At 43.1% G+C, this 72,089-nt stretch overlaps 2 protein-coding genes across 7 annotated transcripts; both read right to left on the reverse strand.

The window, feature by feature from the left end:
* Nucleotides 1-9,459: 9,459 nt before the first annotated feature.
* On the reverse strand, nt 9,460-35,888 carry nphp1 (nephronophthisis 1). 4 transcript variants are annotated; one of them, XM_036986674.1, is made up of 20 exons: nt 35,690-35,888; nt 35,498-35,562; nt 35,314-35,377; nt 35,018-35,148; nt 32,886-33,114; nt 32,679-32,780; nt 32,509-32,582; nt 32,255-32,291; nt 32,052-32,136; nt 30,503-30,597; nt 21,153-21,281; nt 20,885-20,959; nt 20,640-20,750; nt 20,374-20,456; nt 19,829-19,905; nt 19,581-19,677; nt 19,371-19,483; nt 10,678-10,751; nt 10,459-10,503; nt 9,460-10,208 (listed from the first exon to the last, which is right to left on the reverse strand). In XM_036986674.1, the coding sequence occupies exons 1-20, from the start codon at nt 35,753-35,755 to the stop codon at nt 9,963-9,965; spliced, it is 1,998 nt and encodes a 665-aa protein (XP_036842569.1). In that variant the 5' UTR covers nt 35,756-35,888; the 3' UTR covers nt 9,460-9,962. The 4 variants fall into 4 exon arrangements, with proteins under 4 accessions (XP_036842569.1, XP_036842559.1, XP_021469053.2 ...); XM_036986664.1 differs by having other exon boundaries at nt 10,459-10,500; nt 19,581-19,683; XM_021613378.2 differs by having other exon boundaries at nt 19,581-19,683.
* Nucleotides 35,889-45,236: 9,348 nt separating this feature from the next.
* Nucleotides 45,237-60,959, reverse strand: LOC110530390 (monocarboxylate transporter 12-B-like). 3 transcript variants are annotated; one of them, XM_021613408.2, is made up of 7 exons: nt 60,802-60,959; nt 57,199-57,518; nt 54,512-54,615; nt 49,147-49,290; nt 47,985-48,999; nt 47,483-47,742; nt 45,237-47,294 (listed from the first exon to the last, which is right to left on the reverse strand). In XM_021613408.2, exons 2-7 carry the CDS (start codon nt 57,315-57,317, stop codon nt 47,086-47,088), a joined length of 1,851 nt encoding a protein of 616 aa, XP_021469083.2. In that variant the 5' UTR covers nt 57,318-57,518; nt 60,802-60,959; the 3' UTR covers nt 45,237-47,085. The 3 variants fall into 3 exon arrangements, with proteins under 3 accessions (XP_021469083.2, XP_021469073.2, XP_021469098.2); XM_021613398.2 differs by having other exon boundaries at nt 57,199-57,522; XM_021613423.2 differs by lacking the exons at nt 54,512-54,615; nt 57,199-57,518; nt 60,802-60,959 and adding an exon at nt 51,493-51,926.
* Between the last annotated feature and the right edge of the window lie 11,130 nt (nt 60,960-72,089).

A 72,089-nucleotide genomic window follows, 5' to 3' on the forward strand; every position in this document is an offset into this window, starting at 1 on the left:
CCAATAAACCCCCTACAATATCTGGCCCACTCCCCTCCCTAAATCGTGGCATTGAACATGTCAGACTTTTATCCCTCCATAACTGGCTACGAGACTACTGCAGCTCTGTGGGTATAACATTTATTGACAATTTTGATACCTTCTGGAAACAAAGCTTGTATTATAAGGAGGATGGGATCCACCCAGATCATTTGGGTTCCTGGATCCTTTCACAGCATTATAAGGCTGCATTGAGACAATTACTTACCAATGACCCAAGCCCAGCTCAGTTAACCCCTACCATTGTGTTGCTGAGTTGTCATAATGCTTCAGCAAATGTACATTACATCCCAGGGGCGTTGAAAGACACAATGTAATTTAATGTATGTCCCTCTAACTGCCCTGAAAGCCTCTGCTGATCCCACAGCAACTCTATGCAGTAATCATGTGCCTATGAACCAGTTCTACTGTTAGCACTGAGGCAGTGTGCCCTAGCAGGAAGTCCACTATGTGAAGCTCACCCTGCACTAACACAAATAGCATGAGCATGACTACTTCTGCTAAGCTTCCCAGTAAAGCAATGAAAACAATTAAGTATCCCAGGAAAGTGCAAAAATAGCCCACGTTAACATATGTAGCCTAAGAAACAAGGTTCATGAAGTAAATAACTTGCTAGTAACAGATGACATTCATGTTCTGACTACCTCTGAAACTCACTTAGATAATACCTTTGACACAGTGGTAGTAATACATGGTCATACCATTTACAGAAAAGACAGAAATGGGGGTGGTGTTGCGGTCTATATTAAGAACCAAGTTAAATCAAAATATTTTTTATATTTCAGATTCTTCAAAGTAGCTACCCTTTGCCTTGATGACAGCTTTGCACACTCTTGGCATTCTCTCAACCAGCTTCACCTGGAATGCTTTTCCAACAGTCTTGAAGGAGTTCCCATATTCTGAGCATTTGTTGGCTGCTTTCCTTCACTCTGCGGTCTAACTCATCCCAAACCATCTCAATTGCGTTGAGGTTGAGTGATTGTGTAGCCCAGGTCATCTGATGAGGCACTCCATCACTCTCCTTATTGGTCAAATAGCCCTTACATAGCCTGGAGGTGTTGGGTCATTTTCCTTTTGAAAAACAAATGATAGTCCCACTAAGCGCAAACCAGATGGGATGGCGTATCGCTGCAGAATGCTGTGGTTGCCATGATGTTAAAGTGTGCCTTGAATTAAAAAAAAATCACTGACAGTGTCACCTACAAAGCTACCCCACACCATCACACCTCCTCCTCCATGTTTCACGGTAGGAACAACACATGCAGAGATAATCTTTTCAACCTACTCTGCAACTCACAAAGACACGGCGGTTGGAACCAAAAATCTCACATTTGGACTCATCAGTCCAAAGGACAGATTTCCACCAGTCTAATGTCCATTGCTCATGTTTCTTGGCCCAAGCAAGTCTCTTCTTCTTATTGGTGTCCTTTAGCAGGGATTTATTTTCATCTATTCGACCATGAAGGCTTGATTCATAGTCTCCTCTGAACAGTTGATGTTGAGATGTGTCTGTTACTTGAACCATGTGAAACATTTATTTGGGCTGCAATTTCTGAGGCTGGTAACTCTCTGCAGCAAAGGTAACTCTGGGTCTACCTTTCCTGTGGCGGTCATCATGAAAGCCAGTTTCTTCATAGCGCATGATTGTTTCTGCGAATGCACTTGAAGAAACGTTCAAAGTTCTTGAAATGTTCTGGACTGACTGACCTGTCATTTCTCTTTGCCTACTTGAGCTGTTCTTGCCATAATATGGACTTGGTCTTTTACCAAATAGGGCGATCTTTTGTATAACACCCCTACCTTGTCACAACACAACTGATTGGCTCAAACGCATTAAGGAAAGAAATTCCACAAATGAACTTTTAACAAGGCACACCTGTTAATTGAAATGCATTCCAGGCCACTTCCTCATGAAGCTGGTTGAGAGAATGCCAAGAGTGTGCAAAGCTGTCATCGAGGCAAAGGGTGGCTACTTCTGAACTTTTAAGGTTACTACATGATTCCATATGAGTTATTTCATAGTTTTGATGTCTTCACTATTATTCTACAATGTAGGAAATAGTAAAAATAAAGAAAAACCCTTGAAGGAGTAGGTGTGTCCAAACTTTTGACTGGTACTGTATGTGATATCAACAGAGAGGTATATGTACAATATTGACTGGCTTTCATCAAGCTTCCCACTCAAGAAAAAACGTCAAACTGTAACCAGCGCCTGCAACCTGGTTCAGGTTATCAGTCAACCTATTTTTTATTATTTTATTGAATGTATGGTGAGAGGAATGAGACAAACGGTATGGTAAATAAGTCTGGCAGCACAACCGATTAGCAAACGTACTGCAAATTGAAAAATCATGTGACTAAACGGAATAAAAATAAGAAACTATACTATGAAACAAAGGTAAATGATATAAAAAATTATAGTAAAAAGCTTTGGAGAACCTTAAATGGAATTTTGGGCAAAAAGGCAAACTCAGCTCCATCATTCATTGACTCAGATGGCTCATTCGTCACAAAACCCACTGATTTTGCCAACTAGTTTAATGTTTTTTTTTACGATTAGCAAACTTAGGCATGACATGCCAGCAACAAACGCTGACACTACACATCCAAGTATATCTGAGCAAATTATGAAAGACAAGCATTGTCATTTTGAGTTCCATAAAGTGTGTGTGGAAGAGGTGAAAAATGGTCTATTAACAATGACAAACCACCGGAGTCTGACAACTTGAATGGAAAATTTGAGGATAATATCAGATTATATTGCCACTCCTATTTGCCATATCTTCAATTTAAGCCTACTAGAAAGTGTGTTCCCTCAGGCCTGGAGGGAAGCAAAAGTCATTCCACTACCTAAGAATAGTAAAACCCCCTTTTACTGGCTCAAATAGCCGACCAATCAGACTAACCAACCCTTATTAAACCCTTGTGTTTGACCATATTCAGTGCTATTTTACAGTGAACCAATTCACAACAGACTTTCAGCACGCTTATAGAGAAGGACATTCTACAAGCACAGCACTTACATGGGTAACCTAGTGGTTAGGGCGTTGGGCCAGTAACCGAAAGGTTCCTAGATTGAATCCCCGAGCTGACAAGATAAAAATCTGTCATTCTGCCCGTGAACAAGGCAGTTAACCCACTGTTCCTAGACTGTCATTGTAAATAAGAATTTGTTCTTATCTGACTTGCCTAGTTAAATAAATATACAAATGATTGGCTGAGAGAAAATTAGATTCAAAAGATTGTGGGGGGCTGTGTTAGACCAGTGCGGCTTTTGACATTATCATTCATAGACTGCTGCTGGAAAAAACTGTGTTATGGCTTTACACCCCCTGCTATATTGTGGGTGTTCTTAATGGAAGCCTGATTTAATGTCCCCAGGGCAGCTGTCTAGGCCCCTAATTTTTTTCAATCTTTACTAATAACATGTGTTGTGGAAATTTCCTTAATTACAAAATGATGAGAGAGCAAATCACACACCAGTCAGAGTTATGCTTAATCTTAACCTTTAATAATATTTAATCTTTTGCAATAGCATTTTGACTTTCAACAGTTCAGTATCTCTAATGAAAAGTTGAGAGTGGTCAACATAATGGCAACTGGGATCCTTTATAGCAAACTATAGCGACTGAAATGCCTGCAACACATAACAAAGAGCTGCAGTTAGTTTCAGAATGGATGGCAAGGAATAAGTTGGTCCTAAATGTTTCAAAAACTAAAAGCATTGTATTTGGGATAAATCATTCACTAAACCTCAACTAAATCTTATAATGTGGAAATTGAGCAAGTTAAGGTGACTAAACTGCTTGGAGTAACCCTGGAGTGTAAACTGTCATGATCAAAACATAGTGATACAACAGTAGCTCAGATGGGGAGAAGTCTGTTCAAAACAAAACGCTGATCTGCCTTATTAATTAGAATTGTGCGTAAAGCTCCGAGACAGGATTGTGCCGAGGAACAGATCTGGGGAAGGGTACCAAAACATTTCTGCAGCATTGAAGGTCAACAAGAACACAGTGGCCTTCATCATTCTTAAATGGAAATTGTTTGGAACCACCAAGACTCTTCCTAGAGCTGGCCGCCCGGCCAAACTCAGCAATCGGGGGAGAAACGCTTTGGTCAGGGAAGTGACGAAGAACCCAATGGTCACTGTGACAGAGCTCTAGAGTTCCTCTGTGGAGATGGGAGAACCTTCCAGAAGGACAAACATCTCTGCAGCACTCCACCAATCAGGCCTTTATGGTAGAGTTGGCCAGACGGAAGCCCCTTCTCAGTAAAAGGCACGATTGCCCACTTGGAGTTTGCCAAAAGGCACCTAAAAACTCTCAGACCATGAGAAACAAGATTCTCTGGTCTGATGAAACCAAGATTGAACTCTTTGGCCTGAATGCCAAGAGTCACGTCTGGAGTAAACATGGCAGCATCCCTACTGTGAAGCATGGTGGTGGCAGCATCATGCTGTGGAGATGCTTTTCAGCGGCAGGGGATGGGAGACAAGTCAAGATTGAGGGAGAGATGAATGGAACAATGTACAGAGAGATCCTTGATGAAAACCTGCTCCAGAGCACTCAGGACCTCTGACTGGGGTGAAGGTTCATCTTCCAACAGGACAATCCTAAGCAGACAGCCAAGATCACTGTAGTCTTAACTTCCGGCGCCGACAGAGATGGCCGCCTCGCTTCGCGTTCCTAGGAAACTATGCAGTTTTTTGTTTTTTTACGTGTTATTTCTTACATTAGTACCCCAGGTCATCTTAGGTTTCATTACATACAGTCGAGAAGAACTACTGAATATAAGATCAGGATCAACTCACCATCAGTACGACCAAGAATATGTTTTTCGCGACGCGGATCCTGTGTTCTGCCTTACAAACAGGACAACGGAGTGGATCCTATGCAGCGACCCAAAAAAACGACTCCGAAAGAGAGGGAAACGAGGCGGTCTTCTGGTCAGACTCCGGAGACGGGCACAGCGCGCACCACTCCCTAGCATTCTTCTTGCCAATGTCCAGTCTCTTGACAACAAGGTTGATGAAATCCGAGCAAGGGTAGCATTCCAGAGGGACATCAGAGACTGTAACGTCCTTTGCTTCACTGAAACGTGGCTCACTGGAGAGACGCTATCCGAAGCGGTGCAGCCAACGGGTTTCTCCACACATCGCGCAGACAGAAACAAACATCTTTCTGGTAGGAAGAGGGGCGGGGGCGTATGCCTCATGGCCAACGTGACATGGTGCGATGAAAGAAACATACAGGAACTCAAATCCTTCTGTTCACCTGATTTAGAATTCCTCACAATCAAATGTAGACCGCATTATCTACCAAGAGAATTCTCTTCGATTATAATCACAGCCGTATATATCCCCCCCCAAGCAGACACATCGATGGCTCTGAACGAACTTTATTTAACTCTCTGCAAACTGGAAACAATTTATCCGGAGGCTGCATTCATTGTAGCTGGGGATTTTAACAAGGCTAATCTGAAAACAAGACTCCCCAAATTTTATCAGCATATCGATTGCGCAACCAGGGGAGGAAAGACCTTGGACCATTGTTACTCTAACTTCCGCGACGCATATAAGGCCCTGCCCCGCCCCCCTTTCGGAAAAGCTGACCACGACTCCATTTTGTTGATCCCTGCCTACAGACAGAAACTAAAACAAGAGGCTCCCACGCTGAGGTCTGTCCAACGCTGGTCCGACCAAGCTGACTCCACACTCCAAGACTGCTTCCATCACGTGGACTGGGAGATGTTTCGTATTGCGTCAGATAACAACATTGACGAATACGCTGATTCGGTGTGCGAGTTCATTAGAACGTGCGTTGAAGATGTCGTTCCCATAGCAACGATTAAAACATTCCCTAACCAGAAACCGTGGATTGATGGCAGCATTCGTGTGAAACTGAAAGCGCGAACCACTGCTTTTAATCAGGGCAAGGTGTCTGGTAACATGACCGAATACAAACAGTGCAGCTATTCCCTCCGCAAGGCTATCAAACAAGCCAAGCGCCAGTACAGAGACAAAGTAGAATCTCAATTCAACGGCTCAGACACAAGAGGCATGTGGCAGGGTCTACAGTCAATCACGGACTACAGGAAGAAATCCAGCCCAGTCACGGACCAGGATGTCTTGCTCCCAGGCAGACTAAATAACTTTTTTGCCCGCTTTGAGGACAATACAGTGCCACTGACACGGCCTGCAACGAAAACATGCGGTCTCTCCTTCACTGCAGCCGAGGTGAGTAAGACATTTAAACGTGTTAACCCTCGCAAGGCTGCAGGCCCAGATGGCATCCCCAGCCGCGCCCTCAGAGCATGCGCAGACCAGCTGGCCGGTGTGTTTACGGACATATTCAATCAATCCCTATACCAGTCTGCTGTTCCCACATGCTTCAAGAGGGCCACCATTGTTCCTGTTCCCAAGAAAGCTAAGGTAACTGAGCTAAATGACTACCGCCCCCTAGCACTCACATCCGTCATCATGAAGTGCTTTGAGAGACTAGTCAAGGACCATATCACCTCCACCCTACCTGACACCCTAGACCCACTCCAATTTGCTTACCGCCCAAATAGGTCCACAGACGATGCAATCTCAACCACACTGCACACTGCCCTAACCCATCTGGACAAGAGGAATACCTATGTGAGAATGCTGTTCATCGACTACAGCTCGGCATTCAACACCATAGTACCCTCCAAGCTCGTCATCAAGCTCGAGACCCTGGGTCTCGACCCCGCCCTGTGCAACTGGGTACTGGACTTCCTGACGGGCCGCCCCCAGGTGGTGAGGGTAGGCAACAACATCTCCTCCCCGCTGATCCTCAACACTGGGGCCCCACAAGGTTGCGTTCTGAGCCCTCTCCTGTACTCCCTGTTCACCCACGACTGCGTGGCCACGCACGCCTCCAACTCAATCATCAAGTTTGCGGACGACACAACAGTGGTAGGCTTGATTACCAACAACGATGAGACGGCCTACAGGGAGGAGGTGAGGGCCCTCGGAGTGTGGTGTCAGGAAAACAACCTCACACTCAACGTCAACAAAACTAAGGAGATGATTGTGGACTTCAGGAAACAGCAGAGGGAACACCCCCCTATCCACATCGATGGAACAGTAGTGGAGAGGGTAGCAAGTTTTAAGTTCCTCGGCATACACATCACAGACAAACTGAATTGGTCCACTCACACAGACAGCATCGTGAAGAAGGCGCAGCAGCGCCTCTTCAACCTCAGGAGGCTGAAGAAATTCGGCTTGTCACCAAAAGCACTCACAAACTTCTACAGATGCACAATCGAGAGCATCCTGGCGGGCTGTATCACCGCCTGGTATGGCAACTGCACCGCCCTCAACCGTAAGGCTCTCCAGAGGGTAGTGAGGTCTGCACAACGCATCACCGGGGGCAAACTACCTGCCCTCCAGGACACCTACACCACCCGATGTCACAGGAAGGCCATAAAGATCATCAAGGACATCAACCACCCGAGCCACTGCCTGTTCACCCCGCTATCATCCAGAAGGCGAGGTCAGTACAGGTGCATCAAAGCTGGGACCGAGAGACTGAAAAACAGCTTCTATCTCAAGGCCATCAGACTGTTAAACAGCCACCACTAACACTGAGTGGCTGCTGCCAACACACTGACACTGACTCAACTCCAGCCACTTTAATAATGGGAATTGATGGGAAATGATGTAAATATATCACTAGCCACTTTAAACAATGCTACCTTATATAAATGTTACTTACCCTACATTATTCATCTCATATGCATACGTATATACTGTACTCTATATCATCGACGGTATCCTTATGTAATACATGTATCACTAGCCACTTTATACTATACTATGCCACTTTGTTTACATACTCATCTCATTTGTACATACTGTACCCGATACCATCTACTGTATCTTGCCTATGCTGCTCTGTACCATCACTCATTCATATATCCTTATGTACATATTCTTTATCCCCTTACACTGTGTACAAGACAGTAGTTTTGGAATTGTTAGTTAGATTACTTGTTATTACTGCATTGTCGGAACTAGAAGCACAAGCATTTCGCTACACTCGCATTAACATCTGCTAACCATGTGTATGTGACAAATAAAATTTGATTTGATTTGATTTGAAGACAACGCATGAGTGGCTTCGGGACAAGTCTCTGTCCTGGAGTGGCCCAGCCAAAGCCCAGGCATGAACCCGATCTAACATCTCTGGAGAGATGTGAAAATAGCTGTGCAGCGACGCTCCCCATCCAACCTGACAGAGCTTGAGAGGAGCTGCAAAGAATGGGAGAAACTCCCCAAATACAGGTGTGCTAAGCTTGTAGCGTCTAACACAAGAAGACTTGAGGCTGTAATCACTGCCAAAGGTGCTTCAACAAAGTACTGAGTAAAGGATCTGAATACTTATGTAAATGTGATATTTCATTTTTTTCAATAAACCTATTTTTCTTTGTCATTATGGGGTATTGTGTGTAGATTGAGGGACAAAAACAATTTCATAAATTTTAGAATAAGGCTGTAACGTAACAAAACGTGGAAAAAGTCAAGCGGTCTGAATACTTTCAGAAGGCGCCGTGTACGTCCTTCACCTGTTTTGCAAGTTACTTTCACATGTCCTACATCCAAGAGGACATTGGGGAGAAAGGCAATGTTTTTCCTTTAGTTTTGTACACCATTGTGACTAAGAGGGAGAGGTTTGCATCTCACTTGTTGTTGTCGTAATTACCTCTTACTCAGCTAGGCAAGGCAAAGGGTTAGACTGTGGGCCTAAATTTCCCAAGGAAAGAAAAAAATCCACACCTTATAATCACACCCACACATAAAAAAAACTGTTCATAATGCCTTATGTGAAATGTCTTGCATCAGGTATCACCACACATTCCAGAGCAACTGCACAATGGGAAATGTTTTAACTTTTCTTGGAGCCAACTATTTGCCTAACCATATCAATGTGAGTGATATGCACAGCCTGTCGTGCATAATCTCATATCACTTCTATTACCAGGCTCTGACACAAAGGTCCATACAGTACATTATAGTTTCATAAGAGTTAAGGTGTGGTGTGTGTGTGTAAACAACATTACTTATTAGTGGATGTTTGCAATAATGCACTCTACACAAAGCCCTGGTGTCACAGCCTGACCATAGTTTGCTTTGTATGTTTCTATGTTTTGTTTGGTCAGGGTGTGATCTGAGTGGGCATTCTATGTTGTGTGTCTAGTTTGTCTGTTTCTGTGTTTGGCCTGATATGGTTCTCAATCAGAGGCATGTGTTAGTGTTAGTCATTGTCTCTGATTGGGAACCATATTTAGGTAGCCTGTTTGATGTTGGGTTTTGTGGATGATTGTTCCTGTCTCTGTGTTTGTTGCACCAGATAGGGCTGTTTCGGGTTTTCACGTTTATTGTTTTGTAGATTGTTCGTATTTTCATCTTTCATTGAAGATGTTTATGAATAACCACGCTGCATTTTGGTCCTCCTCTCTTTCACCGGAAGAAAACCGTAACACCTGGCACTTTCTGGGACTGTATTTTAAACATCTGAGTAAAAAATAAAGGATGACGACCAATGTCATCTATTATAGTTTATTATAAATATAGAAAAATACAAAACTAAATAGTGACATATAACTAAGCAATAATGCCAGAGGGGATGTGGTATATGGCCAAAATGATGTTCTTAAGCAAGGAGCAACGTGGAGAGCCTGTATAAAGCCCTTAGCCGTGGTATATTGGCCATACACCACAACCCCCCGAGGTGCCTTATTGCTATTATAAACTGGTTACCAACAGTTCTGTCATACCCATGGTAACCTCTCTGATATACCACTGCTGTCAGCCAATCAGCATTCAGGGCTCGAACCACCCAGTTTATAATTTTGAATAAATAACTCTGGAAACAGACAGATTTATGCAGTTGCTATTGGGCCATGCAGAGGAGGTCATAGGTGAGCTGTGAGACGTCAAAGGCTTGGTGGCGAGGGGGGCTGTCCGGGGTGTGTGTGTGGAATGGTTCTAGGGAACTGTTGAAGATGACTCGTGCCCGCTGGTTCTCCACCATCTCATCAGCCCAGCGAGGAGGGGGCAAGTCAGCCGAGTAGAGGAGAGGATAGATGTTGTCCATGTATACCCTCACAAACTTCCTCATCAGCAGAGGTAGGTCCCTCTGAAAAACCCACACACACACACGTAAATCCACCATCACACAAAACACACACCCACAGAACAAGCCAGTTCAGCAGTGCCACAAAAAATAGCTTCACAATTCCTCAACCACCAGAAAAATACATAAGGGTTTCGTGCACACTAAAAAGCACTTTAAAAATGGAGAATCTCAATCAAAAATACTTCTGTCCAGGATTAGGCTTCATCTGTGTCTGAATGTTCAGAAAGTTCTGCTCTAAGGATTTGCTTACCTTTTCAGATCTCTTCATATTGCTCTCAGCCTCCAACCAAGACTTCTGAACAGAAAAACAATTCAGTCAGGGGGATGATGCAACATTATAGTAAATACACTGTAGCTAGCCAATAAGTCTGTAAAAGAGCCCACTGATTCCTGAAAATAGGGTCTGAATTGCATTGGGTTATCAGGGGGTGGGGAGATGAGCTAGCCTCGATCCGGCAACGGAATTTACCCTCAGGGCATCCAGCAGGTCCGATTGGTCCATGATCTCTGGGAAGGTGGCCAGCAGAGGACTACAGATCAGATCTGTTGGGGAGTGACATCGGCCCGACATAATTCCTCATTAGTGACAAACAGCTACTGCAACACATACTGTACTACCGTAGGAAAAGCAGTCTGGTCTTCTCTGTATCTGATCATCAGCACAGGTGAAACAGGGGCAACACCAATCTGACAAGATTACCTTCCTGGGCCCGGTTCCCCAAAAGCATCTTAAGGCTAAATTCATTGTTAGAACCTTCATAGGAGCATTGTTAAATCTCTGATCTGTTTCCCAAAACCTTCGTTACTAAAGTTGAACTTGAAAACGCTTGTCATTTACCAACTGCCTCAGACCACTCGCAGAACAGCTAAGTGTCACTATATACACTGCTCTTAAGTGGCGCAGAAGTCTAAGGCACGACATCGCAGTGCTAGAGGCGTCACTACAGACCCTGGTTTGATCCCGGACTGTATCACAACCGGCCTTGATCGGGAGTCCCCCATAGGGTAGCGCACAATTGGCCCAGCATCCTCCGGGTTAGGGGAGGGTTTTGCCGGAGTAGGCCGTCATTGTAAGTAAAAATTTGTTCTTAACTGACTTGCCTAGTTAAATAAAGGTTCATTCAAATGTAATTTGTATAAAACTTTAGGAACACTTTCCTAATATTGAGTTGCACCCCCTTTAGCCCACAGAACAGCCTCAAGTCTTCGGGCATGTACTCTACAAGGTGTCGAAATCATTCAATGGGATGCTGGCCTATGTTGACTTCAATGCTTCCCACAGTTGTGTCAAGTTAGGTGGATACCCTTTGGGAGGTGACCATTCTTGAAACACACAGGAAACTGTTGAATGTGAAAACCCAGCCGCGTTACTGTTCTTGACACACTCAAACCGGTTCGCCTGGCGCCTACCATACCCCGTTCAAAGGCACATCAATCTTTTGTCTTGCCCATTCACCCTCTGAATTACACACATACACAATCCATGTCTCAATTGTCTCAAGGCTTAGAAATCCTTCTTAAACCAGTCTCCTCCCATTCATCTACAATGATTGGCTCCACCCAGTACCCTTCCTTGAACCTAGTCACTGTCACTAGCCGGCTACCACCCGGTTACTCATCCCTGCACCTTCGAGGCTGCTGCCCTCCTGTGTACATAGACGTGGAATCACTGGTCACTTTAATAATGTTTGCATACTGTTTTACTCTTTTCATATGTATGTACTGTATTCTAGTCAATGCACAATTGGCCCAGCGTCGTCCGGATTTGGTCGTCAGTGTAGATAAGAATTTGTTCTTAACTGACTTGCCTAGTTAAATAGGTTAAAAAGGTTAAATAAAATAGTGTGTTTAACAGGTGACATCAATAAGGGATCTTATCTTTCACCTGGATTCACCTGGTCAGTCTGTCATGGAAAGAGTTCTTAATGTTTTGTACGCAACGTAGAATCAAGATGTTTATTTTTAAATGTTTTATTTCACCTTTATTTAACCATGTAGGCTGGTTGAGAACAAGTTCTCATTTACACCTGCGACCTGGCCAAGATAAAGCAAAGCAGTGTGAAACAAACAACAACACAGAGTTACACATGGGATAAACAAGTGTACAGTCAATAACACAATAGAAAAAAATTAAGTCTATATACAGTGTGTGCAAATGGCATGAGGAGGTATGGCAATAAATAGGCCTAACCTATTTAAATAAATAGTGAAGTAATTACAATTTAGAAAATTAACACTGGAGTGATAGATGTGCAGATGATGATGCGCAAGTAGAAATACTGGTGTGCAAATGAGCAGAAAAGTAAATAAAAACAATATGGGGATGAGGTAGGTAGATTGGATGGGCTATGTACAGCTGCAGCGATCGGTTAGCTGCTCAGATAGCTAATGTTTAAAGTTAGTGAGGGAAATATAAGTCTCGAGCTTCAGCGATTTTTGCAATTCGTTCCAGTCATCGGCAGCAGAGAACTGGAAGGAAAGGAGTCCAAAGTAGGTGTTGGCTTTGGGGATGACCAGTGAAATATACCTGCTGGAGCGCTTGCTACGGGTGGGTGTTGTTATAGTGACCAGTGAGCTGAGATAAGGCGGACCTTTACCTAGCAAAGACTTGGCCTGGAGCCAGTGGGTCTGGCGACAAATATGTAACGAGGACTAGCCGACGAGAGCATACAAGTCGCAGTGGTGGGTGGTGTATGGGGCTTTGGTGACAAAACGGATGGCACTGTGATAGACTGCATCCAATATGCAGAGTAGAGTGTTGGAGGCTATTTTGTAGAGTAGATGACATTGCCGAAGTTGAGGATCGGTAGGATAGTCAGTTTTACGAGGGTATGTTTGGCGGCGTGAGTAAAGGAGGCTTTGTTGTGAAATAGGAAGCCGATTCTAGATTTAATTTTGGATTGGAGATGCTTAATGTGAGCCTGGAAGGAGAGTTTACAGTCTAGCCAGACAACCTAGGTATTTGTAGTTGTCCACATATTCTAAGTCGGAACCGTCCAGAGTAGTGATGGTAGTCGGGCGGGCGGGTGCGGGCAGAGAACGGTTGAAAAGCATGCATTTAGTTTTAATAGCGTTTAAGAGCAGTTGGAGGCCATGGAAGGAGTGTTGTATGGCATTGAAGCTCGTTTGGAGGTGTGTTAACACAGTGTCCAGATGTATACAGAATAGTGTCGTCTGCATAGAGGTGGATCGGGGAATCAGCAAGAGCGACATCGCTGATATATACAGAGAAAACAGTCAGCCGGAGAATTGATCCCTGTGGCACCCCCATAGAGACTGTCAGAGGTCCGGACAACAGGCCCTCTGATTTGACACACTGAACTCTGTCTGAGAAGTAGTTGGTGAACCAGGCGAGGCAGCCAGCAACACCTCAGCAACACTCAAGGTACTAAACGATATCGTAACCGCCATCGATAAAAGACAGTACCTGCACTTACAGGAAGTCAGGTGCACTCCCAGGCAAAATTGGTTGCACTCACGGGCAAAATCGGTTGCACTCACGGGCAAAGTGAGTTGCACTTCCGAACATCGTCCCCCAAACTGAGTGTCTAAAAGAGGTGTAAAAGGAGGAGAGATTAGTGCCTAGGCATGATCCTCAACATATATGATTTGGATACCATAGAGAATCATCAGGCAAGGTAAATTACTTTATACTATACTCTGTTTGTATTGACTACTTCGACATTAAGGCACGAGCAAACTATTGACCTTTATATCTTAATAATTGTATGGTACTCTGGAAACTCACACAAGAAGCCAACGACGTTGAGCAGGAGAGAACTTTACCCCTCAACTGAGCGAGGTGTATAGAACTCTTGAGATAAACAAGTTCCATCTTTTGGGTACCAGAGACAATAGCAGTTTGACACGACTGAAAAAGTCCAGAAATAAGTAAGCCTCGTAGTAGCCAAGGGTCGAAAAAAGGAAATCAATATCTAAACAGTAGACAGTAAAAAGTGTAACCATAGGAAATTCGGACGAAATAAGAAATAATAGTATTATAAACAGCGGAGGCTGCCAAAATATTACTACTCTTATAAAGACCAGTTTCGGGAAGGACCAAGGGACTGAGCATTTAAGGTAATTGAACTATTTTCACTATTTAGTCAATATTGTTAGAAGTGTTAATGCATTTAATATTTGCAATAATTAGCTGGCATTGGTATAAAGTGTATTAAGGATTGATTGAGCACTATTGTTGTATTAAGGAAAACTGTATGACCATTGAAGTGTGATAACGTGTAGAAGACAAAAAACAGAGTGATTTAATAAAAGCTAGAAACTTTGACAACTAGGCCAGTTTAACGATCTGGAGAGCAAACGCCTTTGACACTCTCACTGAACAGGAAGTGACACTGGTTATAGGTTAAGGCTATAGCACTAAAGAATACTTGATTGTGTGGACAATAAAAAGTATATCAGGGATTAGAAGTTACATCCCACATATAACAATACTAGTTTCCAAGTGACTACTAGCTGACGAGCATAATAATCAATAAGAGATTATTAGGTATTGATATATAAATAAATCAAAAGGACAGGTGGTTAAATGAGATCTTAGTATAAATTTGAGTAGTTAGAAGGAATATAATACTCTAAGAGCCCAGAATAGACTTATAAAGGGAGTGACAACGTGAACGAAGGAACAAACCCAACTCACACGAAGGGCCATTACGAATAAATAAGAGGGGTTGGTAGGGCCGCACGGCTAGGCCCTTGTTACACCGAAGTGACTAAAATCCTAAAGTACTCTGTCTAGCCAGAGGACGGGATAGAGGCTTTTGCTGCAGGCGACGGGCAAAAGTCAGTACTGTGACAGAGCTCTTATTCTCCATGGACTTTACAGTGTCCCAAAACGTTTTGGAGTTAGAGATACAGGACGCACATTTCTGTTTGAAAAAGCTGGCCTTTGCTTTCCTGACTAACTGCGTGTTTTGGTTCCTGACTTCCTTGAAAAGTTGCATATCGCGGGGACTATTCGATGCTATTGCAGTCTGCCACAGGATGTTTTTGTGCTGGTTGAGGGCAGTCAGGTCTGGTGTGAACCAAGGGCTATATCTGTTCTTAGTTCAACATTTTTTGAAAGGGGCATGCTTATTTAATATGGTGAGGAAATTACTTTTAAAGAACGACCAGGCATCCTCGACTGATGGGATGAAGTCAATATCCTTCCAGGATACCCGGGCCAGGTCGATTAGAAAGGCCTGCTCGCAGAAGTGTTTTAGGGAGCGTTTGACAGTGATGAGGTCGCTGAGATCCTGATTGAAAACAGCAGAGGTGTATTTGGAGGGCAAGTTAGTCAGGATAATATCTATGAGGGTGCCCATGTTTACGGATTTAGGGTTGTACCTGGTGGGTTCCTTAATAATTTGTGTGAGATTTGAGGGCATTTAGCTTAGATTGTAGGACTGCCAGGGTGTTAAGCATATTCCAGTTTAAGTCACCTAACAGAACGAACTCTGAAGATAGATGGGGTGCAATCAATTCACATATGGTGTCCAGGACACAGCTGGGAGCTGAGGGTGGTCTACAACAGGCGGCAACAGTGAGAGACTGTCTGTCTGTCTGTGACCTTTACAATTGCTACAAACAATTGAAGGATAAAAATCTAGCTTGAAGCATCTTCAAATGAAAACCAATAGAGATGACTTGCATAAAAAGATACATAGGCTACAGTGCCTACAGAAAGTAGCCTAAATTAGTTCAGGAGTAAAAATGTGCTTAAGAAATCGCAAAATAAGTTGCATGGTAGCAAATAGAATTAAGAACTACTCTTTACCCTATACATAAAATGATCTGTAACGTCCCTCAATCAAGTAGTGAATTTCAAGCACAGATTAAACCACAAAGAATAGGGTGTTTTTCAATGCCTTGCAAAGAGGGGCACCAATTGGTAGATGTAAAATTTTAGTGAAAATCCCTTCGAGCATGGTGAAGTTATCAATAAGGCCTTTGGATGATGTATCAATACACCCAGTCGCTACAAAGATACAGGCGTCTTTCCTAACTCAGTTGCCGGAGAGAAAGGAAATTGCTTAGGGATTTCACCATGAGGCCCATGGTGATTATAAAAGAGTTGAATGGTTGTGATATGACAAAACTGAGGATGGATCAACATTGTAGTTACTCCACAAAACTAACCTAAATGACAGAGTGAAAAGAAGGAAGCCTGTACAGAATTAAAATACTCGAAAATATGTAATACTGCAAAAACAATGTGGCAAAGAATGTACATTTTTGTCCGGAATACAAAGCTTTATGCTTGGTGCAAATCCAACACGTCACTGAGACCACTACAATGGAGTTGGCTGTATTATGTTATGGGCATTCTTGTCATCGGCAGGAACTAGGGAGTTTTTTATAAAAAGAAACAGAATAAAGCTATAAGCACAGCCAAAATCTGAACAGAAAACCTGATTCATTCTGATTTCCAACAGACACTTGGAGACAAATTCACCTTTCAGCAGGACAATAACCTAAAACACAAGGCCAAATATACACTGGAGTTGCTTACCAATACCATATTGAATGTTCCTGAGTGACCTAGTTAGTTTTGACTTGAAAATCTATGGCAAGACTTGAAAATGGCTGTCTAGCAAGGATCAACAATTAACATGACAGAGCTTAAAAATATTTTTATAATAATTGCCAAATATTGTACAATCCAGGTGTGGAAAGCTCTTAGAGAATTACCCACAGACTCATGCGCCGAATAGAACAGGTGTAGACTTTACACCGGTTCTATTTGGCAACAATGCAGAGTTAAAAAGTAAGACAAATATTTGCTGAATAAAAAAAACACAGTAACACAATAAAAACAATAAGGCTATATTCAAGGAGTACCGGTACAGAGTCAATGTGCAGGGGTACGAGGTAGTTGAGGTAATTGAGGGAATTCAGTGTATTCGGAAAGCATTCAGACCCCTTGACTTATTCCACATTGTTATGATTTTTTTATTTTTTTTTATAATTATGAACATGGCATATTGGATGACTGTCATTCATAATCCATTCACCCAGCTCAATGTAACATCGATAGAATAGATTTAGGCTACTACATGATACTTACATTTTCCCTGCACCCATCATGAGGTTGCCAATGAATGAAAGTTCATTGAACTTGGTAGCTAATGAATGAAAGTTTACAAAGTAGGTGCACATTAGTCCAACAGTTACAAACGAGAGTTTATATTGGACAAATTCAGGTATGTTTATCCCCGTTTTGTTCGCTTCCGTTTAAGAAACGTTTTGAGAAGACGCATGAGATCATAGGCTTACTGGAAAAATGCACATGAGGGGGTACTTCAGGAGTACTCCGGGCAGAGCAAAATTCTGTTGATGGTACAATAACCAAAAAGGTTGGGAACCACTGCAGTATTGTACAGTCAGCAGCAAGCACTTTAGCAGTTATACCGGTGGGTCCCGGTGGCAATAAATTAATTAAACAAAATCTTACCTTACTTGGAAGAGTTCCAGTGTTGGATAGCCTGCTATCTAATATAGCATCCCTCTCTGTTTGAGCCGGGTGTTTGGGTAGGCCAAACTAGCTTGCAGCATTCGATGCTAGCTAAGTATGTGAAAAAAATATATACCGTGAAATATAGCTAGCTCTCTCTCGCTCCCTCACTTGACGGCAGGGAGCGATGTACTGGGCCGAAGCTGGTTCCACTATTGGGGTGCCAGGACAGAAAAAAATGGGCCTAAGCGGAAGCTTCCCTCCCGTAGGAGTAGGAAGGCCAAGAGGCCAGCGGTGCCCGAACGGAGTGCTCGGGTTGGGGTGCAGGGTTTGATCATAACCTGAAGGTAGGGAGGGGCTCTGTAGGCAAGTACCATGGTCTTGTATTGGATGTGAGCCTTGACTTGAAGCCAGTGGAGTGTGCAGAGGAGCGGGGTGACATGGGAGAAATTGGGAAGGTTGAACACCAGGCGTGCTGTGGTGTTCAGGATAAGTTGGAGGGGTTTGATGTAGAGCATGAACGAGTCACTGCTTTGATGTTTGCAGAAAACGACAAGGTTCTTTGCACTCTGGGAGGGGACACCGTGGAGTTGTCAACCCTGATGGAGAGGTATGAGCGGGCAGGACCGAACCGGCCGGGAGGAAAGGGGACAGTGCGAGTCATAGGATGAGACTAGGGTTGAAGAGGCAGAACCAGGAGACAGAAGGATTTAACAGAAGGGAGAGATTATAGGATAGAAGAGGAGTGAGTAGTGGGAGAGAGAGAGTGAAGATTGCGACGGCACATGACCATCTGGGTAGGGGCTGAGTGGCTAGGGTTGGAGGAGAGGGAGACAGAAAAGGAAACAAAGTAGTGATCAGAGACCTGGAGGGGGGTTGCAGTGAGATTAGTAGGTGTGCAGCCTCTAGTAAAGACGAGGTCAAGTGTGTTGCCTGCCTTGTGAGTTGGAGGGGATTGGGAAAGGGTCAAAAGAGGTCAAAAGAGGTCAAAAGAGGCAAGGAGGGGAAAGAAAGTTGGAAAGAAATTAAATGAAGGCAGACGTCAGGAGGTTGAAGTCGCCAAGCACAAAGAGCGGTGAACCATTGTCAGGAAATGAGTTCATCAAGGTGTAAAGCTCATTGAGGAACTCTTGAAGAGCACCTGATAGATGACAATGTTAAGCTTGAGTGGACGAGTGACAGTGACAGCATGGAATTCAAATGAGGACAGGTGAGTGAGGGAGGAGACAAAAATCTCCAATTAGGAGAAATGAGTAGCCATGTGCCAACACCACAACAACCAGATGCTCTCGGGCTATGAGAGAACACATAGTCAGATGAAGAGCTGATCTCTAGGTGCTGATCCATCATCAGTATGAATGGAGAAAGCTGATCTGAGAGTAGCGCTGCCTTTCTTTCGATCCTATCGGTATCAACACGTGCTCCAACATTCTCTCTGCGTGCTGTTTTGGAAAATATGTGACATCTTCGGCCATTATAGGAACGACACATCGTTAAAAACACTCGTAAGCCTAAGCTCGATCGCTATTGGGAAACCGGACTCTGTTCTACGTGGAAGACTCAATCATGTACACTAAGTATTTGACCTGATCAATGGTGGTGATGCTGTATCCAACATATCATATACAGTCCACCCATTATCCCTATCCATGGGTATGTGGGAGTGTGTGGGAGTGTGTGTGCGTGTGTGTGCGTGCATGTGTTACCTGCATTCTGCATGGTAGCCCTGTCCATAAGCAGAATATCTGCCAGTAGTTGTCTGTGCAGAACCAGCAGGTGTATACTGGAGAGACTGCCCACTAGAGTGTCTGGAAGAGCACTGACAAAGCAGGGAGAGGAGTTAGCCTGCTACAGGAACATCAAAACTACTATGTGACAAGAGGTGCTGTAGCTTCGATTCCAAAATCCACACTCACCTCAGCTGTGACCTTGTGCGAACGTTTGGCGATTTCAGTTTGAGGAAGAGTTTAGGGAGTTTCCTGGACAACATCATCTGCTGGAACATGCCTGTTCCTGTGACTGGGGCCAGAAAGAGATCCCAGGGACGATGAGAACCTCAGAAACTCCAATTCTCAACATAACATTAGTAATAATGACCTCTTTCAATTCAATAGAAATGTACTTATTAACATGTAATTAACATGTACTTTTTGCACGCTCATACCTCCTCTTGTTAAAGATGGATCTACCTCTACGTCCTTTTCATACGGTGTGCCTCCATGCACAAGCAATTCATAGGTCCTACAGACAGATACAGACAAATACAGACAGACAGACACAGGCATGAGATTCACTCCCAGATTATGAAATCTCTTCTGACATACTGTATGTGTTGATGACGACACTGGGCTGCGAGTCATTTTTGGCTTCAGAACAGGTCGGTTAGGGAGAAATGAGACGGAACGACATCGGCCCGAGAGAATTCCTCATCAGTGACAAACAGCTACTGCAACACATACTGTACTGTATGTATTACTGTGGGAAATGCAGTCTGGTTCTCCTCTGTATCTGATCATCAGAACAGGTGAAACAGGGGCAACACCAATCTGACTAGATGAGCGTCGTGTTCTACGACACCCTCATGTACATTACAGTATGTAACCTGATCAATGAAATCAGATTTTGATATCTCTTAGGGCATCTGTGTTGATGGCGACATCGAGCTATGAGTCTTTGTGGCGCTGGGCCAGCAAAGGAGCAGTACAGTACCTGTGTGGGACAGGTGCTCCGTTGGTGTCAAAGAGCTTCAGGAAGGCCCAGCCACAGCTCAGGTCTCCTCTCTCACTTGTAGACTGGAGAGCAAGAGCTCAATATAAATAAATGCAAATAAGAATAATTTGAAGTACACCGTTGGAGAAATAACAGCTACCCCCTAGGGCACGGCTAGAGGGGTTAGTCTACAGACATGGCTAGTGTATTGAGAGACAATGTAGACTTGAGTAGTCTTTCTCAGGAATGGTATAAGAAACGCTTACATTTCGGATGTATGTGACTCCAAGTTCAAATAATATTCCCAGCTCAGGAGCGTCCGAGTTGCACCTCAGAAAACAGTCCCCGTCCAAAAGGCTGGGTAGATTCCCAGTCATCTGCGAAACCAAACCAAACAAGCATTTAAACTAAACTTTTAGCTTTACAGAAATACATTCAGACTATACAGCATGGTACGCTCTGCTCCATTTCAATAGCTTGAGTGTTCAGTGATGTCTAAATGATGTAGTACCCGGGGAGAAAAGGACCAGGTCTTGACGTTGTTTGCATTGCAAGTGGCTCGGATGGTGTGGATGTTACTAAGAACCTAAAAAGAGTAGACGGTCAACAATTACATTATTGACCCTCACTCACAACATTCACAACAGCCTCACTGACATTATATAAAAAGAGCTAGATATGTTGAAAGGAACAAATGTTGGGCAAGAGAAGAGTATAGAAAGACACAATCCAGTCAAAAAGGCATCATGGGTGAGCACGACAGGGTAGAGGTATCCCACCTGAGTACCGTCGAAAGCACAGAGGCGGATGTGCCGACTGAGGACTTGAACTCCGACCCCTGGGGTGGGGATACTCTTGCAGCTCCACAGAGTCAGAGTGAGGGACGTCCTCGCTGTCCTCTGACGAACCTATGGGGACGAGAGGGTTCCTTCTTACTTCTAATACATGCACAATAGTCATGCCTACACCATCCTAATGAAGATAAAGCCTTGACTCACAATGGTTGAGTCAAACGAAACAGCACACACTACTAACAATTGTCACCAACACACACACAATAACTGACATGAGGGCTGTTACAGTGACCACATTACCGCCACACCGGCGGTCACGCATCATGATCGCAGTCAAATTCCATGTGACCGTTTAGTTGCGTACCTAGTCTTCTCCAAGCTCTGATGCTGCTGATGGTCGTTAGTAGTGATGGATTCTATTAAAATGTAACATGTTTCAAGTTAAACTGTAGTTAGTTTGTATCCTGTTGAGTGAATGATTACTGTGAGTATTAATGGAGTTTAGGCCATGAAACTGTGTGTATGCAAATGTATGAAAAGTTGACCTAATCAGATAAGAGGAAATTGCCCAGGATCACAGAGCAGGGTCAGGCCCAGGATGAAGATGGACGGGATGTGAATCTGACATCTGGCTAAACAAAGAGAGGAGCATGGACATTCCACAGGGATTTTGATTTGGTTTGATAAGGTTTGTATCACAACTAAAGTGGCCAAATAACTTCTTAAAATTAAGGACAATCCGCTTCACAACCAGTGTAGAGCCTAACTGACATATATAGGCAACGCGTTTCAAGTTTGGTTCAAGTTACGAGCACTTTTGATATTAGTGTTTTCCTGCTAATTGACTGAATTTTGGAAAACCTGTGCTTATAGCCGAATGCCGTGTGGGCATTGCTGTGCTTATGTGAAGAAATTGCCTAATAGTTCATCAACATTTTAACCTCAATGTTCTGATCTGTTGCATCAGCCTCATTGCTTCTAAAATTGATGCGAGTGGTTGTATTAATTTGGGATCTATCACATCCCACAACTGTCTCATAGTACAGTACCTGTTACGCCTGCTCCCACTCTTCCCTCCTGGCGCACGAGGGCGCCAGGCTCCCCTGCATAATGCACTCCTGCCATCATCTATTACGCACACCTGCCATCCCTTGTCACGCGCTTCAGCGATATTGACTCACCTGGACTCACTCATCAGGAGGGCCTGTTGTCCGGACATCTGACAGTCTCTATGGGGGTGCCACAGGGATCAATTCTCGGGCCGACTGTTTTCTCTGTATATTTCAGCGATGTCGCTCTTGCTGCGGGTGATTCCCTAATCCACCTCTATGCAGACGACACCATTCTGTATACATTTGGCCCTTCTTTGGACACTGTGTTAACTAACCTCCAAAATAGCTTCAATGCCATACAACACTCCTTCCGTGGCCTCCAACTGCTCTTAAACGCTAGTAAAACCAAATGCATGCTTTTCAACCGTTCGCTGCCCGCACCCGCCCGCCCGACTAGCATCACTACTCTGGACGGTTCCGAACTAGAATACGTGGACAACTACAAATACCTAGGTGTCTGGCTAGAATGTAAACTCTCCTTCCAGACTATCAGACATCTCCAATCCAAAATCAAATCTAGAATTGGCTTTCTATTTCACAACAAAGCCTCCTTCACTCACGCTGCCAAACTTACCCTAGTAAAACTGACTATCCTACCGATCCTTGACTTCGGTGATGTCATCTACAAAATAGCTTCCAATACTCTACTCAACAAATTGGATGCAGTCTATCACAGTGCCATCCGTTTTGTTACCAAAGCGCCTTATACCACCCACCACTGCGACCTGTATGCTCTAGTCGGCTAGTCCTCGCTACATATTCGTCGCCAGACCCGCTTGGCTCCAGGTCATCTACAAGTCTATGCTAGGTAAAGCTCCTCCTTATCTCAGCTCACTGGTCACGATAACAACACCCACCCGTAGCACACGCTCCAGCAGGTATATCTTACTGGTCATCCCCAAAGCCAACACCTCCTTTGGCCGCCTTTCCTTCCAGTTCTCTGCTGCCAGTGACTGGAACGAATTGCAAAAATCGCTGAAGCTGGAGACTTACATTTCCCTCACTAACTTTAAACATCAGCTACCTGAGCAGCTAACCGATCGATGCAGCTGTACATAGTCCATCTGTAAATAGCCCACCCAATCTACCTACCTCATCCCCATATTGTTTTTATTTACTTTGCTGCTCTTTTGCACACCAGTATCACTACTTACACACCATCATCTGCTCATCATCATCTGCTCATCTACTCCAGTGTTAATCTGCTAAATTGTAATTACTTCGCTACTATGGCCTATTTATTGCCATATCTCCTCATGCAATTTGCACACACTGTATATAGACGTTCTTTTTTTCCTATTGTGTTATTGACTGTACGCTTGTTTATTGCATGTAACTCTGTGTTGTTGTTTCTGTCTCACTGCTTTGCTTCATCTTGGCCAGGTCGCAGTTGTAAATGAGAACTTGTTCTCAACTAGCTTACCTGGTTAAATAAAGGTGAAATATGTTAATGTTTAATGTTTATTACCTCTCCTATATTTGTCAGTTCCCCTGCTCTGTTCCCCGCTGCTGCATTGGTTGTAATTTGTCTGTATTACCCGTGTGCTGACGCTGTCCTGTCTCGTTCCCTATTAAATGATTGACTCCCCGTACTCGCTTCTCCTCTCCAGCGTCATCCCCTGACAGTACCAGTTAAAAGTTTGGACATCTACTCATTCCAGGGTTTTTGTTTACTTTTACTATTTCCTACATTGTAGAATAAGGGAAGACATCAAAACTATGAAATAACAAGTATGGAATCATGTAGTAACCAAAAAAGTGTAAAACAAATCAAAATATATTTTATATTTGAGATTCTTCAAAGTAGCCACCCTTTGCCTCGATGACAGCTTTGCACACTCTTGGTATTCTCTCAACCAGCTTCATGAGGTGGTCACCTGCAATGCATTTCAATTAACAGGTGTGCCTTGTTAGAAGTTCATTTGTGGAATTTCTTTCCTTCTTAAAGCGTTTGACACAATCAGTTGTGTTGTAACAAGGTAGGGGTGGTATACAGAAGATAGCCCTATTTGGTAAAAGACCAAGTCCATATTATAGCAAGAACAGCTCAAATAAGCAAAGAGAAACGACAGTCCATCATTACATTAAGACATGAAGGTCAGTCAATCCAGAACATTTCAAGAACTTTGAACGTTTCTTCAAGTGCAGTCGCAAAAACCATCAAGCGCCATGATGAAACTGGCTCTCATGAGGACCGCTATAGGAAAGGAAGACCCAGAGTTTCCTCTGCTCCAGGGGATACATTCATTAGAGTTACAAGCATCAGAAATTGCAGCCCAAATAATTGCCTCACAGGGTTCAGGTAACAAACACATCTCAACCTCAACTGTTCAGGAGACAGCATGAATCAGATCTTCATGGTTGAAATGCTGCAAAGAAACCAGTACTATGGACACAAATAAGAAGAAGAGACTTGCCTGGGCTAAGAAACACAAGCAATGGACATTAGACCATTGGAATAAGAAGAATACAAACAGTGTAGTCATTCCCTCCGCAAGGCAATCAAACAAGCGAAATGTCAGAATAGAGACAAAGTGGAGACGCAATTCAACAGCTCAGACACAAGACGTATGTGGCAGGGTCTACAGACAATCACGTACTACAAAAGGAAAACCAGCCACGTCACAGACACCAACATCTTGCTTCCAGACAAACTAAACACCTTTGCCCACTTTGTGGATAATACAGTGCCACCAAATGGCCCGCTACCAAGGACTGTGGGCTCTCATCTGTGGCCGACGTGAATAAGACATTTAAACGTGTTCACTCTCGCAAGGCTGCCAGCCCTAGCCATGTCCTCGGAGTATGTGCAGACCAGCTGGCTGGTGTGTTTACAGACATATTCAATTTCTCCCTATCCCAGTCTGTAATCCCCACATGCTTCAAGATGGCCATCATTGTTCCTGTACCCCAGAAGGAAAAGGTAACTGAACTAAATGACTATCGCCCCATAGCACTCACTTCTGCCATCATGAAGTGCTTTGAGAGGCTAGTTAAGGATCATATCACCTCCACCTTATCTGTCACCCTAGACCCACTTAAATTTGCTTACCGCCACAATAAGTCTACAGACGATACAATCGCCATCACACTACACTATCCCATCTGGACAAGAGGAATACCTATGTAAGAATGCTGTTCATTGACTATAGCTCAGCATTCAACACCATAGTACCCTCCAAGATCATCATTAAGCTTGAGGCACTGGGTCTCAACCCTGCGCTGTGCAATTGGGTCCTGGACTTCCCGACGGGCCGCCCCCAGGTGGTGAAGGTAGAAAACAACATATCCACTTCACTGAACCTCAACACTGGGGCCCCACAAGGGTGCGTGCTCAGCCCCCTCCAGTACTCCCTGTTCACCCATGACTGCGTGGCCAAGCACGTCTCCATCTCAGTCATCAAGTTTGCAGACGACACAACAGTAGTAGGCTTGATTACCAACAACAACGAGACAGCTTACAGTGAGGAGGTGAGGGCACTCAGTGTGTGATGTTAGGAAAACAACCTCTCACTCAACATCAATTAAGCAAAGGAAATGATTGTGGACTTCAGGGAAACACGAGAGCTAGCACGCCCCTATCAACATCGACAGAACAACAGGTGGAAAGTTTTAAGTTCCTTGGCGTACACATCACGGACAAACTGAAATGGTCCACCCACACAGACAGTGTGGTGAAGAAGGCGCAACAAAGCCTCTTCAACCTCAGGAGGCTGAATACATTTGGCTTGTCACCTAAAACCCTCACACTTTTACAGATGCACAATTGAGAGCATCCTGTCGGGCTGTATCACCGCCTGGTATGGCAACTCCACCGCCCACAACCACAAGGCTCTCCAGAAGGTGGTACGGTCTGCACAACGCATCACCGGGGTCAAACTACCTGCCCTCCAGGACACCTACAGCACAGTGAGACTATCATTTGTTTTTCAACAGTACAATGACCCAAAACACCTCCAGGCTGTGTAAGGGCTATTTGAGCAAGAAGGGGAGTGATGGAGTGTTACATCAGATGACCTGGCCTTCACAATCACCTGACCTCAACCCAAATGAGATGGTTTGGGATGAGTTGGACCGCAGAGTGAAGGAAAAGCAGCCAACAAGTGTCAGCATATGGATTTTTTTAAGGGGCATTACAGCCACACAAGGGGAGCGCCACCGGGAAAGTGCTTGTCAAACTGTGAATGAGAGACTGATGAAGTTTTGATGTCTTCACTATTATTCTACAATGTAGAAAATAGTCAAATAAAGAAAAACTCTACACCAGCTACACACAGACCTCATTACAGTATGTTAGAATATTTATTTATTGCACAGAAGGACAAGTTGACCAATAGAATAGGTCAACTTGTGTACTATGGGATAGTAAATTGACATAGGCTAGTGATTTTGCTGATCGTTAGGCCTACACATCTTATTGGCTGATGAATAATAGACAAGTGTGTGCAGTTCTTCTAACATCTTCAATATGTGCCTCGGAATTCGATAAGAAGGACGCACGCAATTGTGTCTGTCTTCACTTCCAGCCTACTTCTTAGCTGTGAGAAGGACCCGATCACATGACGGGCATTGGCTAATAAGAATTGAGATATGTCATGGCCCCTCCTCTGCAGTGCAGGGGCGGTTCCTCCTGCAGGCAGAGGAGGGTCGTTAGTGATTGGAGTCACCTGGGCTCAGGGTATTTAAACTGCTGCTTCACTAATCACTCTCTCTCTCTGCTCCTCCAGGTATGATCCTGTTTTGTTTGTTCCTTTGTAGTTTTCACTCAGTCATTCACACACACAGATTCACACATCCCTGCACTTTACATACACCTTACATTATGATACTTTCACACCTCATTCCTTTTTCTTTGTTTAAAGTTAATAGTTTTGGTTTACAATAAAGAACCTTTTTGATTGGCCTATACCTGTTGTTCATGTCCCCTCATTTTTGCCACAGGCTATGAGCCGGCCTGTGACAGATATCTGAGACAGCCATGTGAGTGAGAGTTGCTTCGGAGCACGGCAGCTGGGAGAAGGAAATTATAAGTATTATGTTCAGCCCAAGGGCACAACGGGCACTTTGGCCGCAAAAGGCATGGATTTTTGGGGGGGAATTACAGTCACACAAGGGGAACGCCACCAGGAAATTCGAGACATGGTGAGAATATTATCAAGTGCTTGTCAAACTGTGAATGAGAGACTGGTGAAGTGTGTGCAGCCTGCACAGGAAACAAATCAGCTTTTTTTCAAATCATCATTAGAGTCTTATCATGCAGCCTTAGAATGTATAAAAAAAACATATATCCCAACGTTTGTAGAACAACTAAAGTCGCATAAATAACTCTAAATTAAGCATATAGGAGGACCTGTTTCTCTGTTAACCGCTTCACACAGAATGTGCGTACATCCTTGGAAATCGTTTGGAGAAAATATCCTTTCTAATTTATTCAGCTTTGTTCAATTGTATTGTTCATACTATAAAATAATATAAAATAATGCCACGGAATTCTGAGCAAATCTTCTTTGCTAAATGAACTAGTGTAGCCCACAGCCATATGACAGTCTTATTAGGGCTTAACATAAGGACAACTCAGAGTACGCTATTCTGTTCTTCTGAAATAGTCTAAAGAAACTTATGAAGAAAATAGTCTATCTAAAATAAATAACGGATTTACTGTGATGTGTAGGTTATATTAAATGGATTTCTTAGACTTTTTAAAATGTAGATGTTCCAAAGGTCTGCATCAGTGGCTTGTAGGCTGTGTGGAAGCCAGGAGATGCTAAACATGTTTATGTTAATTAACGGTCAAATACCATGAGACCGGCAGTTATTTGTTTGACAATGACCGGCTGACAAAATGTCATGACTGCCACACCTGTTGTGGCAGAATCAGAATTCTTTAGGTAACATTGATAAATTAGATGTTTTATCAAGATGTTTTATCAATGTTCATAATAAAGTTACTTGGGCCCAGAGAGGGGAGAGGTCAGGTTAGTCTTATCTGTGAATGTGTCTGTAACTATTCCTAAACCATGTGAAGGGATGGCGTGATTAAAGGGGAACCAGTTAGTTGGCTCCACAATGTCTGTGTGTCAGTCACTCCTCTGACTAGATCTTGTCCAGGAGGGGATGTATTTTTGATGGGAGTATCTAGAATTGACAATTGATATATGCCATTGGATGAGGTAATGTTTTGGTACTACAGTGGGGCAAAAAAGTATTTAGTCAGCCACCAATTGTGCAAGTTCTCCCACTTGAAAAGATGAGAGGCCTGTAATTGTCATCATAGGTACACTTCAACTATGACAGACAAAATGAGAAGGAAAAAAAAAGAAAATCACATTGTAGAATTTTTTATGAATTTATTTGCAAATTATGGTGGAAAATAAGTATTTGGTCACCTACAAACAGGCAAGATTTCTGGCTCTCACAGACCTGTAACTTCTTCTTTAAGAGGCTCCTCTGTCCTCCACTCGTTACCTGTATTAATGGCACCTGTTTGAACTTGTTATCATGTATGAAAGACACCTGTCCACAACCTCAAACAGTCACACTCCAAACTCCACTATGGCCAAGACCAAAGAGCTGTCAAAGGACACCAGAAACAAAATTGTAGACCTGCACCAGGCTGGGAAGACTGAATCTGCAATAGGTAAGCAGCTTGGTTTGAAGAAATCAACTGTGGGAGCAATTATTAGGAAATGGAAGACATACAAGACCACTGATAATCTCCCTCGATTTGTGGCTCCACGCAAGATCTCACTCCGTGGGGTCAAAATGATCACAAGAACGGTGAGCAAAAATCCCAGAACCACACGGGGGGGACCTAGTGAATGACCTGCAGAGCTGGGACCAAAGTAACAAAGCCTACCATCAGTAACGCACTACGCCGCCGGGACTCAAAATCCTGCAGTGCCAGACGTGTCCCCCTGCTTAAGCCAGTACATGTCCAGGCCCGTCTGAAGTTTGCTAGAGAGCATTTGGATGATCCAGAAGAAGATTGGGATAATGTCATATGGTCAGATTAAAACCAAAATAGAACTTTTTGGTAAATACTCAACTTGTCGTGTTTGGAGGACAAAGAATGCTGAGTTGCATCCAAAAAAACACCATACCTACTGTGAAGCATGGGGGTGGAAACATCATGCTTTGGGGCTGACCAGGACGACTGATCCGTGTAAAGGAAAGAATGAATGGGGCCATGTATCGTGAGATTTTGAGTGAAAACCTCCTTCCATCAGCAAGGGCATTGAAGATGAAACGTGGCTTGGTCTTTCAGCATGACAATGAACCCAAACATACCGCCCGGGCAATGAAGGAGTGGCTTCGTAAGAAGCATTTCAAGGTCCTGGAGTGGCCTAGCCAGTCTCCAGATCTCAACCCCATAGAAAATCTTTGGAGGGAGTAGAAAGTCCGTGTTGCCCAGCAACAGCCCCAAAACATCACTGCTCTAGAGGATATCTGCATGGAGGAATGGGACAAAATACCAGCAACAGTGTGTGAAAACCTTGTGAAGACTTACAGAAAACGTTTGACCTCTGTCATTGCCAACAAAGGGTATATAACAAAGTATTGAGATAAACTTTTGTTATTGACCAAATAATTATTTTCCACCATAATTTGCAAATAAATTCATTAAAAATCCTACAATGTGATTTTCTGGATTTCTTTCCCCCATTTTGTCTGTCATAGTTGAAGTGTATCTATGATGAAAATTACAGGCCTCTCTCATCTTTTTAAGTGGGAGAACTTGCACAATTGGTGGCTGACTAAATACTTTTTTGCCCTACTGTATGTTGTACCAAGAACGAGAAGTAGAACCTAAGAGGGCAAACTGAACGATAATTTATTGCTAATGCTGTGGGATACTCCTCTTTCAAGTAAATCTTCCTTTGTGTAATGTTCCTAAGATCGGTTATTCGTCATGTGAGTTGAGATGGGTGTGTCTTGGCTATAAATGATACTAAGAACTGTTTTGTAAGCACTCTCAGAGAATTCATTTAAAGACACTGAATTGATCTGAGAGTCACAGGGCTATGGTGAAGCTCATATATAATTAAAGATGGGACTTTATAATATACTCTGACTTGTGTGTGGTTTGCTCTCTCATGATTTGGTAATACAGGAAATTTCCACGACACACCCCCAACATACATCTAAAGGAGGACCTATTTGTGTGATGTGACCTTTGCAAGTTGGCCATAACTGCTTTAATGTCATCTCAGTATAAATCCTTACTTTTCCAGTGTCTGGGTCCCGGAAGAGGTCTTTGAAGGACAGTTTGGATTGGCTCAACTCGGGCTGGATGTAGTGACTTGCTCTGTAGGTAATCCCTGTAAAACACACAGGCCACAGGCCCTTATGAAAACATTACAAGCAAATTATAGGTCTTATGAGCGGAAACTTCCACGTTGTGAGAATTTTGTGCAACTTCCGGCGTGCATTTACAGTGAACACTGAGGCTGTACACTTACGGTTTTAGACAGTAGCCAATAGGCTATTTTGGATATTTGAGCATAATGTACTGTAGGCCTGCCAACAAAGCCAACAAAAAATTGACAAAATCCCATAACATTTTCACGTTGAAATAGCTTTGATTTCTATGATATAGCCTACAGTAGCCTATATGTGGTGTTCAATGCAGGCCTACATTGCATGAGACTTTAAAAAGTTGACATTAATTAATGATTATTTACTTGGTCTGTAACACCATGAGCTAAATAGGTGACTGTAAATTGCATTGTATTTTATGATTCAAGAAACCACTTTACAAAATAAAAATAATTCTTATTACCATACAGATAATTAGACAATGTAGGCTACCCCTCTGCCTATTGGCTTATTTGCATATTCAAGCCTGTCTCAAAATACAACACTGCCCCTTTAATTAAGACATAAGCTTTTTACCTGACTGGCTTTTCAAATTCAGCTTGAAATGTAGCCTACAGGTTGTGTTCTCTTGTAGGAAGTCGTAACTCCCCATTGCTGACCTATACTTATTTCCAACGGGGCTAATAACTCGCTAACTAGCAAAGAATATCAACTAATGTGCACTGCGCTCTGATCTGAAAAGCAAATTCACTCGCTGGTGATTGAAAGACCACCAATAGAATTCTACTCCTTTGCACTCTGGCTCTGCCTACCACAAAATCAGACTCAATCTTACAAAGTTGTTTTGGTTTGTTGCATTGAAAAGGGGCAGAAAAAACTATCTATATAGTGCAAATGAATAGGGTGAACTCAGTGAAGTTTAATCTCTTGCGTCTCTGCGCTGCCTGGCATTTCTTCTACACGGCAGTACTGGAGGAAGTGCACGGCCGCTGACGCACGCAGCTTGGAGGGAACATTGGATGTCACCCTGTCCACTAGCTATTCCTTTGTTTGACTGTACAAACCATCCAACTATTGAAGAATTATGCAGAGCATGAAAAGCATACAGCCTCTGGGGTGACCGACATGGCAGAAAATGTCTATGTCTTTGTGTGTGCATGCATGCCTGCTGTGACATATTAGCGGTGTGTGTGTGTGTAGCACAGAGGGTTAGGGTAAATGTGTGTATTTGATGAAGATAATGGTACAGCAGAACACAGGGTACTAAAAGATGACGCAGGTGTTCTTTATCGATGACATCCAATCTGGCCCACAGTACACAAGCTGATGATACGTGATTAAATATTATTCGGGAGAACTATCTACATGCATTTTTTGTTGATCAGGTGAGTCTTTCTGTTCCCGGCAGAATGTCATGCCTCTGTGAGACAAGGCTGATCTAAGCTCAGAGACTTACCCTCATCTAGTAGTTTAGAGAGGGTGGATGACCTGAACCCAGCAGGGATGGCACCCATGGCTGACAGAACATCAGTAGCATCAATCTGAAAAGAATTTCACACAGGAATAGACACACACAAATGCACATGTGCATACACACACACAAGTAGTAGATGATGTTTTAGAATCTAGTTGAACTGGTCCACCACTAGCTCCTCTTACCTCAGTGATGGCTCTCCTCACACAGTCCCAGTTTGAGCTGTCAATGTGAGAAGATATTCACTGTCACAGTCATTGGGAACACTAAAATACCATCATCATCACTGTAAATGTATGTGTTATCAATTACAGAACAACAACAGAGTTGATTGTCTAGCAGTCAGAAAGATTCATAATAATTCTGTTACAAGGAGTCATAGCCTTCGAGCGACGCATTTGTGAACATTGCCATCTAGTGGTTATGAAGAGAACCTCACCTCTGCTTCCTTTTGGACTCAAGCTCCTCATCCTCTGACGCTTCCTCATCATCCTCCTCCTGGTCTGAATATCTCTGAAACATACAAACACAAAATACATAAAACCATATGTTTTTGATGTAATTAGAATGACAGCAATCAACATCAAAGAATTGTTCAACTGATGGTACCTTCAAGTAGGTTTTGGGGACTAGTCCCTTACTGCCCTTTGAGTCCTGAGCAAGCCACCAGCCATCCTCATTTTTATTGAGAATCGCCAGGACCTCACCCATCTGAAAAGATAAGCAAAAAATATCACCACTGTTTAACTACATTATGACAAACAGTCAGGATATGATCTTTGTATGCTAGTGAATTTGCCTGAGCAGTATTTTGACCTGAATGGTAAGATCTCCTTCCTGCTCTCCTTTAAAGGCACTGATGACCATATACGTGGCAGTGCCTGAATCTGGAATTTGTTCCATGGTCTTTGTGACTACATCTTCCTCATCATCATCTTCTTCCTCATCTTCTACACTCTCGTCTTCACTCTCCTCTTCCTCACTGTCTTCTTCGCTGTCTTCCTCACTGTCTTCCTCCTCTTCATCTTCCTGGGCTTGGGATGACCTGGGGAAAAAATGGGCAGATGGTCTTTCTCTTTGGACACTGGCAGTTTCAAGAACTTGTCTTAATTGAACACATACAGTGCCTTGCGAAAGTATTCGGCCCCCTTGAACTTTGCGACCTTTTGCCACATTTCAGGCTTCAAACATAAAGATATAAAACTGTATTTTTTTGTGAAGAATCAACAACAAGTGGGACACAATCATGAAGTGGAACGACATTTATTGGATTTTTCAAACTTTTTTAACAAATCAAAAACTGAAAAATTGGGCGTGCAAAATTATTCAGACCCTTTACTTTCAGTGCAGCAAACTCTCTCCAGAAGTTCAGTGAGGATCTCTGAATGATCCAATGTTGACCTAAATGACTAATGATGATAAATACAATCCACCTGTGTGTAATCAAGTCTCCGTATAAATGCACCTGCACTGTGATAGTCTCAGAGGTCCGTTAAAAGCGCAGAGAGCATCATAAAGAACAAGGAACACACCAGGCAGGTCCGAGATACTGTTGTGAAGAAGTTTAAAGCCGGATTTGGACACAAAAAGATTTCCCAAGCTTTAAACATCCCAATGAGCACTGTGCAAGCGATAATATTGAAATGGAAGGAGTATCAGACCACTGCAAAGCTACCAAGACCTGGCCGTCCCTCTAAACTTTCAGCTGATACAAGGAGAAGACTGATCAGAGATGCAGCCAAGAGGCCCATGATCACTCTGGATGAACTGCAGAGATCTACAGCTGAGGTGGGAGACTCTGTCCATAGGACAACAATCAGTCGTATATTGCACAAATCTGGCCTTTATGGAAGAGTGGCAAGAAGAGAGCCATTTCTTAAAGATATCCATAAAAAGTGTTGTTTAAAGTTTGCCACAAGCCACCTGGGAGACACACCAAACATGTGGAAGAAGGTGCTCTGGTCAGATGAAACCAAAATGGAACTTTTTGGCAACAATGCAAAACGTTATGTTTGGCGTAAAAGCAACACAGCTCATCACCCTGAACACACCATACCCACTGTCAAACATGGTGGTGGCAGCATCATGGTTTGGGCCTGCTTTTCTTCAGCAGGGACAGGGAAGATGGTTAAAATTGATGGGAAGATGGATGGAGCCAAATACAGGACCATTCTGGAAGAAAACCTGATGGAGTCTGCAAAAGACCTGAGACTGGGACGGAGATTTGTCTTCCAACAAGACAATGATTCAAAACATAAAGCAAAATCTACAATGGAATGGTTCAAAAATAAACATATCCAGGTGTTAGAATGGCCAAGTCAAAGTCCAGACCTGAATCCAATCGAGAATCTGTGGAAAGAACTGAAAACTGCTGTTCAAATGCTCTCCATCCAACCTCACTGAGCTCGAGCTGTTTTGCAAGGAGGAATGGGAAAAAATGTCAGTCTCTCGATGTGCAAAACTGATAGACATACCCCAAGCGACTTACAGCTGTAATCGCAGCAAAAGGTGGCTCTACAAAGTATTAACTTAAGGGGGCTGAATAATTTTGCACGCCCAATTTTTCAGTTTTTGATTTGTTAAAAAAAATTGAAATTTCCAATAAATGTCGTTCCACTTCATGATTGTGCCCCACTTGTTGATTCTTCACAAAAAAATACAGTTTTATATCTTTATGTTTGAAGCCTGAAATGTGGCAAAAGGTCGCAAAGTTCAAGGGGGCCGAATACTTTCGCAAGGCACTGTAGCTACTCGGTAGATAACAACCTCAATACACTAGCAGAAGCCAGGCAAGTATGTTTTGAACAAAGGGCCTACAACTCACCTATGAGGCCTGAGAGACAGAAACCATCATCACAAGTCATGGATCAGAATGTAGACAATGTTACACAATCACAAGGACTATAGTATTGAATGTGTTAATTAAGAAATATTGTTATGGTCCTCACCCTCCCTCACGTTTCTGAGGCGGAGAGAGCTCCTGGACTAGGACCAGCAGCTTCTCCTCAATCCCCCGCAGACGGCTTTCCTCCTCCATCTTTCTCTGTTCGTAATTCCCCACTGGGGCTGGCTCATCAGCCTTTAGTGTGGAGCAGATGAAAAATGTGTAGCTAAGTATAGTTGCTAGCTAAAACAACAACAAGTATGGAGCAGCATTTGAAAGACCAAACAACGATGAAAATGAATGGGGGGGGAATGTAGCTAGCTAGCTAGCTTAATAAATGCTGTATATACATAACGTTACCTTGGTTAACTTCTTGAGCTTTCTGGTTGTCTCCTCCACTAAGTTTTGTAGATGTATGCATCGGCTGGAAGAAAAGGCAACGTTTTAAGTTAGCTAGTTATGATATCCATGAGTTAGTAGCTAGCTAGCTATAACTAATGTTTAGCAGATTTGAATACGTGAAGGGTGTAGCTACGTTAGCTACCTCTGATATGCCTCTGTGCGCCCTGACCCATCCGACAGCCGTGCATCTTTTATCAGACTGTCAACCTATGGAAAGTAAAACACAGGTACCACATATATGATGGATCGTAACCTAGGATGACTGCAACCAAGCAAAGCAGGTAAACTACCATGCATTGCACTCGAGTTAGCTAGCTAACGCTAGCTGGCTCACCTGTCTTTTGATATCATCCGTCTCTCTTTGCACTGTTTGAAGAGGCCCTTGTCTTTTTGGTGGCATAGCTAGCTATATATATGTATATTATATATTTTTTATTCTAATTACAATATTATACAAAACAAAATTAAGCCGCTAGCAACTGAAAGTTCACACTTATCAGACGCTTTTAGTTGTCGCTAAGCAACGACTTCCGTTCCACCACATATTTCTAAATAAAGGTACGATAGGCACTGTAACTGATTTCAAAATAAAAGTATGCACTAGAACTGAAAGACAATTATGGATTACAACAACGTTGGACAGTGGCTTGTATTCATTAGAGCCAAGGGAAGCCAAGTTTCCCTAAAATATTTGACCAATAATAAAATAAGAATTATAAAATCCTTTATCTTTCGACTATTCCCTGTATATAGCTCCACATTAGTCTCGTACTGGTAGACTATTCCCTGTATATAGCTCCACATTAGTCTGGTACTGGTAGACTACCCCCTGTATATAGCTCCACATTAGTCTGGTGCTGGTACTCCCTGTATATAGCTCCACATTAGTCTGGTACTGGTAGACTACTCCCCTGTATATAGCTCCACATTAGTCTGGTACTGGTAGACTATTCCCTGTATATAGCTCCACATTAGTCTGGTACTGGTAGACTACTCCCTGTATATAGCTCCACATTAGTCTGGTACTGGTAGACTACTCCCTGTATATAGCTCCACATTAGTCTGGTACTGGTAGACTACTCCCTGTATATAGCTCCACATTAGTCTGGTACTGGTAGACTACTCCCTGTATATAGCTCCACATTAGTCTGGTACTGGTAGACTACTCCCTGTATATAGCTCCACATTAGTCTGGTACTGGTAGACTACTCCCTGTATATAGCTCCACATTAGTCTGGTACTGGTAGACTACTCCCTGTATATAGCTCCACATTAGTCTGGTACTGGTAGACTACTCCCTGTATATAGCTCCACATTAGTCTGGTACTGGTAGACTACTCCCTGTATATAGCTCCACATTAGTCTGGTACTGGTAGACTACTCCCTGTATATAGCTCCACATTAGTCTGGTACTGGTAGACTACTCCCTGTATATAGCTCCACATTAGTCTGGTACTGGTAGACTACTCCCTGTATATAGCTCCACATTAGTCTGGTACTGGTAGACTACTCCCTGTATGTAGCTCCACATTAGTCTGGTACTGGTAGACTACTCCCTGTATGTAGCTCCACATTAGTCTGGTACTGGTAGACTACTCCCTGTATGTAGCTCCACATTAGTCTGGTACTGGTAGACTACTCCCTGTATATAGCTCCACATTAGTCTGGTACTGGTAGACTACTCCCTGTATATAGCTCCACATTAGTCTGGTACTGGTAGACTACTCCCTGTATATAGCTCCACATTAGTCTGGTACTGGTAGACTACTCCCTGTATATAGCTCCACATTAGTCTGGTACTGGTAGACTACTCCCTGTATATAGCTCCACATTAGTCTGGTACTGGTAGACTACTCCCTGTATATAGCTCCACATTAGTCTGGTACTGGTAGACTACTCCCTGTATATAGCTCCACATTAGTCTGGTACTGGTAGACTACTCCCTGTATATAGCTCCACATTAGTCTGGTACTGGTAGACTACTCCCTGTATATAGCTCCACATTAGTCTGGTACTGGTAGACTACTCCCTGTATATAGCTCCACATTAGTCTGGTACTGGTAGACTACTCCCTGTATATAGCTCCACATTAGTCTGGTACTGGTAGACTACTCCCTGTATATAGCTCCACATTAGTCTGGTACTGGTAGACTACTCCCTGTATATAGCTCCACATTAGTCTGGTACTGGTAGACTACTCCCTGTGTATTTTATTTTTTTCCTTTTGTGTTACTATTTAATTTGTATTATCATTTTTAAACTGCATCGTTGGGAAGGGCTCGTAACAAGCATTTCACAAGTCTACACCAGTTGTATTCGGCTGTGCTTTGATTTGAGACATAATCCATGGCATATTTTGAATACAGGTGATTTTGATTCTTGGCATCATAACAACAATAGTCAGAGGAGTGGCGTTGCAAGTTCCAACAGAATCACCTATATTCTCAACAGACCTACTGTATTTTCATGACAGTTTTTTCTTGGGCACAAAACGCAGTGCGTTACCCTAAGCACCCAAAACAGAAAAAAACAATTATTAGAATTTTGGAGCTAGAGGATGTTACAGCATGCTTTAATTATTACCATCACCTATGAATAAGTTGTTTTTAGGTGGTTTGAACAACCAATAGATGTACTACAAACTTAGAGCCCACCCAATATATATGGTTTCACAAATATTATTGGACAATATTGGCCTTTTACCGCTATATTCATATAGGATGATAATTCCATACCGATACTCAATAAATAATATGAAAAAAGGGACATTTTCTCACCAAGTGTATAGGTGTGTGCATGTGTGTGTGTACAGTACATTACAGTACAGTACAGTACAGTACAGTACAGTAGACACATATCTCTACAATAGAGAACAGAGCTTGTAATCTGAGGATAATGTTGTATTGTGTTGAGTACATAGCGAACATGTCTTTAAACAACACTTCCTGGAAACCTTTTCAAGACAAAACTCTGACAGAGGACCTGATTCTTGGTGGACTGTTTCCATATCTTTCTGACAGAGGACCTGATTCTTGGTGGACTGTTTCCATATCTTTCTGACAGAGGACCTGATTCTTGGTGGACTGTTTCCATATCTTTCTGACAGAGGACCTGATTCTTGGTGGACTGTTTCCATATCTTTCTGACAGAGGACCTGATTCTTGGTGGACTGTTTCCATATCTTTCTGACAGAGGACCTGATTCTTGGTGGACTGTTTCCATATATTTCTGACAGAGGACCTGATTCTTGGTGGACTGTTTCCATATCTTTCTGACAGAGGACCTGATTCTTGGTGGACTGTTTCCATATATTTCTGACAGAGGACCTGATTCTTGGTGGACTGTTTCCATATCTTTCTGACAGAGGCAGGCCTTTAAGGGCAGTTACTTTTAGAAATGGCCAGCTGGGTATGTCTATGTTTGTTGTTTATAAGGTAACTATGGTTGCAAAGCTACTGTTAATTTACCTAAGTTACCGGAATCTTCAGAAATGTTGGTAATTAACCGGTAATCTATGCCAATCTATGGTAACTTTAGTCATTTATACTTGATTTGTATTTTATTCATATATAGTATGCATTTGTTATATCTATGTCCATATTGTCTATGAGTTCCTAGTGGATAGACCTTATGGTTCAAGGGAATATAGCCTAATTAATGAAAAAAGGAATCTAATCAATGGGGCAGCAAGTAGCTTAGTGGTTAGAGTGTTGGATTAGTAACCGAAAGGTTGCAAGATCGGATCCCCGAGCTGACAAGGTAAAAATCTGTCGTTCTGCCCCTGAACAAGGCAGTTAACCCACAGGTCCTATGCTGTCATTGAAAATAAGAATTTGTTCTTAACTGACCTGTCTAGTTAAATAAAGGTAACACAATGGGATAATTTTCAATGAAATCTGCAACTCTTCAAACTATTGACTTTTTTCACAACTCCTCCATTTTGGCGCCAAAACATTTACAGCAAAGACATATTGACATAGTAAAATACATAAAAGTGTCTGACAATATATATCAAGTATATTTCATCCTGAAACCCACATACATTATAAAATAAGAATGGTATCACTAAGTTGATAGTTTATCTCTTATTTTAGATATTATATATGTGATAAGGCCACACAGATGGACAGATATAATTACAGACACCTGTGACAATCTTAATTAAGTACCCAAAAAGGCCACTAGATGTCACCTGTTAAAATTCCAAATAAAGATTGAATGTTACCAAAATTCTGGTAATTTACTAGTGAACTTGTAATGTTTCCAGTAATATACCCTTCCTTTGCAACCCTAATTGTAATCCAAGTACTGCTTTCGAATATAACACATCTTGTTTTCTATACAGTAACTTCATTTCTTGTTAAAGCTTATCCTTCTCAGCTGTTCCAGACTGTTCAGTTTTATGGAGTATTTCAAAAGGTACGATGTGAAAATCTAAGTAATAATACACTACATGACCAAAAGTATGTGGATACCTGCTTGTCGAGCATCTCATTTCAAAATCATTGGCATTAATATGGAGTTGGTCCCCCCTTTGCTTCAATACAGCCTCTGCTCTTCTTGGAATGCTTTCCACTAGATGTTGGAACTAGAGGTCGACCGACTATGATTTTTCAACGCCAATACCGATTATTGGAGGACCAAAAAAAAGCCAATACCGATTAATCGGCCAAGTTTTTTTAAAATGTATTTATTTGTAATAATGACAATTACAACAATACTGAATGAACACTTTTATTTTAACTTAATATAATACAACAATCAAATCAATTTAGCCTCAAATAAATAATGAAACATGTTCAATTTGGTTTAAATAATGCAAAAACAAAGTTTTTTATTATCCAATATTTTACCAGGCAAGTTGACTGAGAACACATTCTCATTTACAGCAACCTGGGAAATAGTTACAGGGGAGAGGAGGGGGATGAATGAGCCAATTGTAAACTGGGGATTATTAGGTGACCATGATGGTTTGAGGGCCAATTTGGGAATTTGGCCAGGACACCGGGGTTATTAACACCCCTACTCTTACAATAAGTGTCATGGGATCTTTAATGACCTCAGAGAGTCAGGACATCCATTTTAACATCCCATCCGAAAGACAGCACCCTACACAGGGCAGTGTCCCCAAACACTGCCCTGGGGCATTGGGTTATTTTTAGACCAGAGGAAAGAGTGCCTCCTACTGGCCCTCCAACACCACTTCCAGCAGCATCTGGTCTCCCATTCAGGGACTGGCTTAGCTTCAGAAGCACGCCAGCAGGGTGGTATGCTGCTGGAGAAGAAAGTAAAAGTGCAATATGTGCCATGTAAAAAAGCTAACGTTTAAGTTCCTTGCTCAGAACATGAGAACATATGAAAGCTGGTGGTTCCTTTTAACATGAGTCTTCAATATTCCCGGGTAAGAAGTTTTAGGTTGAGGTTATTATATGAATTATAGGACTATTTCTCTCTATACCATTTGTATTTCATATACCTTTGACTATTGGATGTTCTTATAGGCACTTTAGTATTGCCAGTGTAACAGTATAGCTTCCGTCCATCTCCTTGCACCTACCTGGGCTCGAACCAGGAACACATCGACAACAGCCACCCTCGAAGCATCGTTACCCATCGCTCCACAAAAGCCACGGCCCTTGCAGAGCAAGGGGAACAACTACTTCAGGTCTCAGAGCGAGTGACGTTCGCTATTAGCGCGCACCCCGCTAACTAGCTATCCATTTCACATCGGTTACACCAGCCTAATCTCAGGAGTTGATAGACTTGAAGTCATAAACAGCTGCTGGCAAACGCACGAAAGTGCTGTTTGAATGAATGCTTACGAGCCTGCTGGTGCCTACCATCGCTCAGTCAGACTGCCCTATCAAATCATAGACTTAATTACAACATAATAACACACAGAAATACGAGCCTTAGGTCATTAATATGGTCAAATCCGGAAACTATCATTTCAAAAACAAAACGTTTATTCTTTCAGTGAAATACGGAACCGTTGGCTCACAGTCCACGTTCCAATTAATCCCAAAGGTGTTCGATGAGGTTGAGGTCAGGGCTCTGTGCAGGCCAGTCAATTTCTTCCACTCCGATCTCAACAAACTTTTTCTGTATGGACTTCGCTTTGTGCATGGGGTCATGCTGAAACAGGAAACGGCATTCCCCAAACTGTTGCCACGAAGTTGGTAGCACAGAATTGACAAGAATGTTATTGTATACTGTAGCGTTAAGATTTCCCTTCACTGGAACTAAGGGGCCTAGCCCGAACCATGAAAAACAGCCCCAGACCATTATTCCTCATCCACCAAACTTTACAGTGGGCACTATGCATTCGGGCAGGTAGCGTTCTCCTGGCATCAACCTGACAAACACACACTCTCACACCAACCTGACAAACACCCTCTCTCATACCAACCTGACAAACACCCTCTCTCATACCGACCTGACAAACACCCACTCTCACACCGACCTGACAAACACCCACTCTCACACCGACCTGACAAACACCCTCTCTCATACCAACCTGACAAACACCCTCTCTCATACCAACCTGACAAACACACACTCTCACACCAACCTGACAAACACCCTCTCTCATACCAACCTGACAAACACCCTCTCTCACACCAACCTGACAAACACACACTCTCACACCAACCTGACAAACACCCTCTCTCATACCAACCTGACAAACACCCTCTCTCATACCAACCTGACAAACACACACTCTCACACCAACCTGACAAACACCCTCTCTCATACCAACCTGACAAACACCCGCTCTCACACCAACCTGACAAACACCCTCTCTCACACCAACCTGACAAACACCCGCTCTCACACCAACCTGACAAACACCCTCTCTCATACCAACCTGACAAACACCCTATCTCATACCAACCTAACAAACACCCTCTCTCATACCAACCTGACAAACACCCACTCTCACACCAACCTGACAAACACCTTCTCTCATACCAACCTGACAAACACCCGCTCTTACACCAACCTGACAAACACCCTCTCTCACACTGACCTGACAAACACCCTCTCTCATACCAACCTGACAAACACCCTCTCTCATACCAACCTGACAAACACACACTCTCACACCAACCTGACAAACACCCTCTCTCATACCAACCTGACAAACACCCGCTCTCACACCAACCTGACAAACACCCTCTCTCATACCAACCTGACAAACACTTGCTCTCACACCGACCTGACAAACACCCTCTCTCATACCAACCTGACAAACACTTGCTCTCACACCGACCTGACAAACACCCTCTCTCACACCGATCTGACAAACACCCTCTCTCATACTAACCTGACAAACACCCTCTCTCACACCGACCTGACAAACACCCTCTCTCACACCGACCTGACAAACACCCTCTCTCATACCAACCTGACAAACACCCTCTCTCATACCAACCTGACAAACACCGTCGCTCACACGAACCTGACAAACACCCGCTCTCACACCAACCTGACAAACAGCCACTCTCATACCAACCTGACAAACACCTTCTCTCATACCAACCTGACAAACACCCTCTCTCATATCAACCTGACAAACACCGTCGCTCACACAAACCTGACAAACACCCGCTCTCACACCAACCTGACAAACACCCGCTCTCACACCAACCTGACAAACACCCTCTCTCATACCAACCTGACAAACACCCTCTCTCACACCAACCTGACAAACACCCTCTCTCACACCGACCTGACAAACACCCTCTCTCACACCGACCTGACAACACCCTCTCTCATACCAACCTGACAAACACCCTCTCTCATACCAACCTGACAAACACACACTCTCACACCAACCTGACAAACACCCTCTCTCATACCAACCTGACAAACACCCGCTCTCACACCAACCTGACAAACACCCTCTCTCATACCAACCTGACAAACACTTGCTCTCACACCGACCTGACAAACACCCTCTCTCATACCAACCTGACAAACACTTGCTCTCACACCGACCTGACAAACACCCTCTCTCACACCGACCTGACAAACACCCTCTCTCATAACCAACCTGACAAACACTTGCTCTCACACCGACCTGACAAACACCCTCTCTCACACCGATCTGACAAACACCCTCTCTCATACTAACCTGACAAACACCCTCTCTCACACCGACCTGACAAACACCCTCTCTCACACCGATCTGACAAACACCCTCTCTCATACTAACCTGACAAACACCCTCTCTCACACCGACCTGACAAACACCCTCTCTCACACCGACCTGACAAACACCCTCTCTCATACCAACCTGACAAACACCCTCTCTCATACCAACCTGACAAACACCGTCGCTCACACGAACCTGACAAACACCCTCTCTCACACCGATCTGACAAACACCCTCTCTCATACTAACCTGACAAACACCCTCTCTCACACCGACCTGACAAACACCCTCTCTCACACCGATCTGACAAACACCCTCTCTCATACTAACCTGACAAACACCCTCTCTCACACCGACCTGACAAACACCCTCTCTCACACCGACCTGACAAACACCCTCTCTCATACCAACCTGACAAACACCCTCTCTCATACCAACCTGACAAACACCGTCGCTCACACGAACCTGACAAACACCCGCTCTCACACCAACCTGACAAACAGCCACTCTCATACCAATCTGACAAACACCTTCTCTCATACCAACCTGACAAACACCCTCTCTCATATCAACCTGACAAACACCGTCGCTCACACAAACCTGACAAACACCCGCTCTCACACCAACCTGACAAACAGCCACTCTCACACCGACCTGACAAACACCCTTTTGTCATATCCAATTACGATCTTGTCTCATCACTGCAACTCCCCAATGGGCTCGGGAGATGTGAATGTCGAGTCACGCGTCCTCCGAAACATGACCCGCCAAACTGTGCTCCTTAACACCTGTCCGCTTAGGCCGGAAGCCAGCAGCACCAATGTGTCAGAGGAAACACTGTTCAACTGATGACCGAAGTACCTGTAAGTACCCAAAAAATCAATACTCATCATCTGCCATTTGTCAACAATGGTTAATATAGTGTCACGCCCTGGCCATAGAGAGGTTTTTATTCTCTATTTTGGTTAGGCCAGGGTGTGACTAGGGTGAGCATTCTAGTTTCTTTATTTCTATGTTTTCTATTTCTTTGTCTTTAGCCGGGTGTGGTTCCCAATCAGAGGCAGCTAGCTGTCTGTCGATGTCTCTGATTGGGAATCATACTTAGGCAGCCTTTTTCCCCACCTGTGTTTTGTGGGTAGTTGTTTTCTGCATAATTTATTTGCCTTACAGAACTGTTCGTCTTTCACGTTGTTATTTTGTTCAAGTGTTTTGCTAAATAAAAATCATGCTCATTCTGACGAGAGACGTAACATATAGACTGTTATGTTAGATGTACACCACTAGATGGATATATTTATTTTTGTAATGTGGAATGTGGAAAGGGCAGTAAACAATACCGTTTTATATTTAGCAGAAACAGTACATCTATGCAAGGTGTCACACATGGCATGCTCAGAATAGTATAGCAAGTTTATTTTGTCTCTCTGTCATCTATGGCCGCATTTTCCAGGGCTCCCGAGTGGCGCAGTGGTCAAAGAAACTGTATCTCAATGCAAGAGGTGTCACTACAGTCCCTGGTTTGAATCCAGGCTGCATCACATCTTGCTATGATTGGGAGTCCCGTAGTGTGGCTCCTTGTGTTGTCTGGGGTAGGCTGTCATTGTATATAAGAATATGTTCTTAACTGACTTGCCTAGTTAAATATAAAATCCAAATAGTCTTATTAGGTTATTATTATAGGTTATAGGTTATTATTAGAAATAGGACACGTGACAAATGAGACATCAATTTGCTTTATCTCAACACCACATCATCAGAAAAGGAACTATTAGATGTGCGTTCAACAAAATAAAATGTTTAAACAATTTAAAACTAGAAAAGAGTTCTGAACTTTCAGAGGAAGACTCAAGACTGTCATTATAACTCTCTACGATAGTACAAATATTGACCGTGCTGCTTGACGGCAACCCAACAAGGCATCATATTCATGTTTTTCAATTGATAAATATATGTCATTAGAAAAGGTGAAGATAAACACATAGGACATGTAGGCATTCATGGTATTTTTGTCCCTGTAGGCATTAATGTGCAAAAAAAACAACACATTCTTCTCTTTCAAAATATGGATACATCTCAACTCGTATTTTCAAACACAGCAGCAGGTGAAGGAATCATTGATCACTTGTTTTTTTTGGGGGGGAAGCCACCTTTTCAACATCCCTGGCTCTGTTTGGTCTTGAGTGACATCTTAGTATATGTGAAACACAAGTCCATATTTCACAGTGTGGGTTTCTAACGCACTTTGTGAACAACACTACAAAGTGATGCGTCCAGTCACAGTAGAGCAATTCCACCAGAACGGAATTACGCTTTGACTCGAGTTTTTGCATTAGAATGTATGCCAAAGAAAATCCACTGATTTTAAAGTTTAAAAATCTCCCTCAGTTTCCCCAAAACTGTTAAATATCTCTGACATGACACCTTGAGCTTGGGGAAAAAATATTTTGGTTATTGAAGTGAAGTGGATTTACATCTGGTAACGGAATTATGGTAATGGAATTACAGTATGAGTCCCTGATCTGTACAACACAGAAATGCTTAATTATGGATATGAGTGTCATTCTGTTCATGGTGATGTATCCTGAATAGGTACACAAAGGAATAATTATGCAATATCCTTATTTAGCATATTTGGGTATTATTCTACACACTGGCTATTATTCTAATGAGCTCCGCCCCCAAACAAGACAACATTTGGTTGGTCTGGACCAGACCGAATCTGAACCAATCACTGACATCTATGTTTCACAAGTTTGGACATCACAGTACAGCACAGTAGAGTACAGTTCAATACATTACACTATAGTCTCCTCTAGTGTCCTAGAGTATACTATAGTGTACTCTACGGTACTGAACTATACTTTTCTGTACTGTACTGTGCTGTGCTATCCAAACTTGTGAAACATAGAGGTCTATGATTGGTTCAAATTTTGTGTTTTGATGCACAGTATTTCTAAGACCTTTTAAGACTTTTTCCATCTGACCAGAAATCAAAGCCGTTGCTGATTTTTAGGATGGAAAATGGTTGAAAATGTAAATATGCCTTACTTTCTCAAAAATATACTCTTAGCTTTCATTTGACATGCTCCTATGCTTTTCTCGTGGTGGTGCTCATAGGTTCTTTCACATGGACATGCCCAGTACAAATAGCTTCTCTTCGGTGAATTTTTGTGAAATCTATTTAATGTTATACACAAATGTATATGTTATTATTGCATAACTTTGGTGTTATATTGCATGTTTAATGTAGTCATAATCTTCAAAATAATGAACAAACACTGGTACTAAGTGATGTGTTATTCTACAGAGCCACCAATTCTTAATCAACTTTTATTTAAAAAAACAACAACAAATAGACTGTCTTTTCCTGACTGGTAATCAACACAGAATTTGTGATGGTGTTATAGGATTTTCACAAGTTCACGTTGACAGGAATAACTGCATTTTGTTGTTCCTGGAACATTATTGTTTCGCTTCCATTAAGGAACAACACACTTTGGTATTACAGTAACATCCACTCACTCAATAAAAAATGCTTACAAAAATGTCTCAACATGCAGGGACGGTCCCTGCTAGCTTTGGTTCATCATGTGCTGCCTTGTACGTTGGCCATTCTTCAAGGAGGCGACCGTTGAATCGGCATCGCTGGTGAAGAATGTTTGTGGTCCCCAGCATCGTTGGATCAGCATGACAGTAGCCAGAAAGAGTGAGCTGAGGATAAGAGAGAATCCACTGAGGAAGAATGCTGCAGTATAGTCACCAGTCCAGTCTACCAACCAGCCTGAAACCAAGAGAAAGCGTTAGGCTGGGAATTTCAACGGGAAGTTTCATACCAACAACAGAGTCCAGACTATAACATACTGAGAACGATGGAATCATGATATTCAGAATCAAGATGTTTCATTTGAAAATGGTGTATGTACATGCACTATGTGTGTTAGTATTGAGTTGTTCTCTCCTCATCCTCACCTCCTATTGGTGGGCTAACCAGGTAGGGTATGGCATGTAAGAAGTTGACCACACCCAGGGCTGAGGATAGGTACGATGAGCCCACCAAGTCAGACGTCACCACTGGTATGAGGGCAGAGTAGGCACCATCAAAATAGCCATAGAGCATGGAGAAAGGCACCAGCAGGGTGAAGGAACGTAGCAGAGGAATCAGGAGGCAGGAGAGACCCTCCATACCCACAGCAAACATGAAGCTCACTTTCCGGTACTTCTTCACACACCTACAAGAGGGGAACGCAGACTTAGGTGGCAGTATGTTACAGCAGGAAGTATGTTACAACACTAGAGAATGTGGCCATGCAGTGTGTGACAGGCCCAAGACCATAGTTCTGAAAGCATCATGATAAATATTTTGACTATGGCTACAGTCTATTTGTGATGCTATAGAAAATGTGTGTGTGTGTGTGTGTGTGTGGGGGGGGGGGGGGGGGGGGGTGCAAACTATTCTGTATATGTGACATACTTCCTGTCAGTAAGCCAGCTGAACGTGATGTTTCCTACGATTCCGGTGACCCCCAGGATGGACATGAGGAAGGCAGCCTGCTGGTGCTCCACGCCCACACTGAGGGCATAAGGCACCAGGTAGGCAAAGGGCACACTGCAGCCGTACGCCAGGAACAGGAAGGACACGGACAGCAGCATGAAGTCAGGCATCAGCAGGAAGCTAAACTCCTCCATTGACTGAAGACAGAGGCACCCTCCCAGCTTAGGCCCTGCCAGAGGACCAGTTGTCCCAGGGGCAGCCAGGCCAGCCAGAACCTTGGCATCTACTAACTCCGCTAGTTTTGCATCAGCAACCTTTGTGTCTACAGTCTTAACATCAGCGAGCTGGCTACCGATGACAAGGTTCTCCATTAGTTTAATGTCCTTCAGCTTCCCGTTGGCTAGATTTTGATCCGCTAGCTTGATCTCTTCAAGCATTTTCTCTGTTAGTGCACTATTCACATTCACAACCATGCCTTCTACTATTGTCATGTCTGCCAGCCTCGAGTCAGCTAGTTGTACATTCGCAAGGAGTGCCTCTGCTAGTTTCATTTCAGTGAGTTTAATTTCTGCAAGTTTATCAGTTTCAAGCTTAACATCTGTTACATTCACAACCTCTGTATTGGGGTCCAACGGCTTTAAGCCTGGAAGTGTTGTGTCCATTACCTTCCCTTCTGCTAGGTTGGCATCCACCGGTGGGATGGCATACCCATTCTCAAGCTCTGCTGTCTTGTGCCACCTCTGTCCTCTACCTTTAGGCACCAGGGGCCTCATAAGGGCCCCGCAGACACACAGGTTGGACACAAACCCTCCCAGAATCAGCAAGGCCCCCCTCCAGGAGTAATGTTCAATCAGGAGATGCACAGCAGGGGCCAGGATGAAGGTCCCAATCCCAGTCCCAGACATTGCCATCCCATAGGCCAGTGCTTTCCTCTCGTTGAAATAGGATCCAACCATGGCCACCGCTGGAGTGTAGCTGAGGGCAAATCCCAACCCTACGAGGAGAGAGTTGGGGATGGAGTCATGACAGCTACAGTTGCGTTCTGTCATTAGAGTCAACACAAGTATCCATAATGCAACAGCTCCCTCTTGTGCCAAAGTCCTAAAAACAATGTGATGACATCCACATTGAGAGACAGTACCTGTGAGGACGCCCAGGGTGAGGTAGAGGTACTCCAGACTGGTGGCAAAGGAGCTGAGGATCAGGCCGGCAGAGGACAGGACGCCTCCCATGATCACAGTGGCTTGGGTGGACAGACGGTTCCCGATGAAGCTGCCAAGAGGAGCTGGAAAAAAACAATACATAGACAAAGTTATCATCCTCACATCAAGAGGAAAATGTGACAGACTTATCGCTTGGATTGGATGTAGCTGAGACTCAATCCCCTGTAATACACATCGAGTGTGTTATTGACATGAAAGTTCAGAGCAGGTCAGTAGTAAATGTTTGACTCAAAGATTAAGCCATGCAAGTCTAAGAACACACGGCCAGTACAGTGAAACTGTGAATTGCTCATTAAACAGCTGCTTGTAAAAGTCTAACAAACTCTGGCACAGATGTTATGTAAGTCCAGGCTAATGATGAATCGGGGCAAGGTTTAATTATTTGATGTAAATCCTTGAATATCAGTTTAAAAAAGTGCATCCGGATGGATACCACCCTGTTCAAACTAACCGAAGTGGCAAAACAAACAAACTAGCTTTCGACTGGATACTTTGATGTCCCTAGGGCAAGTCATACAGCTGAGAGAGGATTTTTATAATGAAGAATGTGTTTGTTTTAATTGACTGTGTTTTGTATCTTAATGTGTATTTAATGTGTATATATAATTGCCTATTGACGTGTTAATTTTTGTATTGTGCACAGCTAATTTTCAAAAGAGACTTTAGTCTCAATATGAATAAAAACATTATTACCTTTCCCTATATACAGTGGGGCAAACAAGTATTTAGTCAGCCACCAATTGTGCAAGTTCTCCCACTTAAAAAGATGAGAGAGGCCTGTAATTTTCATCATAGGTACACTTCAACTATGACAGACAAAATGACCAAATAGTTATTTTCCACCATAATTTGCAAATAAATTCATAAAAAATCCTACAATGTGATTTTCTGGATTTTTTTTCTCATTTTGTCTGTCATAGTTGAAGTGTACCTATGATGAAAATTACAGGCCTCTCTCATCTTTTTAAGTGGGAGAACTTGCACAATTGGTGGCTGACTAAATACTTTTTTGCCCCACTGTGTCTTATCAACAACAGCTGTTTCCAAGGGGCTGTGGAATCCCCATCCGTGGAGGCTCCTCAAAGGAGAAAGGGGAGGACCATACTCCTCAGTGAATAAAAAAAAAAATACAAATAGTGAAACATTAAAAAAAGTTATCCTTTTTAGATAAAACTTTATATTTTCATGTCACCAAATAATTGATTAAAACACACTGGTTTGCAATGGTCTACAGTAGCCTCAACCACACTCTGTAGGGTAACACTATGGTGCAGCCGGAAGAGCGCTAGCTTCTGTCCTCCTCTGGGTACATACAGTACATACAAAACCTAGGAGGCTCATGAGACTTACACAGTAATTATGACAACATCCGGAGGACGTCCTCCAACGTATCAGAGCTCTTGCAGCATGAACTGACATGTTGTCCACCCAATCAAAGGATCAGAGAAGGAATCTAGTACTGAAAGCATAAGCTACAGCTAGCTAGCACTGCAGTGCATAAAATGTGGTGAGTAGTTGACTCAAAGAGAAAGACAATAGTTGAACAAATGAAAAGACAGATATTTCGTTGTATTTTTTTAAATGTTCACTTAGCTAGCTGGTTTAGCTTACTCAAACAGAGATGGATGCTATGTTAGCTAGCTGTCTATCCAACACTGGAACTCTTCCAAGTCAAGGTAAGCATGTATTCATTTATTGCCACCAGGGCCTGCCAGTGTAACTACTAAACTGCAATGCAATTTTTTTTAGATTTTAGTAGACAATCTTATCCAGAGCAACTTACAGCAGTGAGGGCAGACATTTTCATACTTTTCTTTCCATACTGGTCCCCTGTGGGAATCAAACCCATAACCCTGGTGTTGCAAGAACCATGCTCTACCAATTGAGCCACATAGGATAATTGTAGTGGAGTTACTAACGCATTAGTTCTAGTAGCTATGTTGACTATGACAATGTAGGCTGTGTGTAGCGGTTAGAAGTCATGATATGGTTTGACTTGGGAAGGTTTTTTGGCTGGTCACTGACAGCTGATGTGTTGTGCACTGAAGTTCACAGGCAAAGGGAAAAGGTGAGAGGAGAGCGCATAGATAATTGGGAGAAGGAATTATATATGCACAACGAGCAAAGTGATCATGCTGTTTTTATGTGGCTGCTATGAAAATGAACTGTCTTTGAGTGTAATCAAGGGTGTATTCATTCTGCTGATTCTGTTGAAAAACGTTTCTTAAATGGAAACCAATGGAATGAAAAGGGGATAAACATACCTGAATTTGCCCAACAGAAACTCAGATTTGCAACTGTTGGACAATTGATTGCACCCTAGATCAGATAGCTACTAGCAAGAGAGTGCAAGCCGGTGTTGAATGTGTCCGTGTCTATCACAGCACCGACCGCCACGTATCCCCATGATTCCAAAGTCACTCCTGGGGATTGCCCAGACTGCACTGCATGTGCCCAGACAGCCCTCACACAACTTTTACAATAGTTTAGGGGTACTAAAATTAGGTGAAGACTGCTGGTCAAATCGTTTCATGTAATCATCTGATCATCATGTCAATGTTCCAGATTATGTCATTTATTTTTGCAAAGTTACAGCAGGTGTATCAAGATTGCCATGTCATGATTAGGAAAGGCAAAGGCTTGGGTAGACAATTCTCTTATCCTAATGCTCCATCTTCTAATCTTACTTATTAAGGGCACATGTTCTTTCTTTTTATACAGTGTATTTGGAAAGTATTCAAACCCCTTCCCCTTTTCCACATTTTGTTATGTTACGGCCTTATTCTAAAATGGATTAAACAAAGCATTTTCCTCATCAATCTACACACAATATCCCATACCCCATAATGACGAAGCAAAAACAGGTTTTTAGACATTTTTGCAAATTAAAAAAACGAAATATCACATTTACGTATTCAAGTAGTCAAGAAGTATTCAGGCCGTTTGCTATGAGACTCGAAATTGAGCTCAGGTGCATCCTATTTCCATTGATCATCCTTGAGATGTTTCTATAACTTGATTGGAGTCCACCTGTGGTACATTTAATTGATTGGACATGATGTCTGCAGCATTGAAGGTCCCCAAGAACACAGTGGCCTCCATCATTCTTAAAATGGAAGAAGACTCTTCCTAAAGCTGGCCACCCGGCCAAAAGGAGCAGTTGGGTGAGAAGGGTCCTGGTCAAGGAGGTAACCAAGAACCTGATGGTCACTTTGGCAGAGCTTCAGAGTTCCTCTGTGGAGAAGGGAGAACCTTCCAGAAGGACAACCATCTCTGCAGCATTCCACCAATCCGGCCTTTGTGGCAGAATGGCCAGACAGAAACCACTCCTCAGTAAAAAGCACGACAGCCCACTTGGAGTTTGTCAAAAGGCACCTAAAGGACTCGGACCATGAGAAACAAGATTCTCTGGTCTAATGAAACCAAGATTGAACTCTTTGGCCTTAATGCCAAGCTTCACATCTGGAGGAAAGCTGGCACCATCCCTACGGTGAAGCATGGTGGTGGCAGCATCATGCTGTGGGGATGTTTTTCAGCTGCTGGGACTGGGAGACTTGTCAGGATCAAGGGAAAGATAAACGGGGCAAAGTACAGAGAGATCCTTGATGAAAACCTGTTCCAGAGCGCTCAGGAACTCAGACTGGGGCAATGGTTCACCTTCCACCAGGACAACGACCCTAAGCACACAGCCAAGACAATGCAGGAGTGGCTTCGGGACAAGTCTCTGAATGTCCTTGAGTGGCCCAGCCAGAGCCCAGACTTGAACCTGATCAAACATCTCTGGAGAGACCTGAAAATAGCTGTGCAGTGACGCTCCCCATCAAACCTGACAGAGTTTGAGAGGATCTGCAGAGATGAATGGGAGAAACTCCCCAAATACAGGTGTGGCAAGCTTGTAGCGTCAAAAGAAGACTTGAGGCTGTAATCGCTGCCAACAGTGCTTCAAGAAAGTACTGAGTAAAGTGTCTGAATACTTATGTAAATGTGATGTTTACATTTTTATTTTTAATACATTTGCAAAAATGTTTTTAAAAAAACTGTTTTTGCTTGGTCATTGTGGAGTATTTTGTGTAGATTGATGAGGGGGGAAACTATTTCATAAATTTTAGAATAAGGCTGTAACGTAACAAAATGTAGAAATAGTCAAGGGGTCTAAATACTTTCCGAATACACTGTATGCTGTTTACTAATCTGAATTAGTGTGGTTTAGTGCTTGTGAATCGGTTTGTTTTCCTTTTCACCCTTAAAGCACGATGTTTTATATATGTCACAATGTCTTATGTCACAATGTATTTAAACACCTGGTAAATTGTCTGTATATGAACAATAAATGAAAAGAAACCACTATTTTTAAGAACTCAGGCCAATTCTGATATTTCACAAATTGTTTTTTTGGCCAATCAGATCAGCTGAAAAATATCTGACGTGTAAAGATCTGATGTAATTGGTCAAAGGATTAATTAGTGGGAAAAAAATATCAGAATTGGGCTGAAAGAGATCCTAATAAACACTTTTGGCACTACCTGGTGGCCGATATTTGTAATTACACATGAAAATGGCTGATTTCAACAGCCTGTAAAAACGGTAATCTGCTCCTCCCAAAGTCTAGTATTTGTCCAAATGTGCATGTCTGAGATTCAATGCACGCAAAATGCTCATAATATGTCCAAAGACGCCTGAGTACACTTTCAAAGAATGATATTAATTTTTGGCAAAGTGTCGTCACTTGAAATGTTCATGTGACATATAAGAGACTCCGGTGATGCAAACCACACATTTTATAAAACATTGTCAATTACGTCGGAAAGAAGACTATCATTTTTTTCTTCAGAAATGAGTTATTTGGGGTCTCCTTGGGCAGTCCTAATCACAGCATAATGTTCATGCAAGGAGAACTGGGTCCGGGTTTCTGTGTTACACATCAGATTTATCAAGATTTTCCATTTCCTGATTAGGAAGACAAAATTTCTTATCATAATGCGCTACTTCCCAATCAGAATTATTAGGGGCATATATTGCTTTTTAATTTATTGTGAGTATAAAGTTCACTACTAGTACACTTAATCTGTGATTTTATGCTTGTGAATCTGTCACAGCACCTTTTATAGCTAACAAAATCTACGGAGGTAGAATTTCCTCAGGCCCCAGAGATAATTATAAATAGCTTGAGAATTAATCAAACCCAGAAAATAAATACATAAATACAGTTTCATTGAATAAAAGGGACATTCAAGGTGTTCAAATTGCTGGTAAGGAAATCATCTAGTCATGGCTGACTCTCACCAAAGAGGAAGGTGGTGCAGTCGACTAGCGAGTGGATCCAGGCCGTGCCAGAGTAGTCCCGACCAAAGTGCATCTGGAACTCCACAAAGAAGATTGACACACATCTAGAAATAGAAAGGAGAAAGAACAGTGTGAGTTTCAACACTGGCAAACTGTTATTCAGGGTATATTAGGAAGGTATAGGACTGGACTGGTTTATTTAACATGGACATAGTATATACACTGAGTGTAAAAAACATGAGGAACACCTTCCTAATATTGAGACCCTTTTGCCCTCAGAACAGCCTCAATTTGTCAGGGCGTGGACTCTACAAGGTGTCAAAATCGTTCCACAGGGATGTTGACCCATGTTGACACCATTGCTTCCCACAGTTGTGTCAAGTTGGTTGGGTGTCCTTTGGGTGGTAGACCATTCTTGATACACATGGGAAACTGTTGAGCGGGAAAATCCCAACAGTGTTGCAGTTCTTGACACAAACCGGTGCGCCTTGAACCTACTACCAGAACCTGTTCAAAGGTACTTAGATGTTTTGTCTTGCCCATTCACCCTAAACACGTGTATGTGACAAACACAATTTGATTTGAATTGTCTCAAGGCTTAACAATTATTATTTAACCTGTCTCCTCCCCTTCATCTACACTGATTGAAGTGGATTTAACAAGTGACATCAATAAGGGATCATAGCTTTCACCTTAATTCACCAAGTCAGTCTGTCATAGAAATAGCAGGTGTTCTTAATGTTTTGTATCCTCAGTGTATGCCACAATAATGAGCTTTGTCGATACAATTTAGAGATCAAGACCAGTGACTGAATTTAAGTGCACTGACATGAATCCCTAAAGAAAAACTTGATCAAATCAAAACACTAAATACGGGATGAGTTGAGGAATAGATTTGATTAATAGAGTTGAGGAATAGATTTGATTAATATAGTTGAGTAATTGAGAGTTGAGGAATAGAGTTGGGGAATAGAGTTGAGTAATTGAGAGTTGAGGAATAGAGTTGGGGAATAGAGTTGAGGAATAGAGTTGGGGAATAGAGTTGAGGAATAGAGTTGGGGAATAGAGTTGAGGAATAGAGTTGGGGAATAGAGTTGAGGAATAGAGTTGGGGAATAGAGTTGAGGAATAGAGTTGAGGAATAGAGTTGGGGAATAGAGTTGAGGAATAGAGTTGGGGAATAGAGTTGAGGAATAGAGTTGAGGAATAGAGTTGGGTAATAGAGTTGAGGAATAGAGTTGGGGAATAGAGTTGAGGAATAGAGTTGGGGAATAGAGTTGAGGAATAGAGTTGGGTAATAGAGTTGAGGAATAGAGTTGGGGAATAGAGTTGAGGAATAGAGTTGAGGAATAGAGTTGGGGAATAGAGTTGAGGAATTGTTTGAGTTACAGTCGTTTCCATTCAGCAGCACGGTACCCAATAACCAATAACCTAAGCTGACTGTAGTTTGTTCATGCTGAGCGTTTAAAAATTATGTAAGGTTTTTTTTACACGGCGAAGGCTTATGGCATGTGACCAAAGCACATGTGGAGAGTGGAATTTTAATTCTCTCTCTTAAGCTACCTAGAGAAGGAGGAACAGTCTAATGCAAAGGAGCACAGCATTCACCAACCTACCAAGTACCAGAGGAATCAAACTTAAACCAGAGCATCTTACTAGCCAGTCTGATTTCTTAAAAAGTGTGTGACACGAAATACATACATAAAGTCCTTGTAACTTCTTCACTTACATGAAAAGTGGCATTTGTATGCATAAACAATTTTTTCTCTCACTAGGGACTCAACAATACCTAACAGGAACACACAATAGGTACCAAACCTGCGTTGACTATGTGTCCCGGTGTCTGATTTAAAAGCTTTTAACCTGAGCTGACAAACGGCTAAAGCAATCGCTGGCTCATCACAACCTTTCTGGTTCCCAAAACAGAGAGTTAGATCACACTGCCCATACAGAAACATGATGCCACCTGACATGCATGGAACAGACAAAGGGATAACACAACATTAACATGATGTCTGATTTCATTTCAGTTTATATTGCATACAACGACAACCGCCCGTTGTAATATCCCAAAGCTATCTTCACACAAAATAATCCTCACCATGGGAGCCTAGCAGCTGTCAGAACAAAACACATACCTTGCAAATACTCTGCAGAGAGACAATAAGGGCAAAACACATCCAGAGACTCTACGATGTCACAAACATGTCAAATGAGGAGTTATGAAAGGTTCAGTTCAATCTCCTTGTGTCACCCAATTCCCCAAATACCACCCGGTTACTCATCCCTGCACCTTCGAGGCTGCTGCCCTCCTGTGTACATAGACGTGGAATCACTGGTCACTTTAATAATGTTTGCAGACTGTTTTACTCTTTTCATTTGTTTATATTATATTCTACTGTATTGTAGTCAATGCCACTCTGACATTGCTCGTCCTAATATTATATATTTCTTATTTTACTTGTAGAATTGTGTGTATTGTTGTGAATTGTTAGATATTACTGCACTGTTGGAGCTAGGAAGACAAACATTTCACTACACCCACAATAACATCTGCTAAATATCTGTATGTGACCAATAACATCTGTAAATATCTGAATGTGACCAATAACATTTGATTTGAGGACTATAGTCCCTCTGACACACACACACACACACACACACACACACACAGCTCCAAAGGCTCACCTAGTGACGGCACGGGTGCAGATGGTGACTAGGAAGCAGCCGGCCACAACCATCCATCCCCAGCCTCCATCAGGAGGGGCTACCGGTGCCCCTCTGGGACTTTTTCCCTCTGGTGTCATTCCTTCTGTGCCACCGCCGTGCTGCTGGTCTCTTTTGCTACCTTCCCCTCTGGTCCTGGGGCTGGCTCCTGTGCTGTTCTGTGTTACGGTAATATGCGTCCTCCAAGAAGATCACCAAACCCAGCCACACTCCGCACAACTCCAGAGCTTGTCTCTGTTGACCCCTTCTCTTATTCTCTGCCACACCAGGCGTGGGAGCAGCTGTCTATGGTAAGGCGGTGTAGAACACAAGAGGACATTTACAGTGTTTTAAAAAACTGTCTGATATCACATCTTAGTAGTTACTTACTATTACAATACAGTTGGTGTTTCTATGGTGAAACTTTGCTGCCAGATGTAAGGTCACAATAAAAAAAAATGGATACATGTTTGATAAACAATTTTGTATAGGAATGATATGACCCATTTCGACCACAAACATGAACATTAACTATATCACATACAGCCTCAAAACAAGGCCAAGGCATTTGGAATGAATCACTTTAAGGTCTCGGTCTCTAATTCAATTGACCATCAACATCTTCATGTTCTTGCAACAGCTTCATCGGTATCTTTAGTGGACAGATGAACAAATACTGTCCAAACAAAAGGCTACCCCAATGGACCACTAGAGATCACAGTAGGGCGAAGAAAAGACGTGTTGTTGATGCGGAACCTTGCACGGAGACGCAGCGTACAAAACCAAACAAAGGCCAGGATTCTCCTTTCTCCAGTGCTGCGCTCTGGTGTGACACTGAGAGAGGGACTATCATATGCTCCAACACATTGTAGCTGAAAACAACACAACTCCCCGTTATTTGAAGGAGGGGTAAAAAACGTGTCTATGTCACGTTTCCCTCCTCCCTAGCTGTAGCACGCTGTTCAGACTACGAGGGTGGGTCAAACAGGGACCCACTAGACCAGCCACTCTGGCCCTGCCACTTAGGAACATCCCGAACAACACCCATATGTGGTGAGAATTGTATGGTCATGTTTACATTCACATTGATAAGGATGATGAGAAGTAGGAGTCATATAAGCTACAAATGGGGACCAAACTAATCAGGCCAAGTTCAAGACCATCCCGGGGATGTGGTCAGATAGCTGGCTAGATAACTGCGGGAGGACATGTTGAATGTCTCATTATGACCACCTGAGTGGTCAATCTGTTAATCCTCATGTGCTCTTTAAATTTCAATTCCTACATTTGCATAGCATTTACATTCTTAAAGAGAGAGGGGGAGAGATAGGGGGGGTGGGATCCATTCATTGTGTGTGTGTGTACTTGTATTCCTACATTATCAGGACCCCATATGTCCTAACACTTCACCTGAATTTCCTGAAAAGGTAGGAAAACAATAACTTGTTCAAATCTTCCTGAATTTGTTCAAATGCTATTTGAAGCATAAGGGTTGGAGTTTTGGGGGTTAGGGTTTGGGGGGTTAGGGTTAGGGTTGGAGTTTTGGAGGTTAGGGTTTTGGCGGTTAGGGTTAGGTTTGGGGTTTTGGGAGTTAGGGTTTGGGGGGTTAGGGTTAGGTTTGGGGTTTTGGGAGTTAGGGTTTGGGGGGTTAGGGTTAGGTTTGGGGTTTTGGGAGTTAGGGTTTGGGGGGTTAGGGTTAGGTTTGGGGTTTTGGGAGTTAGGGTTTGGGGGGTTAGGGTTAGGTTTGGGGTTTTGGGAGTTAGGGTTTGGGGGGTTAGGGTTAGGTTTGGGGTTTTGGGAGTTAGGGTTTGGGGGGGGTTAGGGTTTTGGGGGTTAAAGTTATTGATAGCGGGAAAATATGATTTTTAATGGTCAAACATTTTTGACACTGAAACACGTGTCTTATCTTACTAGCGGCTGACTGGTGAATTTATTGAGTAGGTTTTACTTCTGGGTAATTCCACGGTAACAGAATGACACCGAGACTCCACTTATTCACTTTATAATGTATGCCAAACAAAAAAGATTGATTTCAAAGTTAAACAAACCATTACTCCTTCAAACTATTTCCACTGAAAATTTGACAAAAACAGATGAACTTGAAGAACAGTGCAGAGGTTAAGTGTGGTAACAGAAAGACGGTAAAAACTGCCTTGGTTCTTTATGTGACCACATTTTAAGATTCAAAGACGTCTGCAGAAATAATGGGGTGTCAGCTATGATATGACACCTTGAATTAGAAAAAATATATGTTGGTTATAGAACTACAGTAAGTGAAGTGGATAATTATTCTACACACTGTCTATTATTCTAATGAGCTCCACCACCAAACAAGACCAAAAGCCTTTGCTTATTCAAATAGTTCTACTATGGAAAATGGTTGAAAAAATTAGATATGCTTTAAGAGTGTCAATATTTTTGAGAAATGATGAACTTCACATGTAAGTGCATTGGGCTTTTTAAATAGAAATGTCCTTACTATGACTTTGATATGTGGTTGTCTTGCTTAGCTACCTTAAGATGAATGCAACTGTAAGTCGCTCTGGGTAAGAGTGTCTGCTAAATGTAAAGAGTGTAGATAGAGAAAGAGAAGAGAGAGAGTGTGAAGAGTCCAGTAAACAGTGGACTATTACCATCCAAGGGAGCCCCTTTGTTTGCTGGTGGTTTCTCCATGTGACTCAGTAGTCACCATGCAGTTTGCTGGCACCACACTGCCACTTTTCAAGCCACTCAACCTATGGGGGATGGCTTCCTGACTGACCAGATCAAACCAGTTTAACTCTTTTTGGTAGCACAACATTTCTCTCCACTGGCACTAATAACAATCCCACCCCCATGGATTCTGGCATGCCCGAAACATGGAGGTGGGACAGCTATACCATTGTTTTTGGGGATTTCAATAATATTTGTTCATTAGTAATATGAATATTCTGTAGATGCAAGTAATGTTGCTTATCTCAGAGACAAGCAAATCACAAGACCTACTGTAAATAGCGTTTCTTAGTATAATTGTTTTTCTTAACGTCTTTGGGCTCCATCAGAGGGCTGCATCAGATAATAGTTCAGCACCATCCCTCTGGAATCGCTTCTCACCTGGAGCTATGTGATTCACACAGCCTCTTTCAAGGGAAGGGACATACAGACGCGTCATAAACCACTACAACAAAGGAGGCTGGATGTTCTTCCTATGAAAAGCAGCCAATTTAAATACTGAATACATGTTCTAAAAGCTATATTGGAAATGTTATTACTTACCGAAAACAATTTAGCAAAAAAACTAAAGTAGCCTAAATTCAGAACATATTGCCATCTAAGAAACCCTTCAGACAAACACAACGTCAACTCGGTTTGCACGTTTACATATCCCAAAATGTTTTACATTTATTGAACAGGGTCCATAAAATCATCCGCGTTGCATTAAAATAACCATTGACCTTTCCATATTAAATAAGGATGACGGGGAATAGGCTATAACACATCATAAAAATTGCAGTTACGAGTTGTATATGCGAAGTAGTTCTGCAAGTCACAATGTATACTGTACAACTATGACCTAACTAAATTAGAAAGCCTAACAATACTTACATCAACACCCACGATTAACGGTATCCTAGTTTGCCTCTTCCGCGCATTACGCTGAATATGCTCACGAGTGAGGTATCCTATTATTTTCCACGTTTTTATAGTGCCTTTTGTGCCCGGCGGTCCCCATCATTCTGCGACTTAGAGTTCAAGGAACTCCGGAAAACCAAGTGATTTGCATACGCAGCATCAAGGGGGAGTGACCGAACCCTTCTCCTGACTACAAGCTTCCCACCCACCCTGGAATTAAGCCATTTATGCACATAAACTGTGTACACCCTCCACTTCTGCTCCCAGAAACACATGCTCGCATGTGAAACTCTTCTTTTCTACTTGTTGACTAAGGGGAATTATCCCTCACCCTCCCACCATATATATTTTAGCGTTTATCTTTAGTGTCCACAACACTGAGTTATTTTATAAATTCATTTTCATGCTTTATATCCTCGAAATTACCATTCCTCTCAAAAAAGGACAGGCATAGGTGTCTCACTTTCAATGAAGATTCTCCATTGATCTGTATACGTGAAACAACCCCATAGTCTACAACTTTCAGCCTGTTGAACCAATGATGACCATGTATCATCGTTGTACCACGCACAAGTGGCCTAGATGAGGCATATTTCTGTCTGTAATAAAGCCATTTTGTGGGGGAAAACAAACTAAAAACTAATTCTGATTGGCTGGGCCTGGCTCCCCAGTGGGTGGGCCTGGCTGCACCCCTGCCCAGTCATGTGAAATCCATAGATTAGGGCCTAATGAATTCATTTCAATTTACTGATTTCCTTATGTGAATTGTAACTTAGTAAAATCTTTGAAATTGTTGCATATTGAATTTATATTTTTGTTCAGTGCATTCGGAAAGTACTCAGACCCCTTGACTTTTTCCACATTTTCTTATGTTACAGCCTTAATTTAACATGTATTAAATAGCTTTCTTTTCCTCATCAATCTACACACAATACCACATGACAAAGAAAAAAAAGTTTTTTAGAACATTTTGCAAATATATTCAAAATAAAAAACTTTAATATCACATTTACATAAGTATTCAAACCCTTTACTCAGTACTTTGTTGAAGCACTAAATCAAATCAAATCAAATGTATTTATATAGCTCTTCGTACATCAGCTGATATCTCAAAGTGCTGTACAGAAACCCAGCCTAAAACCCCAAACGGCAAGGAATGCAGGTGTAGAAGCACGGTGGCTACGAAAAACTCCCTATAAAGGCCAAAACCTAGGAAGAAACCTAGAGAGGAACCAGGCTATGTGGGGTGGCCAGTCCTCTTCTGGCTGTGCCGGGTGGAGATTATAACAGAACATGGCCAAGATGTTCAAATGTTCATAAATGACCAGCATGGTCCAATAATAATAAGGCATTACAGTCTCTATTCTTTTTTTTATATGTTGCTACAAGCTTGGCACACCTGTGTTTGGGGAGTTCCAACGCTGCACAGCTATTTTCAGGTCTCTCCAGAGATGTTAGATCGGGTTCAAGTCCGGGTTTTGACTGGGCCGCTCAGGGACATTAAGAGACGTGTCCCGAAGTCACTCTTGCATTGTCTTGGCTGTGTGCACAGGGTTGTTGTCCTGTTGGAAGGTGAATCTTTGCCCCAGTCTGAGGTCCTGAGCACTCTGGAGCAGGCTTTCATCAACTGTGGGATGTTATATAGCCAGGTGTGTGCCTTTCCAAATCATGTCCAATCAATTGACTTTGCCACAGGCGGACTCCAATCAAGTTGTAGAAACATCTCAAGGATGATCATTGGAAACAGGATGCACCTGAGCTCAATTACGAGTCTCATAGCAAAGGGTCTGAAAACTTATGTAAATAAGGTATTTCGTTTTTTTATTTTCAATTAATTTGCAAACATTTCAAAAAAACTGTTTTTGCTTTGTTATTATGGGGTATTGTGTGTAGATTGATGAGGACATTATAAAAAAGCATACATTTTAGAATAAGACTGTAACGTAACAAAATGTGGGAAAAAATCAAGGGGTCTGAATACTTTCTGAATCCACTGTATACCAGTCATCGGATCCTAAATGTTATCTGTGCATGGCCTTGGAACACTCAGTTCCACAAAGTAACAGAGCAACAATAAGACTAAAGTTGTAACCAACGACAAGAGCAAAATGTCAATGACAGCATTCAAATATCCTCTGTACTTGCAATGTCACTACTGGCCTACTTGTCTTTCTTGGGAATTGGTAGTCCATTGGTTGGTGTATACTTTATATATTTGTTGAACCTTGAAGGGCTATTCAAACTCAACTGCCAAAATTGTACAAAAAATTCAAAATCTCCTAAATAATTTGTTACATTACATTTACATTTACATTTTAGTTCTTTAGCAGACGCTCTTATGTTTATTTTTTATCCTGAAAAACTCCCTAGTCCTTGCCGATGACAAGCATACCCATAGCATGATGCAACCACCACATACTGAAGATATCAGGAGTGGTACTCAGTGATGTGATGTGTTGGATTTTCCATAAATATTCAGGAAAAAAGTTGATTTATTTTGGAATATTTGTATTCTGTACAAGCTTCCTTGTTTTCACTTTGTCATTTAGGTTTGTATTTTGGAGTAATTACAATGTTATTTATCCATCCTCAGTTTTATCATAAAGCAGCCATTCAACTCTGTAAATGTTTTAAAATCACCATTGTCTTCATGGTGAAATCCCTGAGCAGTTTCCTTCCTCTCCGGCAACTGAGTTAGGAAGTACGCCTGTATCTTTGTAGTTACTAGTTTTATTAATACACCTTCCAAAACGTAATTAATAACTTCACCATGCTGAAAGGGATATATTCAGCGTCTTTTTATTTTTTTTACACTTCAACTTATTCAACTTTGTTTGCCAGGCATTGAAAAACCTCCCTTGTCTTTGTGCTTGAATCTGTGCTTGAAATTCACTGCCTGATTGAGGAACGTTACAGAATATTGTTTGTGTGGGGTACAAAGATGGGTTAGTCATTATAAAATCATGTTAACCAGTATTGTTGAACACGGAATGAGTCCATGCAATTTATTATGTGATTTGTTAAGTATATTTTTTTACTCCTTTACTTATTTAGGCTTGCCATAACAAAGGGGTTGAATACTTATTGACTCAAGACATTTCAGCTTTACATGTTTTATTAATTTAAAAACATTTCCACAAACAAAATTCCACTTTGACATTATGGGGTATTATGTGTAGATCAGTGTCACATCTCAATTGAATCCATTTTAAATTCAGGTTATAACACAGCAAAATGTGGAAAAGTAAAGGGGTGTGAATACTTTGTAAAGGCACTGTATCTCAGCCATAGTAATGTTTCATCAATAAAGTAGCCATCAGCAAAGTCAGTGCAAGTAAGGGGGGAGGAAAAGTCGTGTGAGTGTTTTTTTTGGGGGGGGGGGGGGGCTGCCTGCTGTGGGATTATTTAAAATACTCTTTGAAGAGATAGGGTTTTAGATTTTTTTGGAATATGGGCAAGGACTCTGCTCTCCTAGCTTCAGGGGGAAGCAAGTTTCACCATTGGGGAGCCAGAACAGCGAAAAGCTCTGACTGGGCGGAGCCTAGAGATCAGCGGTGGCAAAACAGAATACTTGGTGGGTTTTTTTCACCTCTATTTAACCAGGTAGGCTAGTTGAGAACAAGTTCTCATTTACAAATGCGACCTGGCCAAGATAAACCAAAGCAGTTCGACACATACAACAACACAGAGTTACACATGGAATAAACAAAACAGTTAAGGCAATAAATAGGCTATGGTGGCGAAGTAATTACAATATAGAAATTAAACACTGGAATGGTAGATGTGCAGAAGATGAATGTGCAAGTAGAGATACTGAGGTGCAAAGGAGCAAGATAAATAAATAAATACATACTGTATGGGGATGAGGTAGGTAGATAGATGGGCTGTTTACAGATGGGCTATGTACAGGTGCAGTGATCTGTGAGCAGCTCTGACAGCTGGCGCTTAAAGCTAGTGAGGGAGATATGAGTGTCCAGTTTCAGAGATTTTTACGGTTCGTTCCAGTCATTGGCAGCAGAGAACTGGAAGGAAAGATGACCAAATGAGGAATTGGCTTTGGGGGTGACCAGTGAGATATACCTGCTGGAGCGTGTGCTACGAGTGGGTGCTGCTATGGTGACCAGTGTGCTGAGATAAGGCGGTGCTTTACCTAGCAGAGACTTGTAGATAACCTGAAGCCTGTGGGTTTGGCGACGAGTATGAAGCGAGGGCCAACCAACGAGAGCGTACAGGTCGCAATGGTGGGTAGTGTATGGGGCTTTGGTGACAAAACGGATAGCACTGTGATAGACTGCATCCAGTTTGTTGAGTAGAGTGTTGGAGGCTATTTTATAGATGACATCACCGAAGTCGAGGATCGGTAGGATGGTCATTTTACGAGGGTATGTTTGGCAGCATGAGTGAAGGATGCTTTGTTGCGATATAGGAAGCCGATTCTAGATTTAATTTTGGATTGGAGATGCTTAATGTGAGTCTGGAAGGATAGTTTACAGTCTAACCAGACACTTAGGTATTTGTAGTTGTCCACGTATTCTTAGTCAGCGCCGTCCAGAGTAGTGATGCTGGATGGGCGAGCAGGTGCGGGCAGTGATCGGTTGAAAAGCATGCATTTAGTTTTACTTGCATTTAAGAGCAGTTGGAGGCCATGGAAGGAGAGTTGTATGGCATTGAAGCTCGTCTGGAGGTTAGTTAACACAGTGTCCAAAGAAGGGCCAGAAGTATACAGAATGGTGTGGTCTGCTTAGAGGTGTATCAGAGAATCACCAGCAGCAAGAGCAACATCATTTATGTATACAGAGAAGAGAGTCGGCCCGAGAATTGAACCCTGTGGCACCCCCATAGAGACTGCTAGAAGTCTGAACAACAGGCCCTCCGATTTGCCATACTGAACTCTGTCTGAGAAGTAGTTGGTGAACCAGGCGAGGCAATAATTTGAGAAACCAAGACTGTCGAGTCTGCCAATAAGAATGTGGTGATTGACAGAGTCGAAAGCCTTGGCCAGGTCGATGAATACGGCTGCACAGTAATGTCTCTTATCGATGGCGGTTATGATGTCGTGGCTGAGGTGCACCCATGACCAGCTCTGAAACCAGATTGCATAGCGGAGAAGGTACGGTGGGATTCGAAATGGTTGGTAATCTGTTTGTTAAATTGGCTTTCGAAGACCTTAGAAAGACAGGGTAGGATAGATATAGGCCTGTAGCAGTTTGTGTCTAGAGTGTCACCCCCTTTGAAGAGGGGGATGACCGCGGCAGCTTTCCAATCTTTGGGAATCTCAGACGATACGAAAGAGAGGTTGAACAGGCTAGTAATAGGGGTTGCAACAATTTCGGCAGATAATTTTAGAAAGAGAGGGTCCAGATTGTCTAGCCCGGCTGATTTGTAGGGGTCCAGATTTTGCAGCTCTTTCAGAACATCAGCTCTTTGGATTTGGGTGAAGGAGAAAGGGTGGGGGCTTTGGCGGATTGCTGTGGAGGGTGCCGGGCAGTTGACCGGGGTAGGGGTAGCCAGGTGGAAAGCATGGCCAGCCGTAGAGAAATGCTTATTGAAATTCTCAATTATAGTGTATTTATCGGTGGTGACAGTGTTTCCTATTCTCAGAGCAGTGGGCAGCTGGGAGGAAGTGCTCTTATTCTCCATGGACTTTACAGTGGCCCAGAACTTTTTTGAGTTAGTACTACAGGATGCAAATTTCTGTTTGAAAAAGGTAGCCTTAGCTTTCCTAACTGCCTGTGTATATTTGTTCCTAACTTCCCTGAAAAGTTCGCCGAACGCCACAGGATGTTTTTGTGCTGGTCAAGGGCAGACAGGTCTGGAATGAACCAAGGACTATATCTGTTCCTAGTTCTACAGTTTATGAATGGGGCATGCTTATTTAAGATGGTGAGGAAGGCACTTTTAAAGAATAGCCAGGCATCATCTGCTGACGGGATGAGGTCAATATCATTCCAGGATACCCCGGCCAGGTCGATTAGAAAGGCCTGCTCGCAGAAGTGTTTTAGGGAGCGTTTGACAGTGATGAGGGGTGGTCGTTTGGTCGCAGACCATTATTGATGCATACAATGAGGCAGTGATCGCTGAGATCTTGATTGAAAACAGCAGAGGTGTATTTGGAGGGCGAATTAGTTAGGATGACATCTATGAGGGTGCCCGTGTTTACGGATTTGGAGTTGTACCTGGTAGGTTCATCGATAATTTGTGTGAGATTGAGGGCATCAAGCTTGGATTGTAGGATGGCCGCGGTGTTAAGCACGTCCCAGTTTAGGTCACCTAGTAGCACGAGCTCAGAAGATAGATGGGAGGCAATCAATTCACATCTGGTATCGAGGGCATAGCTGGGGGCAGAGGGAGGTCTATTGCAAGCGGCATCAGTGAGAGACTTGTTTCTGGAAAGGTGCATTTTTAGAAGTAGGAGCTCAAATTGTTTGGGTACAGACTTGGATAGTAATACAGAACTCTGCAGGCTATCTTTGCAGTTGATTGCAGGCTATCTTTGCAGTAGAACACCGCCCCCTTTGGCAGTTCTATCTTGGCGGAAAATGTTATAGTTAGCAACGGAGATTTCAGGGTTTTTGGTGGTTTTCCTAAGCCAGGATTCAGACACGGCTATGACATACGGGTTGGCAGAGTGTGCTAAAGCAGTGAGTAAAACAAACTTAGGGAGTAGGCTTCTAATGTTAACATGCATGAAACCAAGGCTTTTACGGTTACAGAAGTCAACAAATGAGAGCACCTGGGGAGTGGGAGTGGAGCTAGGCACTGCAGGACCTGGATTAACCTCTACATCACCAGAGGAACAGAGAAGAAGTAGGATAAGGGTACGGCTAAATGCTATACGAACTGGCCGTCTAGCACGTTCGGAACAGAGAGTAAAAGGAGCAGGTTTCTGGGCCGATAGCATAGATTCAAGGCATAGTGTACAGACAAAGGTAAGGTAGGATGTGAGTACATTGGAGGTAAACCTAGGCATTGAGTAATGATGAAAGAGATATAGTCTCTGGAGATGTTTAAACCAGGTGATGTCAGCGCATATGTAGGAGGAGGAACAACATGGTTGGTTAAAGCATATTGAGCAGGGCTAGAGGCTCTACAGTGAAATAAGGCAGTAATCATTAACCAGGAATGGCCGAGGCATATTGATATTAGAGAGAGACATGCGTAGCCAAGTGAACATATGGGTCCAGTGAGTGGTTGGGCTGACTGGGGACACGGCGATTCAGACAGTTAGCAGGCCGATGCTAACATGCTTACAGTTAGTAGGCTGGGGCTAAACAAGCTAGCAGTTAGCAGACCGGATTAGCAAGCAAGCAGTTTGTAGGGGCTAGCAGTTAGCAGACCGGGGAAGGCAAGCTAGCAGTTAGCAGAACGGGGCAGGCAAGCTAGCAGTTAGCAGACCGGGGCTAGCAAGTTAGCCTATGGGGGACGATGCGATGGGGGTAAGTCTGTTTTTTCCTCTTCGTGCTGTGACGTTGATAGACCAGTCATGGAATTAGTAGGGTTCCAAGTAGCTCTAGGTAGCTAGCAGGCCTAGAAGGTTAGCAGAATGGGCCTTTAGCGGACGTCGCACCTGAGGGGCCTGTTGGAATCCTCGGGCAGATTATGTCGGTATTCCAGTCGTAGAGGATCGGTGGGGTTCTGTGCCCGTACCGGCAGTAGAAGGGGTCCGGATATTGTAGCCCAGGAGTGAGTCGGGAGATGGGTCTAGCATGGGCTAGGCCCAGGCTAGTTGGTGCTAGCTCTGGGACAGAAACGTTAGCCAGGAGTAGTCAACCCGGGTTGCGGTTAGCTAGCTGTGATGATCCAGATGAAAAGGTTTGTGGTAGGAATTCAGGGATATGGAGAGAAAAATAGGTCCGGTATGCTCTGGTTTGAAACGGGTTGTACGAACTGGCGAGAGCTTTCCGAGCTAAAGGTTAGCTGATGACCGCTAGCAGTGGTTAGCTGACTGATAGCTGGTAGCTAGCTAGCTTCAGTTGAGGTATTCCAGTTCGGAGGTAATTAGAAATACTTTAGAAAAAAAACAAAAAACAGATCCACACCACATTGGGTGAGGTGGGTTGCAGGAGAGTATTTTGAAGTTGAGGTTTAGGAAAATATTAAAAAGAATGCGAAGAAAAAGATATATGCACATGGGACGAGACAAGACAAAGACAAAGACGTCTGACTGCTACGTCATCTTGGATCAGGCATAGTGTACAGACAAAGGCTAGGGTGTGGGGTTTGAGTATAGGCAAGTACCATGGTCTTGTAGTGGATGCAAACTTTTACTGGAAACCAGTGCAGTGTGTGGAGAAGGGGGGTGACATGGGAGAACTTGGGAAGGTTGAGCACCAGGCAGGCTGCGGCGTTATGGATAAGGGGGTTTGATGGCACAAGCGAGGAGCCCAGCCAACAGCGAGTTGCAGTAGTCCAGACGGGAGATGACAAGTGCCTGGATTCCATGGTATATGGAAACAAACCCCTTATGTAATATCTAATGAAATCTCAGTACTCCCCTAAGCACACTCTAAAAACACAAGGATGCCCCCAGTACTGCTACCATATATGATATGCCTATTTATATAGTTTTGTAGTTCACTATTGTTGGTAGCACTTTACACTCGAACCTGTATACGGGTTGAAAATGGCAGATTTGGACACTGGGAAGCTGTCACCATCCCTCCCGCTAATTTGCCAACTTTTGCTGTTTTTGTTGCCTGAGTTAGGGAATTGCTGTAAATTACAGGGACTCTAACTGCTCTCGTTGGTGGTAGGAAGAGTGGAGCAAAGCGCAGCATGGAGCAAAGTGGAAAGTGTTCATGATTATTTTATTCAAAAAACACTCAAACAAAAGTGAAAAAGAGCACGCACAGTTCTGTCAGGCAGAAACACTAAATAAAAAAACAAGATCCCACAAAATCCAAAAGGAAAATGACAACTTATATGTGATCCCCAATCAGAGACAACGATAGACAGCTGCCTCTGATTGGGAACCACACACAGCCAAAAACAAAGATATTGAAAACATAGACTTTCCCACCTGAGTCACACCCTGACCTAACAAAACATAGAGAATAAAAAGGATCTCTAAGATCAGGGCGTGACAGACTCAATGTATTTTGTATTTTCAATGTATTTTGAAAGATGAGATGTTGAGGATTATAATAAATACCGCTGTGATGTCATAGAAAGCAAGGCAAACACCCATAAATCCAAATGTGCACTTCATATTCCATATCATAAAACTCATGTCATATACAGTGTCAATATTTATGATCACTATGTTTGGTGTACAGTTACAATATGACATGGCGTTATACCCTGGCTTATCCTGAACAGAATAAGCCTATGTTGGTTGATTTGTGAAGAAAATTTGAAGCAGACCACAAATCTGAATGCACTCATGACTCCTTTCTATGCGCACCAAAATTACAATCTGTTTCTGTGAATTGCAATGTGAAAGCCTGACACTGTAAGATCGTATTTTATAACTTAGCTAGTCATGTTGGCAATAGAACAACCTTTCAAATGATGCTCACCTGACCCAGGTTGTGATTTATAATGGCCCTTTTTTGATAGCATAAACAATAACAGTAATTGTGTAAAGGCGGGGATGCAGGGTTGTGATCCAATGAAAACTACTGTGCTCTCTCTAGTTCCTCAACCGCACATCTAGGATAGCTAAAAAAAAATGCATCTTATCGTTGAAGACTTCTTTGAGTCATAAAAGTGCATTGAAATTGGTAAGACCAGGGGTGGGGTGTGTGTCTTTTTGTCAATAACAGCTGGTTCGCGATGTCTAATATTAAAGAAGTCTCGAGGTATTGGTCGCCTGAGGTAGAGTACCTTATGATAAGCTGTCGACAACACTATCTAACAAGAGAGTTCTCATGTAACGGCATTCAGAGGTGGAAGAAGGAGAGGACCAAAGCGCAGCGTTCATCTTTTTAATGTAAAACTGAACACTTAAAAAATACAAAACAACAAAGTGACAACAGAAACAGTTCTCTGGTGCAGACACACAAAGACTGAAAATAACCACCCACAAAACACAAAGGAAAACAGGCTACCTAAATATGGTTCTCAATCAGGGACAACGATTGACAGCTGCCTCTGATTGAGAACCATACCAGGCCAAACACAGAAATAGAAAATCATAGAAAAACTGACATAGACAACCCACCCAACTCACGCCCTGACCATACTAAAACAAAAGAACTAAGGTCAGAACGTGACAGTAACCCCCCCCCCCAAAGGTGCGGACTCCGGCCGCAAAACCTAAACCTACAGTGGCGGCTCCGGCGCGGGACGTGGACCCCACTTCACCACAGTTTTTGTCCGCCTCCTCAACCGCCCCCGTGGCCTCTTACGAGCGGCGACCCTCGCCGCCGACCTCCGACCGGGGACCCTAGCCATGGGTCCCGAATGGACGGGAGATTCCGGCAGCGCCGGAGTGAAGGACGACTCCAGCAGCGCCGGACAGACGGGAGACTCCGGCTGCTCCGGAGTGAAGGGCGATTCCGGCATCGCCGGTGTGACAGGCGACTCTGGCAGCTCCTGGCTGACAGGCGACTCTGGCAGCTCCTGGCTGACTGGCGGCTCAGGACAGACTGGGAGACTCTGGCAGCTCATGACAGACTGGGAGACTCTGGCAGCTCAGGACAGACTGGGAGACTCTGGCAGCTCATGACAGACTGGGAGACTCTGGCAGCTCACGACAGACTGGGAGACTCTGGCAGCTCACGACAGACTGGGAGACTCTGGCAGCTCACGACAGACTGGGAGACTCTGGCAGCTCACGACAGACTGGGAGACTCTGGCAGCTCACGACAGACTGGGAGACTCTGGCAGCTCACGACAGACTGGGAGACTCTGGCAGCTCACGACAGACTGGGAGACTCTGGCAGCTCAGGACAGACGGGAGACTCTGGCAGCTCAGGACAGACGGGAGACTCTGGCAGCTCAGGACAGACAGGAGACTCTGGCAGCTCAGGACAGACTGGGAGACTCTGGCAGCTCAGGACAGACTGGGAGACTCTGGCAGCTCAGGACAGACTGAGAGACTCTGGCAGCTCAGGACAGACTGGGAGACTCTGGCAGCTCAGGACAGACTGGGAGACTCTGGCAGCTCAGGACAGACTGGGAGACTCTGGCAGCTCAGGACAGACGGGAGACTCTGGCAGCGCCGAAGAGGAGGGAGCACCTGTAGGCAGAAGAAGGAGAGACAGCCTGGTGCGGGGGGGGGGGGGGGCTGGTACATGGAGGGCTGGTACACCGGAGGG

This window comes from Oncorhynchus mykiss, chromosome 1 (genome assembly GCF_013265735.2).
Source record: "Oncorhynchus mykiss isolate Arlee chromosome 1, USDA_OmykA_1.1, whole genome shotgun sequence".
Lineage (NCBI taxonomy): Eukaryota > Metazoa > Chordata > Actinopteri > Salmoniformes > Salmonidae > Oncorhynchus > Oncorhynchus mykiss.

Excerpts from the sequence above, each read along its gene's own strand:
- nphp1 (XM_021613378.2), bottom strand. The coding sequence starts at position 35,755 with ATGCCACCAAAAAGACAAGGGCCTCTTCAAACAGTGCAAAGAGAGACG. Across the intron at positions 35,378-35,497 it reads CGCACAGAGGCATATCAGAG|CCGATGCATACATCTACAAA; the intron begins GTAGCTAACGTA and ends CTTTTCTTCCAG. Across the intron at positions 30,598-32,051 it reads CTCTAAACTACTAGATGAGG|GGATTACCTACAGAGCAAGT; the intron begins GTAAGTCTCTGA and ends TGTGTTTTACAG.
- LOC110530390 (XM_021613408.2), bottom strand. The coding sequence starts at position 57,317 with ATGACACCAGAGGGAAAAAGTCCCAGAGGGGCACCGGTAGCCCCTCCT. Across the intron at positions 54,616-57,198 it reads TGCACCCGTGCCGTCACTAG|ATGTGTGTCAATCTTCTTTG; the intron begins GTGAGCCTTTGG and ends TTCTATTTCTAG. Across the intron at positions 49,291-54,511 it reads CTGCACCACCTTCCTCTTTG|CTCCTCTTGGCAGCTTCATC; the intron begins GTGAGAGTCAGC and ends GTTTTTTTCCAG.